At 36.8% G+C, this 72,089-nt stretch overlaps 1 pseudogene; it reads left to right on the top strand.

Annotated features, from left to right (window-relative positions):
• Nucleotides 1–6,787: 6,787 nt before the first annotated feature.
• LOC100616987 (heat shock cognate 71 kDa protein-like) lies at nucleotides 6,788–11,760 on the top strand (annotated as a pseudogene).
• The last annotated feature ends 60,329 nt before the right edge of the window (nucleotides 11,761–72,089 follow it).

Consider the following 72,089-nt stretch of genomic DNA (forward strand, 5'->3'; position numbering starts at 1 on the left):
GTAATTGCCAAATTCAAGAACTTCCAAGCTAAGGAGAAAATATAACAAGAAGCCAGCAAGAAACAACTCCGATATCAAGGAGCACTAATCAGGATTACACAGGATCTGGCAACCTTCATGCTAAAAGACCATAAGGCTTGGAATATCATATTCAGAAAGGCAAGAGAACTGGGTCTTCAACCAGAGATCACCTACACATCAAAATTGACTATATACTTCCAGGGGAAAGTATGGGCATTCAACAAAATAGAAGACTTCCAATTATTTGTAAAGAAAAGACCAGAACTAAATGGAAAATTTGACATTGAAATCCAAAAACCAAGAGAAACAGGAAAAGGTAAATGAGAAAGAGAAGGTTCTTATTTATTTATTTATTTATTTATTCATTTATTTATTTATTTGTTTATTTATTTATTTATTTGCTTGCTTGTTTGTTTGTTTATTTGTTTATTTGTTTGTTTGTTTATTTATTTATTCATTCATTCATTCATTCATTCATTTATTTATTCATTCATTCATTCATTTATTTATTTATTTATTCATTCATTCATTCATTCATTCATTCATTTATTTATTCATTCATTCATTTATTTGTTTGTTTGTTTGTTCATTTATTTGTTTATTTATTTATTTTGTTCTCTAAGGGCCTCAAATAAGGCCAAATTGTTTATATTCCTATATGGAAAAATCTTATTTGTAACTTAAGAAGATTGCAATTACTATTAGAGTAATTAGAAGACTTATCCATAGGTAGAGACTGGGGTACTAAGTGGTTTCAAATCATATGTAAAAAAAAAAGAAAAAAAGGGGGGATGGCATCAAGAGAAACTTGAAAGAATAAGAAAATTAGTATAAACTATACTAAACAGAAAGGGCACACATGAGAGGGAGGGGAAGAATACAGCTATAAGAAGGAGAGGAAGAGAGTGCTAAAAGATAATACTCAAATTATATTCTTAGTGGAATCAATTCCAAGATGAAAGAGCATCTAGACCCATTGGGGTATTGAACTCTACCTTACCCTATAGGGAAGTGGAGAGGGGAAAACTAAAGGGGGACTGGGGAGGGGAGTAAAAAAAGGGGGAAGGGCAAGAGGGGGAAGAGCATTTAATAGATTTAAAAAAAACAAAAGGGGAACAAAAAAGGAGGGGAAAGAAATGGAAGGTGGGGAGGGAAGTAACTCAAGGGGGGAGAATGTGGGGGGTAGCTTAAAAAGACCCCAAAAGAAAATTAAGAGCAGGAAAAAAAAGGAGGGGGCAAAAAGGAAAGTAAAATAAGGGTGGGGATCAGGGGGACTGATTAAAAACAGAATACTGCTATAGAAGGAAATAATGAGAGAGGATAGAGATGGACAAGGAGAGAAAATGAAAATGTTGGGAAATACACAAGTAGTAATTATAAGTTTGAATGTGAATGGGATCAACTTACCTGGAAAGTGGAAGCAAATAGCAGAGTGGATCAGAAACCAAAATCCTACCATATGTTTTCTACAAGAAAAACACATGAGGAAGGTAGGTATGCATAGGGTAAAAGTAAGAGGATGGAGCCAAATCTTATGGGAATCAACTGATAAAAAGAAGGCAGGAGTAGCAATCATATCTAACAAAGTCAAAGTAAAAATAGATCTAGTGTAAAGAGATAGGGAAGGTAATTACATCATGATAAAAGGCAGTATAGACAATGAGGAAATATCAGTACTCAACATGTATTCATCAAATGGCATAGCATCCAAATTTCTAAAGGAGAAACTAATGGATCTCAAGGATAAAATAGAAAAACTATACTAGTGGGAGACCCGAACCTTCCTCTATCAGAACTAGATACATCAAACCAAAAAATAAATGAGAAAGAAGTAAGAGAGGTGAATGAAATATTAAAAAATTAGAGTTAATAGATATGTGTAGAAAAATAAATAGGGACAAAAAGGAATATAACTTCTTTTCAGCAGCACATGGTACATTCACAAAGATTGATCATGTACTAGGGCATAAAAACATTGCAAACAAGTGCAAAAGAGCATAAATAATAAATGCAATCTTTTCAGATCACAATGCAAAAAAAATAATAATTAGTAAGGGTTTAGGGAGAGACAAATGAAAAATTAATTGGAAATTAAATATTATGATTCTCCAAAATCAGTTAGTTAAAGAACAAATCATAGAAACAATTAATAATTTCATTGAAGAAAATGAAAATGAAGAGATATCCTTTCAAAATTTATGGGATGCAGTTGTAGTCTGAAATTTATATCCTTGAGTTCATATATTAATAAATTAGAGAGGGCAGAGGTCAATGAATTGGGCATGCAAATTTAAAGATTAGAAAGTAAAAAAAAATTAAAAATCATCAGATTAAAACTAAATTAGAGATCCTAAAAATTAAAGAAGAAATTAATAAAATTGAAAGTAAAAGAACTATTGAATTAAGAAACAAGACTAGAAGCTGGTACTTTGAAAAAAAAAAAAACAAATAGACAAAGTAGTGTTCAGTCTAATAAAAAAAGGAAAGAAGAAAACCAAGTTGACAGTATCCAAAATCAAAAGGGACACCTCAACTCTAATGAAGAGGAAATTAAAGCAATCATTAAAAACTATTTTGCTCAATTGTATGGCAAAAAATATGGCAATCTAGGCAATATGGATGAATATTTACAAAAATATAAATTGCCTAGATTATCAGAAGAAGAAATAGAATACTTAAACAACCCCATATAAGAAAAAGAAATTAAACAAGCCATCAAAGAACTCCCTAAGAAAAAAATCCCCAGGGCCTGATGGATTCAAAAATGAATTCTATCAAATATTCAAAGAACAATTAATTCCAATACTATACAATCTATTTGACATAATAAGCAAAGAAGGAGTTCTGCCATATTCCTTTTATGACAGAAATATGGTACTGATTCTAAAGCCAGATAGATAAAAAACAGAGAAAGACCAATCTCCTTAATGAACATAGATGCAAAAATCTTAAATAGAATACTAGCCAAAAGAACTACAGCAAGTGATCACAAGGGTTATTTATTGAGATCAGTTAGAATTTATAGCAGGAATGCAAGGATGGTTCAATGTTAGGAAAACCATTCACATAATTGACCATATCAACAAGCAAACTGACAAAAATCACATGATTATCTCAATAGACGCAGAAAAAACCTTCGACAAAATACAACACCCATTCCTATTGAAAACTCTAGAAAGCATAGGAATAGATGGGCCTTTTCTAAAAATAATAAACAGTACATATTTAAAATCATCAGCAAACCTCATCTGCAATAGGGATAAATTAGAAGCCTTCCCAAAAAGATCAGGAGTGAAACAGGGATACCCATTATTACCTTTATTATTTAACATTGTACTAGAAACACTAGCAGTAACAATTAGAGAAGACAAAGAAATTGAAGGTATTAAAATAGGCAATGAGGAGACCAAGCTATCACTCTTTGCAGATGATATGATGGTCTACTAAAGGGATCCTAGAGAATCAACTAAAAAGCTAGTGGAAATGATCAACAACTTTAGCAAAGTTGCAGTATACAAAATAAACCTGCAGAAGTCATCATCATTTCTATATACTCCCAACTCATCCCAGCAACAAGAGGTAGAAAAAGAAATTCCTTTTAAAATCACCACAGACAGTATAAAATACTTAGGAATCTATCTGCCAAGATAAATGCAAGGACTATATGAACACAACTACGAAACACTCTCCACACAATTAAAACTAGATCTAAATAAATGGAAAAACACCAGTTGCTCATGGGTAGAACAAGCTAACATAATAAAAATGACAATCTTACCCAAACTAATTTACTCATTTGCAGTCAAACTCATCAAACTAACTAAAAACTTTTTATAGCATTAGAAAAAAACAATAACGTTTATCTGGAAGAATGAAATATCAAAAATATCAAGGGAAATAATGAAAAAAAAAAGAAAGGATGGTGGCCTAGCAGTACCAGATCTTAAACTATACTATAAAGCAGTGATCATCAAAACCATACAATACTGGCTAAGAGACAGAAGTGAGGATCAGTGGAATAGACTTGGGGTAAATTGACTTCAGTAAGACAGTCTATAATAAGCCCAAAGATTCCAGCTTTTGGGACAAAAGTCCACTATTCCATAAAAACTGCTGGGAAAATTGGAAAACAGTATGGGAGAGATTAGGTTTAGATCAATATCTCACACCCTACACCAAGATAAACTCAGAATGGGTGAATGACTTGAACATAAAGAAGGAAACTAAAAGTATACTTGTCAGATCTTTGGGAAAGGAAATATTTTAAGACCAAGCAAGAGTTAGAAAAGATTACAAAATGCAAAATAGCTAATTTTTATTACATTAAATTAAATAGGTTTTGTAGAAACAAAACCAATACAGTCAAAATTAGAAGGGAAGCAACAAATTGGGAAATAATCTTTATAACAAAAACCTCTGACAAATGTCTAATCACTCAAACTTATAAGGAACTAAATCAATTGTACAAAAAATCAAGCCATTCCCCAGTTGATAAATGGGCAAGTGACATGAATAGGCAATTTACAGATAAAGAAATTAAAACTATTAATAAGCATATGAAAAAATGTTCTAAATCTCTTATAATCTGAGAAAATGCAAATCAAAACAACTCAGAGGTATCACCTCAGACCTAGCAGATTGGCTACCATGACAGCCAAGGAAATGTTGGAGGGAATGTGGCAAAATTCGGTTATTAATGCATTGCTGGTGGAACTATGAACTGATACAACCTATCTGGAAGGCAATTTGGAACTATGCCTAAAGGGCACTAAAAGACTGTCTGCCCTTTGATACAGCCATAGAACTGCTGGGTTGGTACCCTAAAGAAATAATAAGGAAAAATACTTGTACAAGAATATTCATAGCTGCACTCTTTGTGGTGGCCAAAAATTGGAAAATGAGGTGATGCCCTCCAATTAGGAAATGGCTGAACAAATTGTGGTATCTGTTAGTGATTGAATACTCTTGTGTTCAAAGGAATAATAAACTGGAGGAATTCCATGTGAAATGGAATGATCTCCAGGAATTGATGCAGAGTGAGAGGAGCAGAACCAGAACATTGTACATAGAGACTGATATACTATGGTAAATTCAAATGTAATGGACTTCTCTACTAGTGGCAATGCAATGATCCAGAACTATTTTGAGGGACATATGAGAAAGATTGCTATCTATATCCAGAGGAAGAACTGTGGGAAAAGAAACACAGATGACAACCACTTGTCACATGGGTTGGTGGGGCTATGACTGAAAGTGGACTTTAAAAGATAACCCTAGTGCAAATACTAATAATAAGGAAATTGGTCTTAATCGATGTTACATATTAAACCGAGTGGATTATGTGTCATATATGGGAGGGGTGGGGGGAAGGAAGGGAAGGAACATGAGTCTTATAACCATGGAAAATTATTCTAAATCATCTAATTAAATAAAATTCAAAAGTCAAAAAAAAACCCTAAAAAATTAAAAAGCACAATGATCCTCTCAGCAGGTCAAGGGGTACTAACCTACAAATGGCTTTATTCACATGAATAATATCTATCACAGAGTTTTGTAGAAACCTATTAAATGATCACAGAATTCTTTGTTGTAGTATGTAAAAATGGACTGGAATCCAAGACTTCAATCCCCATAAGCCTTTGCTCCACTTCCCCAAAATGCCTTGTAATCTCACGCAATTCTGAGGTGGGCCGAGATGGAGGAAGGATTTAAGCTGATTGCAAAGGCTTTGTGGGCTCTTTTGGACTTCCGTTTTGGAGCAGACGTGGCTCTTTCCATAATGTAGTTGAGGTCTTGTCTAGGCCTCTCGCCTAGGCACGTGTTTTTTCTTACTTGTATATTCTTAAATTCTCAACCTTTAATAAACCTCATAAAATATAATACTCCTTGCAGAGAGAAACTAATTTCTACTTGCCTCAGTCTCTCCTAAATTTTCATCTTTACAAGTAACATCACAAGAGTGTTGTTTAGGTGATTTAATAATATCCAATCAAATTGTAGAATGTCACATACTTAGAGAATTGATTATGTGTGTGTACCAAAAACTTATATTATAAAGATACCATTATACCATGGCAGAACACTGTGTGTGATGCTTGTGTTCATGGGCTGAATGCATGGTGCATCTCATCTCATTTATCGGACTATGATGTCACACTTGGGAAGGAAACCCTGGTCCTCAGAGAGGCTGCTGGAAGGACCTCAAGTAGTGGGCTCCTGGGAAATGTAGTTCTTTTTTAGGGTAATAGATTTTCAATTATATACTTTTAAATGGGGCATTCAGCCCTCATTAATCTCACCCTGCATTACTCTACCTCTGAAAGTAAAGTCCCTGGATGCTTTCAGGTCCATACCCCTGGCCTCTCAGGGCTATTTCACTGAGTCTAAATACAGTGCTCAGAAAAACCTAGCTGTATCCCCAGGACACCATTGTGACTTTATGTGGGAGCCCTCTACTCTCCCTGCCTCCTGATACAAATCCCTCTTAGCCTTAATTGGTCTCAGGATCCCACCTTGCTTTCTTACAATGACACTGAATTTACTTGGAACATCTCTATTGCTAGTTTGAACTGCTTTTTATGCACTTCTAGGGTGGAAATCCAGATTTCTTCTTAATTATTATTACTCCATGTATAAATTGCAGGGTTTTGTTATAGAAGGTATGTAGAAGTTGATCAATTTGTCTCCGTTTAGGAACTTGATGGCAAATCTATGACATGTGTGTCAGCACTGACACAAGTAGTCATTTTCAATGACACAAGGCTGCATGCGGCCACATACAGAGAAGTATGGGCCCCATGCCAAGGACAGTTTTTTCTCTAAGTGACACACTACCCAAATTATGCTTGCTTTTTGGCAAGCTCAAAAGGTTGCCCATCACTGGTTTAGGATCACATTTTGTCTGGAAGTCAGTGCTGTTACTGAAAGGCAATATCAATTTTAGAAAGTTTCCTATTACTTCTTACTTGAATGTAGTTAAGTAGAACTTAGACCTTCCTCCTCAACTATGTGTTCTGTAATGATTAAAATAGTGGAAGACTTTAACTGTAGTAGATATGAGTGATTGTTAAAATTATGACTGCAGAAAATATGGTTTCAAGACAGTGTCTTGTTTTTAAATCAAATATAAGGTGGTCGCCAGGGAAAAATTCCCAATTATTAAAATATACCCAAGTCAGCTAGGTTTTATAGATATTTTAATTAATACAAATGAGGAATTAAAGAAAGAGAGAGAGAAAAAAGGAAATAATGAGAAAAGGATAGGCCGTCCCAGGCCAGCCCTTGCCAACCCAGGCCCAAGCCCTAAGAGAAAGATCAGTCAGTCCTTTATCCACTCACCACAAGATTTGTCCAAGCAAAGATTCTAATGTTCAGAGACACCAGGCCAGCTCCAACTCAGCTGACTCCACCAGCTCAATGAAATCCCTTCTTTCTCCTGAGGCCTCCTTTTAAAGGGAATTTTCTCCTATGTCACCTCCCCTAAGTTCTCACATCTACCAATCACAGTAGATGTTTTTCAAAGGAGAGACCGTTCTTAATTCACACCTAAAAAGGCTTAAATTTTTTATTAAGTTCACACCAGAAAACCTCTGAATAAGTTCTCACCTCTTTGCTCCTTGTAAATTCACAAGTTGTCTGACCTTTATAGGTACTTAGCACCCTTTTGTATTAGATCTAAAAATAGCCCAGCTTAAGAACTTTTGCCTTACTATAAGTATGGGTTTGAGTATTTTTCATTGTTCAGCAAGGAGTTTCTTCCCCTAAAGCAGGCTTAAGTAGGGGTGGAGTAGAGATCTCACATTCCTGATCTAAGTTCCTTCATTGTTTAAAGTGGGGAATGGTCTTAACCAAACCTTATGAAGTAGGGTCTGAGAATTTTTTAAGGTTCCCAGTTCCCAGAAAGCTCTCTCTGTTTCTAGGTTCTTTATGGATTAAAATTCCCTTTGAGATATATTTCATCAGCCCCAACTCATGTGTTTTTTTACTAGTTAAATCCAAAGCACATAGTTCAAAACAAAGCTATTTAATTAAAAAATAATAATAACATTACATAAATTAAATTAAATTAATTAAAAAATAAAATAATAAAAATCATAAAAGTCAAAATATAATAACACTATCCTAAAATTTTGTATATGTAGAATGGGAAGAGTGACCACAAGTAATATGAGATATGGGTGCACATATAAAAAGGCAACTTACTCCTCTGATACTACAGAGTTGCCTATAAATTCTGGTTATTTATTGTTTCTGTATTTTGTTGTACCGTATCCCTCTGTGCCTTATTTCTCTGCTGTACTTGGTCCTTAGCTATCCAGATATTTTTAGGGCCATCTAATACTTTCCCCCATCATACCCTGGGGATTCTGTGCTTAATAATATTGTCCTCAGCAGGGGAGGGATATAGCTATTCAAGCAGAGTTTCCAGGCCCCTTCTGAACAACCTCCCCTCAGCTCTACTCTACCAGGAGATAATGGACACCATGAATTTAGAACTAAATTCTCCTCTACTGTGTCCTCAAACTTGCTCAGTTCAGCTTTCCCTTGACTTGTGTTCAAAAACCCATTTTAGTTCTTAGCTTTTTTTTTCATACTCCCAAGCCTTTGAAAATTATTCCCAGAGATCTACTTTTTCAAAATGGAAAGGAAATGAGTAAAACTGTGTGCGTAAACTACATTTATTTTACTCTCATATTGCATTTCTGTTTTAAGAAAGTCATAAGGGCTTCAGTACTTATAAAAGCATGTATAGGTTATTGACCTTCACCTACCTATCCCCTACTCTCCTCTCCCAAATCCTGCAGTAAATCATAGTATCATAGTCTAGTCTCTTGATCTCTATCTGTATGTCTTTTCTCCTCTCTCTGTCTCTGTCTCTGTCTCTGTCTCTGTCTCTGTCTCTGTCTGTCTCTGTCTCTGTCTCTGTCTGTCTGTCTGTCTGTCTCTCTCTCTCTCCCCCCCTATATATAAGATAAAAATATAGGACATTTATATCATTCTTACCCATGTAAGCTGTGACAAATCTCTTAATTTCACTGGCCCATAGTTTCTATGTTTGCATAATTATAGGATTCTATTTAGTATCATATAATGTTTAAGTTCATTTCAAAATTTAAACCTATGTCCCTATGGTCTTAACAAGTATTTATTAAAAAAAAAAGGAAACTTTTCAGAAACGATGTAAAGAACTTTATCAACATTTTTCTTTTATATATTAGAATATTATATTCCCTCCTTCAATTCATCTTAATTCAATTTTGTGCCTATAATATATATGTAAAGCAAAATATTTATCTCAAGTTAGTAACTATAGGGTGTCTAAAAGACTTATGGGACATAGAAAAATATAAGCTATTTGTGTCAGTGTACTTTCTGACTGAATCACAGCATGTATAAATTAACTAATAATGAGACTAATAATGAGTAAAATGAGTAAATGTTTTTAGAGAATTTTGCACTACTCAGTTCAGCAGAAACACTTCTTACTCTACAGTGGTCAGCTACTACTTCCATTGCCCCACAGTTGGCAGTGATCTTGGCACCACTTACTCCTTTGTGGGGAATCTACCAACATGAGAAAGCAGAGATTATTGCTAATGCCTACAGAAACAAGACCACTGTGAGCTATGTTGCTTTCAATGACAGAGAATGTTTAACTGGTGATGCTTCAAAATATCAGATTGCAACGAAACCCATCAACTACACAGTCTTTGATGCCAAAAATCTGATTGATTGCAGATTTGTTGATGTAATTTTACAATCAGATCATGAAGCATTGACCTTTCATGGTGGTGAATTACAAAAGCAGGCCCAAGTTCCAAGTGGAATTCAAATAGGTGACCAAAATTTTCTATCCAGAAAAGGCACCTTCTCTGGTCTAGAAAAGATGAAACAAATTGCTTACACTTAACTTGGAAAGGATTTCTCAAATGCTGTCATCACCATAGCAGCTACCTCGAGGATTCCCAATTTTAAGTCATCAAAGAAGCTTGAACCATTGCTTGTCTCAAAGTACTCCAAATCATCAATGAGCCAACTACTGCTGCTATTGCTTATAAGAGAAATGTTTTAATATTTGACCATGGGGGTGGTAATTTCTATGTCTCCATTCTTAACATTGAGGGTATCATCTTTGAAGTCAAGTATAAAAACACTTTTGGATATTCTTAATTCCAAAAACCAGAGACTGAACTATCTTGAAAGCACTGGCATGAGAACACCTAAAACTTTAAGTCTTTATTGTATTGTTGTTACACAGGGCATCCTATGTGACCGTTTGTTGTGCTTATAAAACAATTAGCAAAACACAAGTTTCCTTGGTATTTATTTTCTATTCCATACTCCACTCTCTCCCCTGAGAGAAAAAAAAAAACCCAACTTAAAAAAATAAACCATTTGGAGGTGTGTGTGTGTGTGTGTGTGTGTGTGTGTGTGTGTGTGTTAACTTTAAGAATTCATTTAAGTAACTTTGAGCTAGGGCTTTTTTACGAAACAACTAATAACCAGAGTTTTTAGGACTGCTAAAAATGGCAATGTAACTTCAATCTGAGGATATTTGAGAGGGAAGTATGTGGACAGCCACATGATGAATTATTTCATTCCCTTCATTCTAATCATTTCATTCATTTTCCAAGTGAAAACAAAAGAAGGACATCAGCAAGAAGAGGTCCAGTCACTGTCTAAATACCTCTTGTGAATGTGCAAACATACCTTCCCTTCCAGTACCACAGACAGTATTGAGACTGACTCTATGAAGGTATTGACTTCAATACCTCTATCATCCTGTTCTATTTTGGAGAACTGAATGTTGACCTTTTCCTTGGCACACTTGACTCTGTGGAAAAGGCTCTGAGACACCAACCTAGATCAATCACAGGTTCATGACATCATCTTGTTGATGTTTCTGTATTTCCAAAATCCAGAAGCCTCTGCAGGATTTCTTCGAAGGTAAGGACCTCACCAAGAGTATCATTTCTGATGAGGCTTTTGCCTTTGGTGCAGTTGTCCAGGCTGCCAACTTATCCAGAGATAAATCTGAGAATGTACGGGCTTTGCTGCTGCTAGATGTCACTCCTCTTTCCTTTGGAACTGAAACTAGTGGTGGAGTTATGACAGTTCTGATCAAATTCAATAACATAACCCCCATCAAACAAACTCAGACCTTTAATGCCTACACTGACAACTATCCTGGTGTGTGTATTCAGATTTATGAAGGCAAAGACAAAGGATAACAACCTGTTTGGCAAGTTTGAGCTCATAGGAATCCTATATAGGGAATATTCCTTAGATTGAAGTTACATTTGTCATTGATGCAAATGAAATCCCAGTGTTTCTACTATGGATAAAAATGCAGGCAAGGAGAATTACATAACCATCACCAAAGACAAAGGTCATCTGAGCAAAGAAGACATTAAGGGCATGGTCCAGTAGGCTGAGAATACAAGACTGAAAATAAGAAGCAGAGAGACAAGGTGTATTTCAAGAATTCTCTTAAATCTTATACTTTCAGTATGGAGGTGACTCTAAAGGATAAGAAACTGCCAGGAAAATTTGGTGATGAAGACAAACAGAAGATCCTTGGCAAATGTAATGAAAAAATCAACTGACTGAATAAGAACTGCCAAGAAGGAAGAATTTGAGCATCAGCAGAAAGAGCTCAAGAAGGTCTGTAACTCCATCATCACTAACTTTTACCAGAGTAAAAGGGGAATGCCAGAAAGCATGGCTGGTGAGTTCTGAGGGGGTGGAGTAACTGCTTCTGAAAGTATTTATTCTGCACCCATCATCAAAGAGAATGATCAAATAAATCAGAGGAAATATTTCACCCAGCTTTCCAAAAATTGAAGGAGTCAAATTTATATCCAAGCAATAGCAGTTTAAAGTAACAGTTAAGCAACTGGGGAAATCTGAGCATTCAGAATACTTGATTGTGTGCAGAGGGAGAATTGAATAACATTGCATTTTATCAATACTGTAAAAAGTGGAAATAGAATTATTGTCCTGGAGAATACATTCTATATAAAATTGGCACCATAAAAAATAACTTTGCACATATCATCATATTTGATCTACATGGAGATGACAAAATACTTATTATTGTTATTATCCTTCAAATTTTAGGAATGGTTTTCTTTTCATTCATGCCAGTGTATTCGAGGGATTGTTTATTTGCATTCGAGGGGCAGTCTTTCAGTATAGAGAGAGAGAAAGAGAGGAGACCTCTGTTCTCAAGCAGGGTTCAGGGGAGACAGATGATATTTAGGGTTGGCTCAGAGAGAAAAGAGGGAGTTTGAAGATTTTCCCCCTTCTGCCTCCTCTCCTTAGTTAAGGCTGCTCTCCCAGATTCGCTCTTGTCCCTCTTGTCCCCCCTCCACTACTCGAGACCAAAGGGTCTCCCCTTGATCTGTTCACTCACACTTGTTCACTGCTTGGGGAACAGATAACTTTTATTGTCAATTCCATCAAGGTAATACAAGGAATAACTAGCAGGGAAAGAATGGGAGAGGAAAGTGAGGAAAAAAGGGTCCCTGTCTGTATCTAAAACCCTTTTCCCTCCCTCCTCGAGTTTAGGGGAAACTCAGGCCTTGGCAACCTGAGTCCCCTGAGAGAAAGTCAGGTTGACTCACCCTGGGTTTGGCCCCTTGGCCACAGTTCAGACTCAGGGCAACAGGAACTGAAGTCAAGTTAGACAGAGATTTAAAATGACTTTCTCAGGTTTCCTCTTCAATAGTCTTTTCAATTGGGAAATGTTGGGGGGAAAGATTTCCAGTCACAGACAGGAAAAAATGAGTAATCCTCAGGAGAAAGTCTTTTTCAACCTTCTCTCTTCGACTTCTCCCAACTGAGGGACCAACTCCTCTCCCAGCCAGAATCTTCTCCTCCTCAATATTTCAAAACCTTGGGGCCCCTCCCCCACCAAGGTCATCTTTTTCACACATTCTTCACACTTTTTCTTTAGTTCCAGCCTCTGTCACACCAGTCAACATTTTATGGAATAAGAAACATTCCAAAATCACCCAAACTTATCTCCAAACAAGTGCAAAAACAGCCCCCAAACAAATTTTGGACTAGCAGAACCAACAAAAGACAGAGTGAAGCACCTAGCTATCAGCCAAATAACATATGGAAGAAGTAGGAAGAAATCATCTCACTGGGGAAAAGGGATTAACAGTAGAACTAGCAATGTAATGAGTAGCCCAGTGCAAGCATACACAAGGGAATCCTCAGTGGAAAGAGCTTCCCAGTACTTGCAACACCAGGAGGAGCTGGTATCTAAGAAGAGAAAAATACCTCAATCCAGTGTGTAATTATCCTAAAATCCAAAGTTTAAGATCCTTTAAGGTAATTTTAGGAAAAGAAAATCACCAATACCCTGGAGCAGGAAAGTAGATCTTCTGGAAAAGATGTTACAAGGATTCTTGCAGAAATCACACACTATATCAAGAGATCCATAGTGACATTTTGGATATAATGAACTGAATTGAAGGGGGATGAACCTACCTTTAATTTTTATTGTAAACTCTTATGCCAATGGGGAAGCCCCCTGGTCGACTTTTTGTCAGTGTGCCTATCAATAATTTTTTCTCATTTCCTTTTATTCTCAAAATTGTTGTAATTACCTCTATGTAAAGTATATTTTATGTCCCCTAGTGAGGGAAGTATATAGACTCTATATATGGAATGATTCATTGGGGAGACCTGATATGCTAATCTTCTGGCAAACCAAATGAAAAGATTTAACATGCTGGTCTCCCAAAGAATCAGAGAGGGGATTGTATGAGGGAAATGACTGAGAGTATTTGGGTTTCAAAGACAGAATGGCAGTTTTGGTGTCCCCTCAGTAAGTCAGAAAAAAGGCAGTAATAGAGAAAGGAGATAAGAGATCACAAGAAAGTGGGGAAGCCAGATGTCCCCTGCACAGTGTGAAGATGGAATTTAGCTATCTCCTGATTGTAACAATGAAGATACTTAGTCTGACAAAATCAGGAATGTCTATACCCATACTTAAGGATTAAGTATTGAGGAGGATGGCCTTTAACAGACATATGCAGAAACAGCTGACATACCCTTGGGCTGTCCTAAGTCAAGCTAAGCTACCATTGGTACAGATGAGAAGCAGGAAAGTGTTGTAAAACCATCCATATATTTCACATCACATCCTCTCTTTGGGCTCTTTCCCCAGAGAGGTGTCTCTGGCTGATAACTTCCTGAGAGCAGGCCTGGGCACCAGTTCAATCCTGCAACTGGAGCCTAGAGGAGTTCCCTCAGACAGTTTCCTTGAGACAGTTACATGGTGAGTGAAAATACTGACTCCCTTTTCCCATGGCTCTCAGGGGAGGCCCTCTTGACCAAGACCTTGAACTCTTGCCTGGTTCAGCCTGAGCTGGAGCAGTTTAAATTAATTCTTTCCTTCTGTCTCCCTCTTTCTTAAATTTTTTTCCTCTCTATTAATTAAAATCACCATAAACTTCCAGCTGACTTGGGTATTTTATTATGGGATTTCCTTGGCGACCAAATTAATTTAGATTTTAAGTCACAACCCTAAAATATCTTTAACAACAGTCACCCAGCTCACTTTTGTCACCTAGGGGATATTTTCCAGGATATATTTCCCAATAGAAGCAGTGTCTTAAATATTAAGGGTATTGTAATATATAATATTTGTAAAGTACATGAAATTATGAAAAATGAAACTAACAGAACCAAGAGAACATTATATATACAGTAAAAGAAATATTGTTTGAAGAATAGAGAAAGAACTGATAATAAGAAATAAGTAAGATCTAATTTATATATGCATATCTTTTTTGTTAAGTTATGCCTTCTCTAATGGTGGGAGGGAAGGCAAAGAGGCAGTTAATTGGTTATTTAAATGTATCAAACAAACAAATCATTGAAAAAATTAAATGCATATATTGAGCCCTTGCAGTGTTCCTTCAGAAAAAATGAATAAGCGATACAATTGAAATATTCAGATCTTCATTTGCCTGTACACTCTTACTTTCAGAATGAAGAATAATCCACATTACAATATCTTCATGTAATAGCCCAATGTGGGAGCTGCATCAGTACTACTATTGGCCTTAGACATGTTTTTGGCAAGAAACTCAGGTAAGGTAGTAAATGCCTCTAGCTACAATAGTATTACAATGAAAAACAAATTTAAAAATCCACCCCAAACCTTGATCTTCATACATCAAACAAGTGACACAGGATAATGCTGAGTTCCCAAGTATAAAGTACAGAGAAATGAAATATCTGGCTTTGGCAGATGATATTGAACGGTAGAATTGGTGCTATAGAAGCACTGTTACCCAAAGGAACTAAATGTCCTCTGTTCATTGAAAGGCAAAGAAGATGCAACCTGTAATGTAAGAAGTCCAATCTGGAGATTCATTGTTATTCATTTCAGGTTTGATTTCCTAGTTAGGTATGACTGCTATTTAATTAGATGAAAGAAAACCAAAGAAGAGGCTTGAATTTTCCTATAAGAGACAGCCAAATTTGAAAATCTGACCTTACCAGGACGACAAAAGTTGATATTTGTATAGGTGAGCTTTTGAAGATGGCATGCCTACTAATCCAGGACATAATTCAGCTGGCCCCTGGCAGAACCAAACTTGATTTGGTTGCTGGACAAGGAAAGTGATAGTTGCCTTTATGGAAGTATTTACAAGGTTCAGAACACAACACATGTGGTAATTAGGAGAAAACTGGAGGAAGAAGGCAGAGGCAGATCACAGATTGCAAAGTGACAATGACAATTCGAGTGGAACAAACAGTAATCTCTGAGGTGTTTCAGTTCCTGCCAGTCTGTCTAGATGAGGCCCTTGACTCAAAGAAGAAGGAAATGTAGTTTAATCCCCTGAGGACTGACACCTTGAATTCCCTCTGCTTTTGAAATGTATTAGGTCACTTTTTTATGGATGGGGTGTGTGTGTGTGTGTGTGTGTGTGCTATATGACTACAGTATCTAGACTGAATCTAGTATCTGAATGACAGACATTTATTTGGAATATTTTTGTTTTGATTTTTCTGAAGATTTTCTGATAGTATTTTTTATACTTCTCCAGGAGTTCCCCCCTCCCCAGGCTTTCACTGCTTTTGCATAGTTCTTTTCCTTGAGGAAAAAAAATCCTAATGAGAATAATCTTCAATGTATGAATCTGCTCTTTGGTCCAGTCTGCAGCTATTCACATTCAGTTCTACACACTCTGCCCCAGAGGCAATGGATTCATAGGAGTTGATATGGGACACCACAGCCCAACAACACTTTCATCTCTCAAGGTTTTTGTTGTACTGACATTTGTTTTTAACCTTTCCATTTCTTCCCACCATTGTTAATGTTAATAAAAAAATAACTTAGAAAATGAGGGGGGAAGGACTGCTACTAATGGTGTATTTCTCCCCTTTCCCCATTATCAATATTTCCATATTGAAAAAAACTTGATAAAGTTAATAAGGAAAAAGCTCAATAGTATTTGATAACTATAAACAATTATTTTAAATGGCAACTTCAGTGGCTGAAATTTTTTCATGTATTTTGGTCTGTAATGATACTGTAGTAGGAAATCCCTGAGGAGGGTATTCCCTCTATTAATGAAGACTGACATCTGCCAGATTTGAACCCAGATGTTTCTGATTCAAAAATTTCCTCTCTATACACTACCACAGTGTAGTGTCAAACTCAAATAGAAACTCAGGTCATTAATTGTGTCCACAAGAATCCCCAGTCTGCATATTGATTTGATTTTAAAATGGAATGTTATCTATGTTTTATTGTATTGTTATTTATTTTGTTAAATATTTTACATTTGCATTTTAATCTGATTACACCCACACTCAGGAGTCTTGACCTTATTGGCCTAAAGGGAATATGTTTGATACTTCTATACTATAATGGCTTGCTTTTCATGCTTTCAAATACCTACACTTTGAAAAAAAATTTCTTTTGCAAATATTTGTAAATGTCTATTAAATCTATTTAGGGTGATTTTCTGATCATTATGACCATTAATTGCTATACTTTTCTATAACCCACTGATGATTTAGGGCAATTGCCATGAAAAGGGCTAGTCTACTTAGTACACAACTTTGCATATGTTAGGCCTTTCAGAAACAATTGTTGAATGAAATAGTATGGAATTCCTTTAGAGTTGGTGATCCTTCCTAGGAGCTTCCCTTCCTCTTCTCTTTTATTAATATTTAACAATCAACTCAATGTACATTACACATTTTAAAATTTCATCTGCATTGTTAATGTTTTCTCTCATTTTCTTAAATCAAGACAATTAACAAAACGTTAAATCATGTCTGATTTGTAGCCTGACTTATTTCTGAGGTGGGAATGTTTACATTAAGAATTTAATAGGTCTCAGAAATCAGCAATGAATTGCCTCCAGTATAGCCCCGGCTGTATTCTTTAAGGAATCATTACTATGCTGTCTAGCAATACAAATAGCTCCTTAGCACCTTCTGGGCTAGAATCCAATGCTTTGCAAACTCTTTGAGAGCAAGAACCATTTCTTTGCCCCTCCTGTTAGAACCTGCCCAGGACACTAAGAGGCTATTTTCTCAGGGTCATACAACCATTAAATATTAGAGATGGAATTTGTGCCTCTTCCAGGTTCATTGTCTCTCTATTAGATATATGAGAAGGAAGAAATAATCTACATAAAGGTGTTTTTTAATCTACATAAAGGTGTTTTTTGGCAACCGTGAAATTTTGAGATAAGGAAAACTAGGCTGATGGGAATTTGGAACATAATGCCATTAGGACCTCACTAAGGCCCCTAGTAAAACCTGTATATTCTTCATGACTTTATTGCTATTCTTTCTATAAAATCTATGGCACTTAACTGGACAAACTGAATGTCTGCTGATTTATTGGTTCTCATCAAAATATGTCTGATAATCTTGATAGAGACTTTAATAATGTACTTTGATGGACCAAGGAGAGTTAATTAGTTCAATATTATTAAGCTAGAAGGTGAAAGCAGTACTTTTTATTGAAATTTTTATAGTCATTTTCAGAGGTGAATAATAGTTACTATGTCAGATTTCCTTATGAAAGTGATCTAATTAAACTTTATGTAAGTTAAAACATTTTGGACTTCTTGTTCTAGTCATTAAATGCCTATTTAGAGGTGTAAGAGACCTTCAAGTTCATCAAGTCAAAATCCCTCATTTAATCAATCATTGAACAAACATTTAATAAAAACCTATTATATGACAGGCACAGTGCTATATAGGCATTATGGAAACAAAGACAAACTTGAACATTTTTTGTCCTTAAGGATCTTAAGTATAATCAAATGTGAGTATAGATTATGAGGGGCTTTTCAAAGATGAAGAGTTTATAGTTTATCTTAAGAAAATAAGGAACTATTTTAACTTTCTGAGCAGGGGAGTGAGAAAGTTAGACTTGTACTTTAGGAATTTTACTTTCAATTTCATCAGTAGTAGATCTCAAACACTTGGGAAACTATAGATTCATTTTAATGTTTAATGTAGTTAAGGTAACTATATAATAGGACCTCATGGATGGCTCTGACAGATAGAAGTCACATGTATACTTGGCACACAGTTTCATTTTCAACTGTGAATTTTAGATTTACTCCACTCTGCTTAGTCTTTAGAATTTTAGCAAACAGGAATGCATACACCCCCACTTAAGGATTAACTGTGGGGGAGGAAGGTCTATTACCCACATGTGCTAGCAAGTTTAAACCACCTTTGGTACATGTAAGACACAGGAAGTAATGCAAGAACTACCTTTATATTTCTCGTCACTTCTTGTGAGAGGGACTTTGGCAATGGAACTTGGCTTGGAAGGCTGGTGTGTAGGACCTCAGACTGCTTCTCTGAGATGACAATGTGATGAGTGATAAGGTTGACTCCCCTTTTCCTTGGCTCTTTCTGGAGGCACTAGCTTCCAAGGAGGTTCTTCATCTTGGAGGAGACCTCATGGCTAGAAGCCAAGCTAGATTTAATTCTCTGGGAAGGCCCCTTGGCTGAGGCCTTGGAACTTCCCCTGGCTCAGACAAGGCCAGAGCAGATCTTCCCTCTCTCTCTCTCTCTCTCTCTCTCTCTCTCTCTCTCTCTCTCTCTCTCTCTCTCTCTCTCTCTCTCTCTCTCTCTCTCTCTCTCTCTCTCTCTCTCTCTCTCTCTCTCTCTCTCTCTCTCTCTCTCTCTCTCTCTCTCTCTCTCTCTCTCTCTCTCTCTCTCTCTCTCTCTCTCTCTCTCTCTCTCTCTCTCTCTCTCTCTCTCTCTCTCTCTCCTTCCTAGTTTCTTCCTTCTATTGTAAATAAACCACCATAAAATTCCATCCTGACTTGAGTATTTCATTGGGATTTAGAATTTAAATCCCTGGTGACCACTAAAAATATATACTCAGTCTCAACCCTAAAATTTACCCTTAACACAACATACATGCTTTCATAGTTACTAACAACAGAAGTGAAGTCTAATGAGATAGTCAACAAAAACATTGTTGCTAAGTGTATTAACCCTGAAAGCATGTTGCTCTCATCTATTTTTCCTGGGGCTAAGTAAGAATAATAACCATAGCAATTCCTATAATAAGGGGATGTTAATAAGGAAAGTCACTCAGGGGGTTTGAATGTGTGTCTCATCTTTCCTGGGGGCTGCTTTGCAGTCCCTGGCTTCCATGTGTGACTGTGTCAAACAGCGTGGGCTTTGTTGGCTCTTGGCAGAAGTGAACACATGCTGATGCTCAAAATAATGGTCTGGCTCTTGGTTCCTGGGGGATACTCCCATGTTCCCACTCCTCACCCCACTCTTAAAAAAATTTTCTTAAGAAAAAAAAACCTGAAAGCAGAAGAGATCTCAGTTTGGACAGATCATTGCCATAGAAGACTATTGCATATAGATTCCCATCACTTCACAGGTTGACAACAATTATTTTATAGTGGTAGTCTCTCGGTGATCGAGAATGACTATTGTCTTTGTGCAGTTTCATCTACGGTATACCCTCATGTGGCTTTGGAGTCCAAAGGCTAAGTCGCAAATTTTGTGGCACATGGGGCATGGGACTCCAGTTGTTACGGGAGGTGCGGTTGTGGCCTGGTGTCGGCGTTCACGCGCAGCGGCAAGACATCGACGTCGCTCATCTTCAAAGGTGGTGGCAGTATGGTGAATGTGGGTTCGCCAGCTGCTTCTGTCAGAGGCAGTGAGTTCTAGTTGCTTTGGTGTAATGCCAGCCCACTTCAAGTTGGACTTTAGCTGATCCTTGAATCTTTTCTTTGGTCCGCCTTGTTTCCTGAGTCCAACTGACAGTTCACCATAGAATACCTGTCTTGGTATTCGCTGTGGGTCCATGCGGATGACGTGTGCAGACCATCGTAGCTGGGTTTTGAGGACCATTATTTTGATGATAGTGGAGTTGGCTCTGTCGAGGACTTCCTGGTTGGTGATTCGGTCCTACCATCGGATCCTCATCATTAACTGGAGGGAGAGTTGGTGGAATTGCTCCAGCTGTTTCATGTGCTTCCGGTACAGTGTCCATGTCTCGCAACTGTACAGAAGCGAGCTGAGGACCACTGTGTTATACACTTTGAGCTTTGTCGCAGTGCTTACACGTCTGTGTTGGAGGACTTTGGAACACAGCCTCCCAGGTGCCTGGCTGGCCTTTTGGAACCTGGTATTAATCTCGTGGTCTAGGGACCCATTGTTGGTGATGGTGCTGCCCAAGTACTTGAAAGTGTTGACGTTAGAAAGCTGCGTGTTGTTGATTGTAATGCACGGCTGGTTCGTTGGCCTCCCTGGTGCAGGTTGGAACAGCACCTCTGTTTTGCTGAGGCTGATAGGCCAAACAGTTTTGTTGTGGTGGAGAACCTGTCCAGAATGGTTTGGAGATGATTTTCTTGGTGGGCCATGAGAGCACAGTCATCTGCAAAGAGAGCTTCCAGGATGAGTCTCTCTGTTGTCTTTGTTTTTACAGTCAGGCGGTGAAGGTTGAATAGTGAGCCATCCAGTTGGTATATAATGTAGACACCCAGGTCTAGATCCATCACAGCATGTCATAATACTTGGGTGAAAAATAGGTTGAATAGTACCTGAGCGTGGACACAGCCTTGTTTCACATCATTGGAGACGTTGAAGCGATTGGAAATCTCTCCACCAGATAGGACTTCCCCTGTCATGTCGACATGAAAGAGCTGGATAAGTTTGACGAATTTTGCAGGGCAACCGAGCTTGCTGACGATCACCCACAATACATCCCTGTTCACTGTGTCGAACGCCTTTGTCAGGTCTATGAAGACAATGTAGAGACTCAGGTTCTGCTCAAGGCATTTTTCCTGCATTTGCCTCACTGTGAAGACCACCTTGGTTGGGATCCCGTCTTTACCGGGTGCCTTGCCTGCCCTCATTTGTTTAATGGCTTTTTGGACTTCCTCTATTGAAGGAGGGATATCAAGTTGTTCAATGGAGCGGTTTTGGGGGGGCTCTTTGGTCGACTGAAGAGGGTCGGTTGAGAAGCTGACTGAAGTGTTCTTTCCACCTGTTGCTGATGCCTTTTTTATCTTTTATGAGAGTGTCACCATCAGAGGATAGCAAGGGAATGGTGGTGGGTTTTAATGGCCCATAGACAGTCTTGAGGGCACTGAAAAATTGTTTGTAGTTTTTTATATCAGCAAAGCACTGGATTTCTTCTGCCTTTTTTTCCCCACCATCGGTCTTGCATCTTCCTGATCTCACGCTGAGCCCTGGCTTGGAGAGATTTGAATCTGTCGTTTTTAGGAGCAGAGTTTGGGTTATTTTGCCACTCCATAAAGGCTTTGTTTTTCTTGCTCAATAGGTCTTCAATAGCAGTGTTGTTCTCCTCAAACTAGTCCTGGTGGTTGCGTTGTTTTGGGCCTAGGACTGCCTTTGATGTTTCCTTCATGGCGTCTCTGAACTGGTTCCATTTCTCAGTTGAGCTTCCAGTGAGTGGTCCCTTGGCAGACAGCTTGTTGTCCAGGCAGGACTGGAATGTTTGCAAATCAGATGGATCTCTAAGACGACTCACATTGTAAAATGCGGGAACTGTCTGGGCGTGTTTTGGATGGCAAGGCGCAATGCGCATTTGAAGAGTCGCTCTAACCAATCTGTGGTCTGTCCAGCATTCAGCTCCTCTCATGGCTCTGGTGATCTTTACATCCTGGATGTCTCGCCGGCATACAATGATGAGTCAATGAGATTCCACTGTTTTGATCGTGGGTGCATCCACGTTGTTTTATATTTGTTCTCCATTCTGAACACAGTGTTCGTGATGGTGAGTTCGAACTCTGAGCATTTGCTATGTAGCAGTAGGCCGTTGTTGTTCATTTTGCCCATGCCGTGTTTGCCGAGCACTCCTTTCCATCTTTCATGGTCCTGGCCAACACGGGCGTTGAAGTTTCCCAGTAGTATCAGCTTGTCATTGGTGGGCACTGAGTGCAGGACAGCACTCAGGTCATAGTAGAAATGCTCGATGGTCTCCTCTGTGCTGGTCAGTGTTGGAGCATATGCGCTGATGATTGTGGCATACTGGTCTTTGCTGAGAGGCAAAAGGATCTTCATGAGCCTCCTGCTGATGCCCACAGGCAAGTCTGGCAGCTGTTTGAGCAAACTGGTCTTGATAGCCAGGCCAACACCGTGGATTCTTTCTTCATTTATGGCTCTACCTTTCCAGAAGAAGTTGTATCCAGTGGTGGGTTTGCTGAGTAATCCCTCTTCTGGTAAGCGTGTTTCACTTAAGGCTGCATTGTCGATGTTATATCGCGCCAGTTCTTTACCGATTAGAGCTGTTCTTCTCTCAGGTCTTGGGGTATTCTCTCTATCAAGTAATGTCCTGATGTTCCATGCTCCTAGTAGGAGTTTCTTTGTATTTTTTCTTTGATTTCGACCGCTTAAAGGGGATGACCCGCCAGCCGCGGAGTGCTGACCGGGTGTTTGTAGGGCAGGCAATGTTTGGGACACCTTTTCTAGTCCCCTCCCTTGATTAGGGTGAGCAGTGTTGTCCTAGAGAGGGCTGCTCAGTCACCCAGGATGCTGCCGAACGTCCCTGCTGCCCACAGGGCCGAATGACCACTGGTCTGTGGGCTGCCTCCATAAAAGATCATGACTACAACTGCCAGTGGTCACCTCCACCTGTTGCATCATCACTCCCCCATTGCCACAGGTCTTGAAGAGGGTGGAAGGGGTTAGGATAGATGAGTGTCCACAAAGATACTTGTGCGTGAAGGAGATTTAAGTGGAAAAGCCGATGCACAGTGACAGTCCCACTCTCTCGGCGTTGGAAGCCTGGGTCCAGTGGTACGAAAAGTTGTTACACCTGGAGACTTCCTCAGCTGCATTGGATGGCCGTGTTGTCCTTTGTGCTCCAACACGCCCTAAGTACTCCACAGTGCTTTGCTGCGTCGCCCTCTCAGCCGTTGAACCTTCTTATTGGTTTCTTCTTCCTGTTCAGCCAAAGCAGTCTTCACATGCTGGGTGAGCAAAGCCCTGGTTCACCAGGGGTTGACAACCCGATGGCTACCCTCACAAGGTTTGGCCGGCCTGTCGAAGCCCTTGTCCGTGGTTTGGCCGCTGCCGCATGCTAGCAGCTACTGGGAGTCACAAGTGAGAGCTGGGTGTCAGGTGGGGGTCAGAGGCTGGAGAGCTGCCCTAGGAGGGCATGACAAGCTCTCCATACCAGAGATACTACCCCTCCCTGAGCACCCCATACACCCCTGACAACAAGTAACAATGGAAAATTAAACCACATCAAGTGGCTCAATTAAATGTGCATGAGAAGAGTTCTTTTTAGAGACACAATGATATTTTGCCTGTTTGGGGTCTTGCCCTGATTAATGATATATGATTTGTTTTGGTTTGCATTTCTTTAATCACTATATTTTGCTCATATGAAGTTAAAGGGAGTCTTTCCTTTATCAAATTTTTTTCAGCCATAAGAAGTAGGTTTGAGAGTATATACTATAAGTCATGAATGCACTTGCTTTACCACAAAAAATAGCCAAACTAGAGCACCTATGGCCTGATGAACAAATGCCAATATGAGAATGGGGATCTTTTAGACCTCTCCACTTCTGTCCTCTGACATTTTCCCTCCATCCAGCTTGGAGAGATAAGTATTCCATTGTCTCCTAAGTCAGTGATGGGTGTATACCTTATAAATCCTGATATCTTGCCCCACTTGTGACCAATGACCGAAAGTCCCCAACGTATTTTAGAAATAGTTCCTGCCCTGTAGGTGCTTATGTTATAATAGAGGGAGGACTGGTATAACTTGTCCACAAATATCAGTTATATAAATACAAAATATATGACAATAAGAAAAGAAGTTATTTCCTTCTAGAGGGAATCTTTATAATCTGGAGATTATGAATGGACTTCTATAGGTACTGGCTATGCTTTGAAGGAATCTTGAGATATCTAAAGATATAATTCATGAATATTTCTTATAAAATTTTTTTGAATTAGAAATGTATTTCTTTTTTAATTGTATCTCATTTTATTTTATTTTATTAAGTTTTAATTTTAATTTTTAAATATTCAACCATGTTTACATGATTCATTTTCTTTTCCTCCTGTCTTTTCTCTCCCCTCCCTGAGCCAATAAGCAATTACACTGGGTTGTACAAATTTTATCACATGATACCTATTTCCATATTATTTAGTTTTGCTGTAGTGTGATTTTTTTAAAGCCTAAACCCCAAATCACATACCCATATATATATATATATATATATATATATATATATATATATATATATATATATATATATATATATACATATATATATGTATATATATATGTGATAAGTGATATCATATGTTTTGCTTTTCTATTCCCATAGGTCTTTCTCTCAATACCATTAGCATTCTTTCCCATAAGTCCTTCAGGATTGTCCTGGCTTGTTGCATTGTTACTATTAGCAAAGTCCATTACATTAGATTGTTCCACAATGTTTTACTTTCTGTGTACAATGTTCTCCTTGTTCTGCTCATTTCACTCTGCATCAGTAAAATGAGGTTCTCCCAGTTCAAATAGAAATCTTCCAGATCATCATTCCTTACAGCACAATAGTATTCCATCACCATAATATACCAAAATTGTTCAGCCATTCCCCTACCAAGGGACAACCCTTTGTTTTCTAATTCTTTGCTGTAACAAAGAGTAAGGATATGAATATTTTTGTACAAGTCTTTTTCCTTATTATCTCTTTGAGGTACAAACCTAGTAGTGGTATTGCCGAATCAAAGGGTATGCATTCTTTTAAAGTCCTTTGGGCATAATTATATATTGTCTTCCAGAATGGCTGAATTAATTCACAACTCTACCAGCAATACATTAGTATCCTGAGTTTGCCACAAACGCTCCAACATTTATTATTTTCATTTACTGTCATATTGTGTAATCTGCAAGATGTGAGTTGGTATCTCAGCATTGTTTTGGTTTATATTTCTATAATTATGAGAGATTTAGAACACTTTTTCATGTACTTATTGAATTTTTGATTTCTTTATCTGAAAACTGCCCATTCATGTCTCTTGACCATTGTCAACTGGGGAATGGCTTGATTTTTTTTTTTTGTAAAACTTACTTAGCTCCTTTGAGACCTCAGTCAGAGGTTTTTGTTATAAAAGTTTGCCCCCCCCCCAACTTGTTGCTTCCTGTCTAATTTTGGTTGCATTGGGAGGGAGGTGGTAAAGAGGTGTGGAAGGAAGGATAGCTTAGTCACAGACACTACTCTTTATCTTGGGCCTCCTCTTCTCAAGGTTTTGGTCTCAGGGCACATCCACTTCCCCAGATAAGCTCCACCATGGCTTAATCTAGTCTATCAACAGTGCAGATCATAAGCCTTCTGAAGGCAGGGAAATTCAATCTCCAACCCCTTTTGCCAATCAACTTAAGAATCCTGCTGATTCAGATCCCAGGGAAAAGGCTGAAACCAGGACAGAATACCTTGATAACAGGGCAGGAAGCCTAGCTCCCTTTATTCTACATACCTTCACCTTAACCTTTGCCTTCAGCTTCTGCTGCCCACTGGGGCAGATCTAAACTGAGGGCTCATTAATGCTCCATCAGTCTAACCTAGTCAATCATCAGAGCAGAGAAGAAACTCCTTTAGGAAAGAATAGCTCAAATCCACAGATCCAACAAATAATCAAAGGAGCAAGATTATAGCCAATGACGGGGTTTGGGGGGTAGAAGAAAAAAAATATGAGTAATCAACAGAAAAAGAAAAAGGACATTATAATTGACAGATTCCATCCAGGTAATGAACAAAGAGTGAATGGAACAGAGAAGGACCAAGGAACACCAAGCAAAAATGCAGAAACTCCAGCAAATTGGACTCAGGCTTTGGAAGAACTCAAAACATAATTAAAAAAAAAAAACAAATAAGAAAGACTGAATACAATTGGGAAAAGAACTTAAAAAGCAAAATCAGTCATCTGGAAACAGAGGCACATGAACTAAAACAAGAAAATAGTATCTTGAAATCCAGAATTGACCAGGTTGAAAATGCAGCAAAGAAAATAAAAGAAGACCTACAAAGAAAAACAGAGTAGAAGAAGGATGACCAAAATGTCAGTATGAAATTCAGTCTTTAAAAATTAGAATCCAACAAGTAGAAGCAAATGACTTCACAATGCAGCAAGAATCTATAAAACAAAATCAAAAGAATGAAAAGATTGAGGAAAATATGAAACTTCATTTATATAATTACAGACCTAGAAACAAGATCCAGAAGGCACAATTTAAGAATTATTGGACTATTGCAAAATCATGACAAAAGAAAAAGCCTGGACATCATTCTACAGAAAATTATCCAAGAAAATTGTCCTGACATTCTTGAACAAGAAGGAAAAGTAGAGATTGAAAGAATTGACAGATCACCTCTTGCATTCAATTACCAATTGACAATGACCAGGAATGTTATAGCCAAGTTCAAGAACTGCCAGACCAAGGAAAAGATACTATAATCTGCTAAGAAGAAGTCATTCAGATATCATGAAACCACAGTTAGGATAACACAGGACCTAGTTGCATCCACACTAAAGGACCATAAGGTACTTTATATGATATTATATGATATTCTGGAAAGCAAGTGAACTGGATTTACAACCAGGAATCAACAACCCAGCAAAGTTGACTATATTCTTACAGGTCATTTAACAAAATAGAAGACTTCCAAGCATTACTAAAGAAAAGACCTGACTTAAACAGAAAATATAATGCCCAAACACAGATTCAAGAGAATCACCAAAAGATAATTAAAAAAGGGAAAAAAACAAACAAACAAATAAAAAACTTTTTAAGGGACTCAGTAAGTTCAAATGATTTGTATTCATTTAACAAAATATGATATTGGTAACTTTTTAAAATTGTTATTATCATCAGGGTAGCTAGAAGAAGTATACTTGGAACAGTGACAAACTCTATAGGATGAAATGTCTCTCTCTATATATACATATGCACATATATATATATATATATATATATATATATATATATATATATAAACACTAGGGGTAAAAAGAGAGGATAATACTAAGAAAAATGGGAAAAGAAATGAAATGGGGTAATTTTATCTTTCATAAATAAGTGAATGGGGGGAAGTGGGAAAAGACCAATAAATTGAAAGTTTGAAAGAAGTTGTAGACAGTCTCCAAGAAAATTTTAATCATTACAGTGGGAAAGGTCAGTAAGGTTCAAATGAAAGGAAAACCTCCAACTCCAAATTCAGCCAAAATCATCATCATCATCATCAACAACATCATCAACATCATCAGTATCATCAACAACATCATGATCTTAAAGAAAATCATAAACGTCATCATAAACAACATCATCAGCAGCAACAACATTATCATCATCAACAACATCATCAACATAAACAACAACAGTGTTAACATCAATGCCATCAATATATCCTCAATATCAATATCTGGCCCAGGAAAGATTTTTGCTAGGTGGCCTAACCTAATAGCATACTAGTCAGAGTAGTGAATGAGAACCAAAAGACCTAAACTCTACGCTTGAGCGTCTCTATGTGTATTTTGGGGGTAAAAATAAAGCCTTCTTTTTCCTTGACTTTGCTTCCTCATTTATGTATGAATGAAGATTAACTGGATTTTACATTAAGTTGATTGATTAAATCAAAGAATAAACCAGATATAAACAAGAAAAAGAAAAAGAAAAAAAATCAAAGTTTCTCCTGGAGGAAATTGGGTAGAGGAGACTTGAGATAGATACAACATATCCTATAGAGGCACATAGAAATAATGCTTACAATAGTGGTGAATTAATAAATCATTTGTTTTTAATTATGTGTTCAAATAAATGTATATAGTTCTCTTAATATATTAATGATGATTCAGTATATAGAGATACAATTTTGTCAAGCACAGTTTTCTGACCTTAATCTGCTTATTAATCAATGAAGAGAAGAGTTTTGAATGCTTCCTGGAAGGGGTCAGGAATTTCTTTCTCTTTATCTTTCTTTATCATTTATAATTTAAAAGGATAGATTGTTTCTGAAAGAGATAAGAAAATTAGGATAAGTATGAAAAATGCACTCAATTGTGAAATTTAATGCAACATATAAATTTTGAGATGCTTCAATATTTGAATAAATTTTATGATTTTTATTTTTTATAAAAGTATTTTGGTAGTTTGATAGGTATAGTACTGAAGAAGTAAATTAATTTAAGAAGGATTGTGATTTTTATTTTAAGTCATCTTACCCATGAGCAATTGATGTTTTTCTAATTGTTTAGATCTACTTTTATTTGAGTGAAGTGTTTTGAAGTTATGTTCACATAATCCTGAATTTGTCTTAGCAAGTAAATTTTCAGATATTTTATCTTATCTAATGTGTTCATAAGGGAGTTTCTCTTTCAAATTCTTGCTGCTGGGTTTTGCTGGAAACATATAGGAATGCTGATTTATTTGGGTTTACTTTGGACCCTGAAACTTTACTAAAGTTGTTTATCATTTCTGCTAGCTTTTTAGTGGATTTTCTTGGATTCTCTAGATATATCATCATGTCATCTGCAGAGTGATAGTTTAGTTTCCTCATTATCTACTTTTATCCTTTCAATTTCTTTTTCTTCATTAATTGCTCTTATTAACATATGTATTACAATATGAAAAAGTAGTTGTGATAATGGACATCTCTGCTTCAATCCTGATCTTATAGGGAAGGCATCTAACTTATCCCTATAGAAGATGCTAATTATTTCTGATTTTAAATGAAAACTGTTTATTTTTTTTATTATATTTTATTTGATCATTTCCAAGCATTATTCATTAAAGATATAGATCATTTTCTTTTCCTCCCCCCCACCCCCCATAGCCGACGCGTAAATCCACTGGGCATTACATGTTTTCTTGATTTGAACCCATTGCTATGTTGATAATATTTGCATTAGAGTGTTCATTTAGAGTCTCTCCTCTGTCATGTCCCCTCAACCTCTGTATTCAGGCAGTTGCTTTTCCTCGGTGTTACCACTCCCATAGTTTATCCTTTGCTTATGAATAGTGTTTTTTTCTCCTAGATCCCTGCAAATTGTTTAGGGACATTACACCGCCACTAATGGAGAAGTCCATTACGTTCGATTATACCACAGTGTATTAGTCTCTGTGTACAATGTTCTCCTGGTTCTGCTCCTCTCGCTCTGCATCACTTCTTGGAGGTTGTTCCAGTCTCCATGGAACTCCTCCACTTTATTATTCCTTTTAGCACAATAGTATTCCATCACCAACATATACCACAATTTGCTCAGCCATTCCCCAGTTGATGGGCATCCCCTTGTTTTCCAGTTTTTGGCCACCACAAAGAGCGCAGCTATGAATATTTTTGTACAAGTCTTTTTGGCCATTATCTCTTTGGGGTACAGACCCAGCAGTGCTATGGCTGGATCAAAGGGTAGATATTCTTTTGTCGCCCTTTGGGCATAGTTCCAAATTGCCCTCCAGAATGGTTGGATCAGTTCACAACTCCACCAGCAATGAATTAATGTCCCTACTTTGCCACATCCCCTCCAGCATTCATTACTTACCTTTGCTATTATGTTAGCCAATCTGCTAGGTGTAAGGTGATACCTCAGAGTTGTTTTTATTTGCATCTCTCTGATTATAAGAGATTTACAACACTTCTTCATGTGCTTATTAATAGTTTTGATTTCTTTATCTGAGAACTGCCTATCCATGTCCCTTGCCCATTTATCAATTGGAGAATGGCTTGATTTTTTGTACAATTGATTTAGCTCTTTATAAATATGAGTAATTAAACCTTTGTCAGAGGTTTCTATGAAGATTTTTTCCCAATTTGTTGTTTCCCTTCTGATTTTAGTTACATTGGTTTTGTTTGTACAAAAGCTTTTTAGTTTGATATAGTCAAAATTATTTATTTTACATTTTGTGATTCTTTCTATGTTTTGCTTGGTTTTAAAGCCTTTCCCCTCCCAAAGGTCTGACATGTATACTATTCTGTGTTTACCCAATTTACTTATGGTTTCCTTCTTTATGTTTAAGTCATTCACCCATTTTGAATTTATCTTGGTGTAGGGTGTGAGGTGTTGATCTATTCCTAGTCTCTCCCACACTGTCTTCTAATTTTCCCAGCAGTTTTTATCGAATAGTGGATTTTTGTCCCAAAAGCTGGGATCTTTGGGTTTATCGTATACTGTCTTGCTGAGGTCGCTTTCCCCCAGTCTATTCCACTGATCCTCCTTTCTGTCTCTTAGCCAGTACCAAATTGTTTTGATGACTGCTGCTTTGTAATATAGTTTAAGGTCAGGGACTGCAAGGCCCCCATCATATGTGGTTTTTTTTCATTATTTCCCTGGGAAAACTGTTTATTATTTTGAGGAAAGGCCCTTTTATTTCTATATTTTCTAGTGTTTTCAATAGGAATGGGTGTTGTATTTTGTCAAAGGCTCCTGCATCTATTGACATAATCATGTGATTTCTATTAGTTTGCTTGTTGATACAGTTATTTACATGAATGATTTTCCTAATATTTAACCATCCTTTCATTCCCAGTAAAAATCTCACCTGGTCATTGTATATAATCCTTTTGATAACTTGCTGTAGTCTTTTAGCTAGCATTTTATTTAATATTTTTTCATCTATGTTCATTTATGATATTGTACTATACTTTTCCTTCTCTGTTTTTTGTCTTTCTAACTTCAGAATCAATACCATATTTATATCATAAAAAGAATTTGGTAAAACTCCTTCTTTGTCTATTTTGTTAAATAGTTTGAAGTTGTTTGTATTTAAAGTAGGGGATGATTTATGTATTCTTTTATTGTACATCTTACCTTCTTATTCAAGACTATCAGGGAAGTTTGCTTGGATAATTTCTTGTAATATAACATTTAGGCTTTTTTATTTGTTCCAGGCTTCCAGGTAGAACAATAATTCTCATATTGTCTCTCCTGGATCTGTTTTCCAGAAAAATTGTATTTTCAATGACATATTTCATCTTTCCTTTAATTTTTTTTTCCTTCTTTTGATTTTGCTTTATTCATTCTTGCTATCTTGGGAGATCATTAGGTTTTATTTACTTGCCCTGTTCTAGTTTATAAAGAATGATTTTCAGCCATGATCCTTTGATTTTCCTTTTTGGTTTGGTTTATCTTGTTTTCATGGCTTGCCAGAGATCAATTTTAGTCTTCAATTTGCTCATTATTTCATTTGATTTCTATGCCTCTTTTCCCATATGGGCAAGTCTGCCTCTTAAGCTGTTATTTTCTTTTTGCATTGCTTTCATTTCTTTTCTCCACTTTTCTTTCCATTTTTCTTATATCTTTCTTTCTCAGTTCTTGAACTCTTTTTTGAGTTCCTTCAGAGCATGTGATCAATTTCCTTTTTTATTTTGAAAGTTTGGATGTGTTTGCTTGTTTTTCACTCTTTGCTATTGCTTCTGTATTTTGCTCTTTTTCTCCACAGAAATTATCCATGATCAAGAGCTTCTTTTGCTATTACATTATCCTTTTGCCTCTTGTGGATTGGGGTTCTTGCATGTTGATGGTGTTAGATTTAAAATAGTTTTGAGTGTTAAATAGTTGTAGATAAGACAATGGGAGCCATAAACTGTGATAATTAAAATATTTGGGGTCAAGGGAAATATATATATATATATATATATATATATATATCTCAATTATGACCGCTGAAATATGTTTTCTCTGTGTCTTGGTTTTATATAAATATAAGATGGTCGCCAGGGAATATATTCCCAATTTATGAATATGCCCAAGCCAACTAGGTTTTATAGAGAAATTTAATTTATAATACACTGATTAATCAATAGAAAAAGAGAGAAAGGAAGAAAGGAATAAGAATGAATAAATCAGTCAGTTGGTTTTATCACTCACCCTAGATCTCTCTAGCTAAGGCTTCTCATGCCAACCTCAGGCTCCACCTTCAAGAGAGCCTCCTTTCAAGAAATGTTTCCAGAGAATTCTCCTCCTTCAGAGCCAGCCTTCTCTCCTGGTCCTCCAACAGAGCAACCTCCTCAGTCCTCCTTCAGGGCCACCTTGCTCAGAGCAAAAACCTCCTTCAGAGCAAAACCTCCTCCGAGCAAAAAACTCTCCTCCTCTGTCCTCAGACCCCGCTATCTTTAAGGAAACCATCTAAGTTCCCTCCCCTCAGTTCTCACATCTACCAATCACTGTCGATGTCCCCCCTGTGCCAATGGTGGCTCTAGTTTAACCCAGGACTGCCCAGAGGTCTGTGGCTTTGCACATGTCTGTTGAAGGTCATATTCTCAAATAATTAAATCTTGATCTTTGCTGCAGCCCTTCCTAAATCCTGTTACTCTAAGTAGGGTGGAGATTGTATTTTCCAAGACCTGGTTCTGTCATTCCAAGTATCTCTATTGTATCAATTCTAAAATCAATCATGACTCAAAGAACTTCCTGTTCTATGCTTAAGCATAGGTCAAAGCCCTTTCCATTGTTTAGCAAAAGGTTTCTGTCCTAAAGTAGTCTTAAGTAGGGAGGAGAAGGATCCTCCCATGCCAAGGGGTTTCACATTCCAATAGAGTTCTTACTATCAGTAGGAAATTTTTTCCAGTTTGAAATTTCCCAATGGGGAAATTTCCAACATTCATAAGTCTAAGAAATTTTAAGTTTTACAATGGTCATTGCTTTCTTAGATTCTGTCTTGCAGGGCTTTGCGTTGGTAGTAGCTACCCTAAACTGTCAGAAATCTAAATGTGGGCAGGTAGATCTGTGATGTTCATTGTGTAGCATGGACTTTAAAGCATTTTACCCTGTGGCTATCTTCCCAGCTCCTGCTGCCTCCACTGTGGCAAGAAATATTTTTGCCCAATTTCCATGCTCTTCAGCCTTGAGTCTTGCTTCCAAGGTCTGGCACTGCCCTCAGGGGTATGTGGTGCTTTCAGCTGGCCCCTGAGAAGTTAGAGATTGCCTTGGCTCTTTCTCTAACTCTAACATGGTAAGTGGTGTGGGGGAGGGGTGATCAGCTTGTACTATTATTAGTGTAGATTCATCCCTTTATAGTGTGGGACTCATTGCATACCTTTAATGTAGTATCCATTGTAGAACCCCTTTACTTGTCCAGTTTTGATTTCTGTCCTTTTCAGATGCTTGGTAATGATCAGTTGGAAGGAGATTCAGACAGCTTCTGATACTACACTGCCATCTTCTAAAAATATATTTCGACCTTGTTGTACCTATCAAGTATCTCTCCATGGTGTTTTGAAGAATATAGTTGATTCAATAGAAATTTGAATGTATTAAGAATTGAAACTATGGCACCACCAGGCCTACTCTTGTGTTAAAGTGTTAGATTATTACCCTGAAGATTCTTTGAGGTGGGTGAGAAAAGTGTGCATTTTAAGAGGAATCTGGAGGCAGCACATAGAAGTGGCAAGTGACTGTTTGACTTTTGATCTTCTGGCCATCCATAATTTGCATGGCTTATAGCCATATCCAATGAATACCAATATCTTGTCCCTTTACAATTTCCCCAAAGAGCTCATACATTGAATTTATTATTTTTGATGACATTAGAAATTAAAGTAAATATAATAGGCAACCCAAAATTTAATAATTCTATTTGTGAAAAAAATTGAATTTTCAGTTATTCCTGTCTTCCCTGTCCTTATCTGTATGATATGTCCTTACTTTTATAGGAACAATGAGAGATGTATCAAAAGATCTTTGTAAAAAAATACTATCAGTCATACTTGATTTGAAAGTCCTGATGGGATGGTGAAATAATCTCATCTCAAATCATTTTCCTATATCCTATTTGTTGATTGTATTGTACTAAGAGAAATTCATCTAAGTCACCTCTAAAGTATGATTTCTTCTTGGCATCTCGCATGAAAAAAACACAGACATGGCCAGAAGATCTAAGGGATACAGGACTCCAAATCTGTATCCTGGCCATTCCTCAAGGATATAGATTTGGAGTTCTGTATCCCTTAGAAGGAAATGTTAAGAACACTCTAACATGTTAGACATTCTTTATAAATGAACATTGGCAGTAAGCTAACATAGCAAGCTTAAGTAACCAACTAGTGGCTTGAACAAATAGAGGAGTCAGAAGTTACTCCAAGCTATATAATGGAAGTGTTAGGTAAATGAAATGGTGATTTGTGTGCAATCCAAATTACAGTTACATGGAAGACAAGTATTTTATTTAGTCTGACCTCAGTTCAGACTTTAGCCAATAATCAACCAGTGCTTGAATCCACGCTGTCTTAAGCCAAGTGAAAAGAAAAATAGGTTTAATTTAGGTCAAGAGGAAGCTGATAACCATTACCCTAATTAGAGTGGTGTAACTATGGCACTTCAGAAAAGTATCAGTATCTAAAACGTGACATCTGCCTCCTTATGTAGCCTCAGTTGAGTATCTCTGTGATTCCATCACTGGTTCCCTTCCCCCAGAGGCCCAGTTTCCTTACCTCTGACTTTTCTGAGGGTATAGAGTTAGTTTTCAAGCCATATTGGGCATGATACAAGACAAAGCTTAATTATCTGAGGAATGTGTCATTCTCTTTTCAGATGTGACTGCACCAGATGAGTAGATGAGGAGAAAGTAATGTTTTTGTTTCTCTACCAGGTCCACAAGTTCTTAAAAGTCAGATAATTGAGACCCATGGCCATGCTACCAGGGTACATTATAGACTCTATCATGACAAAAATTCTGGACAATCCATAATAAAACGATTCAGGCAGAACTCTGAAACAATGACCATTTATTAAAGAGACCTAGCCTACGTTAATAAGTGGGACCTCAAATCTTCCTTTCAATCTGATATGCCCCCTTGTGATTTTATACCCCTCAGCTCCCAGAAAGTCCAGATGAGGAACCTTAGAAATTAAAAATAGAACTAAAGAAGCATGAGAGCTAAGCACTCCGCAGCACCTGCTCCTACGACTTTCATGGCCATTCGACCAATTTATTTTCATACACTCTTTCAGTTGCAATAAGTCTTCATATGCCTGGGGTAGACAGCCTCCTAATTCACTGACAGGTTTGAAACATGGCCACAGTCCTTAACCAGGTTAAGCTTACTTGCTAAGAAAGTTTAATGGGTCATGGCCACTGTACGTAGTGTAGCTTCTATACGTGGAGCCACGGATAAGAGCTGAGAGGCATCCAAAGGAGTATGAACAATGGTGAAAAGGCTTGGCAAACCTTCATACCAAAGGTATTAATTTTCCCTGAACACCCCTTATAATGAAAGGGACATTTGAATGTCCTTTTGACATTTTTAATGTCTCAATAAACAAATTGCAATAATAGGCATAAAAGAATCCCATCTTGTATCTGTGTTTTTCAGATAACAAATTATAATTAAAAACATGGGTACATTCCTCGTGACCAAAAGAATACCCAAGACATTTTTATTTTTGCATAATCAATTTACAAAAAGATACTTACATATCTTATAAAAAGCTTTTATTCAAGTATGTATTTGTCTCAGCTTCATCTTAAATCTTTGTCATTAATTTGTGAATCTGACTTTTAATCCTTTCAAATTTTGATTAGTTCTCCATAACTTGTAAAATAGTCATCATGCTTTTGTACTATTTCAGCAATCAATACAACTGATTCTGCCTTTCATATTCAAGCAATTTCATTAAAATATTCAGTGATAAAACTTTGAAGATATATATGCATGTATATACACATATGTGTAGATGTCCACATAAATATTTATATTTATATGTCTTTATAAAAAGAATACTGAATTGAGAATAAGGAGACTTTGATTCTAGAACTAAATATACAGGGTGTGCTTTAATAACTCGGAAAATTCCTTGACAGATATAACTACACAGATAGCAATTTAAAATATTCTGATTATTACTGTCAAATGCAGCAAAACATATATTCCAATGCTTTCACAATTCTTATGAAGAATCTCCAATGGAAAAAAAAAACAATATTCCATCTAAATGGTAAGGCTTTCCAGGTAGTGCTTTTTATAGATGAAATGATACTGCCTACATAAATTCCCCAAATACCTCAGTCTCCTAAATAAGATGTATAGCTCTTCAACAATTGGATGAAAATGATGATTTTTCAGTCCATGATATGCTATTGAATGGGAAGCCCCATTGATTTAGGAAATCAGTACATATATCTAGGAGAGAAATAGCTGATGAACTATAAAATGGGTCTAGAATTGTAAAGGAGAAGAATGTGTACTAGACTACATTTCAAAAATAACACACTTTTCTGATCCACCTCAAATTATTTTCATTGTAAAACCCCAACTTTTCTGTCACATGGCTTGGCCTGGAGGTGCTGTATTGTTTCAACTCTTAGAATATTACAATTTCTAATGAGTCAAATGTGCTTTTTCAAAACACAGTGGAAAAAAGCTTGATGGATATAATAAGGTTGAAATATATTTCTAACACAAAATTTTTATGACATGTCATTCAGGAATGATATCCATAGGTAATTAAGATAGCCTGACAATCTCAATATTTCTTCAACATGTACCAGTTCCTGTCAGAGCCTATTCCTTATCCCCAGATAAAAGTATTGTCTCTGGAAGAAAATAATTCTTTTTCTCATTTCCATTTTTATGTATCTACAAAATTGGTATCTGTGGACAAGATGTACAACTCCTCCCCCTAGTATAATGTAAGCACCTATATGAGAAGGATCCATTTCAATGTTTTTTTAATTTTATTTTTTTCACCACTGGCTAGCATAATTAATTGAATTTTATAAGTATTTGGTATGTTAAATCTAATTAAGATAAATTTAAATGTTGGAACAGTGATAAAGAAATAATAAATCCAAAATATATGGAGATATCACTGGAATTCAAAAGACCTCAAGGAAGTTTTCCATCATTTTGGAGAGATTCTCTGTTGAAAACCTGTAAGCAAAAACAATAATCAGAAAGAATTAAGACATTTAAATATGTTGAAATCTATTGCAATGGAGTGGATGCTCACATGACTGAAATCTTAGATTCCTATTTTAATGTATGAAAACAATATATTATTGTGAAATAGAAACCCTCAGGCTGCATATAGACAATTTATGTAAATAAAGTCAAAAAGTCAAATTTCTCCAGGTCAAGATAGAAAGTTAGATTTTATTGGAAGAGGGCCAATTCCTCCAATAAAAGCATTCTCTTGCATGTATTACATTGTTGGATCCCAGCAAGAGACAATGCCCAGAGGCTGAGATCTGGTTTTTATAACAAAATGAATACTTCCATACAAGATCACAAGATATAACACCATGTAGACCTTATTTTTATAAAGTTACCCAATTACAAAGCTGATTGGTTAGTTCACTTCAGAAAGTCCTTATTGGTCTTTAGACTAATGACTTAGTCAAGTCAAATGACCATTACCTCTCTCTCATCTAATCTGGGGAAGAGATAATTTCCAAACAGGAAAGGGTGTATGATGTTTGTGCCATATTGGGATATGAGATTTGGATAGTCATCATCTTACGATAAGGGGAAGTACAAACTTAGGGAGGGGTTAGATATCCCATTAGAAGCAGTTTTTATGCTTTAGTTAGAAATCCTTGTAAAAATTATGAATTTTACTGATTGTATTAAGATAATAATGGAATTTATACTAATCACTTTAGAATCACAGTACTGATTATCTTAAACCTGTCACTATCACTAAAATCCAATCAAATATAAGGGAGTAGGGGTCTTTTTCCCCCACAATATAAAAAGCTGTTTTCCTCTCTATTCAGGGTTCAGACTTAGGCTGAGGAAGGGGTCTGGTTTTGATTTGTTAGGCAATTGGTATGCCTAGCTTAATAAATCAGTTCACATCAAAAGATCAAACCATTATTTGCTCAACCATTTCACCTCTTGCTCATTATGATGATCTTATAATTTGATTAGATAAGATTTTTTTTCTCTATCCATAGATTCAAAAGGTAATTTCTCCTTCATGTATATATATGACCAATTGATTAATCTTATCTGGCTCAGAAATTACAAATCCCTGGAAGACCAGATCTTGATATTTTTTCTAGTATAACATCCCTGTGAAACTCTTTTTGAGAAATATCCAAGTGGCTTCATACCTATTAGATGAAATCTAAAATGATAAATTTCATGTATTTCTAGAAGTGCTGACAGTTAGGCCATGGAGGTATTCCCTCTTCTTCTAGGTTCTCTCCTTTTCAGGAAAGTCAGAGTCTTCAGGAGGAAGAGCCAGGCCCAGTATACAGGGCAAAGCCAGAACAAAGTTAAGTATACAGTTGGGCTGGGGTGTCTGGGATTATACCCTGGGGGGAGAGGAAGGTAATTTTAAGTATTATCATTGGTTCAGTGTGACCTTTAGTTTTAAGCTTGAAGTCTTAAGTGCATTTTTCCCCTCAACCACATTAAGAATTTAATAGTTATTGGGCACTTCTACTATTAATAATAGAATAATGAGCTGACTTGAGTATAAGTCAATATCTTAATACTTTTATCCAACTTCCAAAGATAATTATATTATCTACGGGGTACTAATCATTAGGACCAAATATTAAAGAGAAGGGAAGAGCAAAAGAATGCACATTTATATAGTATCCACTATATGCCTGGCAGGGTGTATGGGGTGCTCAGGGAGGAGTAATATCTTTGGTATGGAGGGCTTGTCCTGCCCTCTTAGGGCAGCTCTCCAGCTTCTGACCCCCACCTGACACCCAGCTCTCACTTGTGGCTCTTAGTAGCTGCTAGCATGCGGCAGAGGCCACACCCCAGGCAACGGCTTTGACAGGCCGGCTAAACCTTGTGAGGGTAGCCATCGGGTCGTCTTCGACCCCTGGTGAACCAGGGCTTTGCTCACCCAGCATATGAAGACTGCTTCGGCTGAACAGATGGAAGAAACCAATAAGAAGTTTCAATGGCTGAGAGGGCGACGCAGCAAGGCACTGTGGAGTGCTCAGGGTGTGTTGGAGCACAAAAGACAACACGGCCATCCAATGCAGCTGAGGAAGTCTTCAGATGTAACGACTTTTCGTGCCAATGGACCCAGGCTTCCAATGACGAGAGAGTGGGACTGTCTTTGTGCATTGACTTTTCCACTTAAATCTTCATGCACAAGTGTCTTTGTGCACAAAAACACACAAAGACAATAGTCATCCTCGGTTACCGAGAGACTACTACTACTACTACTACTATATGCCTGGCACTATGTTAAGTGTTTTACAAATATTATCACATTTTATTCTCACAAAACCCCTTAAAGGTGGATGCCTTTAATGTTCCTCTTTCACATTTGAGGAAACTAAGGCAAATAGAGGTTGAAACAGACTCAGGATCACACAGACAATATCAGAGGCTTAATTTGAACATAGTTCTTCCTAATTCCAGACCCAATATGCTGTAGCCTTTATTCCAGTATCTCCAGAAATATATTAAACTTAAGGATATAGTTTTGGTATTTACCTTGGAAAAGTAGGGAAAAAATTAGATCTTTCTCAAAAAAAAGTTGTACAAGAATGTAATGCTTGACATAGAGATCTGGTCTGACAGGGATTGATTTCCAAAATGATAATGAGAATGAAAGACAGTATGGTATAGTGGATAGAAAACTGTCCTTGGAGCCAACACCACATGTATTTGAAACTTGTCTCTAACATATATTGGTTTGTGTTACTGGTCAAATAGTTTAACTTCTTAATAACTTTGGGAAATACTAGCACTCTAAGTTGCACTGGAGATGTGCATTAATGAAAGAAGTTTCATCAGCAAGGAGTTTCCTATTTCAATGAAATAATACATATAATTTGTCTCTCTATCTCTCTGTCTCTCTCCCTATGTATAAAATACAGGACATTTGCATTAATCTTACTTCCTTACATCTTGGATAGATAGATTATCCTTTTATTTTATGTTTATTGCTTTGTAGACTATTGTACAGGTAGAGAAAAGTATTTCTTTTGGTAACTGAATAAGACTATTGTCATGGAAACGAATCAAAAACTTATTGAAAAGGTACTTGACTGTGTTCCTACTTGGTTTCAACTTATGCTAGGTCTCTACCTTTTGAAAGCATTCCATTCCATGTAGTTTGGGAATTATAGGTATTAGTTATAGCAACATCCATTCAAAACCATTGTTCTTAAATTTGTGTTAAACACTCTTACTTTTACTTGAAAGATTTAGAGCAGATGCTCTATCTAAAATAATTCCCTGAAATTGAATCAACTTCTTTAATTCTTAAAGATATTTTTGGATTTATATACTAGGATTAATCATATGTTAGTTTAGATAAGATAGCCAGTTTCTGGGATACATTTCTAGCTACCTTATCATATCTTTCCGGATAAGTGATGATTGTAATTATTTTTACAACCTGCAGTGATATGCTATATAGTTTCCACTAATTCACTGCATAATCTAACATTCATTATGTGCAGGCTCCTTAATTTTATTTCGATCATTTATAGTGGCAAAAGCCTAATCCTAAACCAGCAATATAAATTCCTCTATCTCTATAAAAACATATGCATGACATAATCCTTTGTTCAATGCTGCTGTGTCAATGATGACATTTCTCCAGTTCTTTCCAGAGATTAGCCAGTTTAATGTATTCGGTAGTGTATACTTCTGTCTGCCTTTATTATTCCTTGTGAAATTAGGTTCCTTTGTTCCAAAACTAGTACTTTAAATTTTTATCCATTTTGTTGTTTTCTGAGAACATTGCTTTCCATCTTCCTATTTGATACATTAATATTAACATTTTGATATCTGTTTTGATATGATGAGCCCCATGTTTTGTAAATATTGTGTGAATTTTCATCCAGAAACCTTCTAGTTCCATTTATTTCCATTTTACTGTGGCAGAAAGTGTATTTGGTTTCACTTAAATGTTAAATTCTCTAAATATTTTCTTCCTGTTAAGTCTTGATTTCAGAATAATACTCATTTAATTTTCATGCACAACCTCAGTTTACTCCTTGATAACATTATAATTGATATCTTGCCTGGAAAAGAACATTGTACATGAATTGTACTACCTTCAGCCACCATTTTATTTTGATCTTTGGATTCAAACTCAAAGCTACTAGACTTTTTCCTTCCATGATATACATTAATAATGTTACATTTACTGAGTCCAGATGACATTTCTACATAAGAGAAATTGCCCATGAGATATCATAGCTGATTAATATGCTTTTTCACTTCCCAGGATTGTCATAAGGCTAAAATGAGATAATATTTGTAAAGTGTTTTGCAAGCTTTCAAGTATTTATATGAAAGCTAGCTACTGCTACAATTAATAATAACATATTTTATGCCTTATGAAATAATGAGCTGCTGAATTTTTCGAGTTGAGGAGTGGCAAGGTCAGACATGAATCAGAGGATTATTATTTTGGCAGTTTTGTGATAATTTGTAAGGCTACTTTAAGCAAGACTATAACCAATACAGTTTTCCAAATGAGAGATGATGAGGGCCTTAACCAAGATGATCAGTAGGAGTATAGGAAAAAGTGATTAATATGATAAATAAGAAACAGAAGGGGGAAAATTAAGATAATAAGAAATTATGAAGCTGGTAACTAGAAGTATGGTGTTACCCTTAATAGAAATCTGGAGGAGTTGCAGATTTAGCAAGGCAGATAAATTCTCTTTGGGGCCCCAAATTGTGGATGTAACAATTTGTAGAAAATTTCCAATGGAAATTTTGTTTGTTTTGTAAAGTTTTGTAATTATAACTAATGATTTTAAAACCTACTACAGCTCTTCATTTGGAAGGTTTTTTTTAAAGTTTAGAATCTTTTTTTTCAGTATTTTTAAAGTTCATTTTTAATATGTCTTGCTAATTATATTCACTTCATACTATCAGAGTTTGTTTTTAAAGTCATCTTAAATTTGGGATAAGATTCATTATTAATAACAAATGATATAAACCAACATTTTAAATGGATTTTGTTGACTAATCTTGTCATATCTGATTAATTTATTTTTTAAGAATCTTATAATATGCTCAATGAAGAACTCATAGTTGGTGTGGGGACTATGTCAGCTCTGTCATTTCTTAGTGTTAATATTTGCATTGTTAGTTTTCTCTTTAATTCTTAATTTCATAGCAGGAATCTTATTTTAAAGACACCCATTCATTTTATATGGGTTAATTTTATTAAAATTTTATTAAATCTATAAACCACTGAACTAGGCATATATAAACTCCCTTGTAGCTCAATTCACTGAAAGTAAACAAAGCAAACCAAATTGAGGGTGTTACTATCACATCTTTGGAAGTATGAGATTCCCACTCTTCCTCAGGAAATTTACAAATTGTACATGACTTCTTATCATCTCATAAGAACAAAGTGAAGGCAGCTGTGACAGTTTGTATATGAAATGTTCTTGTGGTTACTGAGTCTTTTGAATCACATCTGACTCTTCATAATCTCATTTAGGTTGGCAACCTCATATGATTGGCAAAGATATTGGAATGGTTTGCTATTCCCTTCTCCAGTTTATTTTACAGATGAGGAAACTGAAACAGACAGGGTAAAATTACTTCTTCAAGGTCACATACCTAGTAAGTGTCTGAGACCAGATTTGAACACAGGAAGATGGGTCTTCTTGACTTCAGGACTGGAATTCTATCTACTGTGTCACCTACTTATAGCAAAGTTTGATTATTAAGGGGAAAAAAACCATCAACTAGCAATAGAAAATAAAATAACACAGTAAAATAACAGAAGAAAACAAAAGAAAATTTAGAAATGGACACAAATAGGACAATTTTGTTGCTACTATGCTATATTTGATTCAAAACTATATGACTAAAGATCAGTGTCATTAAAAAAAAGTATTTTGTTCTCTTTTATTGAAAAGTTAGTTGATACATTCATAATAAAAATAAAAATAACATGGAAGTTTTAATATCTTCTTTGTCCCAATGGGTGCACCTGGCCTTTTGTCTCCTTCACATTGCCACCCCTTGCTCCTGCCCCCTGTCCCCCAAATCCTTTCTTGATGTACAACACAGGGCATTCTGAAAATTACATCACTAAAGGATAATACATTTATATAAGCACAACTGGCTCCTACACCTGGAAAGTGTAATAGATACTATTTGAGGGTGTATATTTGATTGATACTAGATGACTAATGGATCAAGTTTTTGCCTACCCTCCTCCGTATTCCTCCCTTTTCATAAGCCTTTCAACTTCCCTTCCCCCTTTTCTTCAGTCTCCCTCAAATTACTCTTTTCTCTTTAATTCAAGTAAGGGTTTATTTGGGGAAGACAGGACAAGGGTACAAGCTGGATTTCCCTGTTATCTACAAGGAGTGTTGGTTTGAAGGATATCCAGGGAAATGGCAATGTCACATTTGTGAAACAGAGTCAGTCATAGAGATATGAGGACAACTATCTTTCTTCTTCTTCTTTCACCTCAGCCAGCCAGCAAAAGCCTCAGCTTCAGTCACCACCATAAGCCAAAAGCCAAAAGCCTCTTTGCCCAGTCCAGCCATTTGGTTGGCTCTAACTGCTTTACCTGGTAACATTCCAAAATGGAATCTTCATTTGACTGACAGATGATCCATCCTCAGTTTTCTGTCTTGCATGCATTCCTCCTCCACCATATACCTCCTTTTTTTGTCTTTAAAAAAATTTGAACCCAGTAAATTTTAATGATACTCACATTTTAGATAATTCTACCTATCTAATTCTTAACCTTGTACTATCTTAAATATTCCTTTACCCTACCAAAATAACAAATCCTAAACTTATCTTAGCTATTCTGTTTATCTAGTTCTATGCTAAGTTTGGGTATAGGAAAATGGTTTAGGTAATAGGGACTCTACATGAACATGGTTTTGACACAATAACAGATCATGTAACAATTTCAAACAATTCCAACAATCTCAACAGTATTTTAAATAAGTCAATCTTATCTCCTAATCTCTGTAAATTCAAATAAAATTTTCTATCACTAACAATCATCATTAACCTAAAATTATAATGTAATCTATAGTTAAGTAGTTCTATGTCTGTCTCTACTTCCCTAAGAGTTTGAACAAATTCTCTAAGTTGTCCTTATAGTCATTAGAACAAGAATAAATTATTCAAATATAGTTAGTTTGTTAACACATTAGTATCTACATGTGTACATAAGTTGTACTTACACATATATACATATTTACATCCATATACATTTTTCTAGATTTCTGTGCAAACTCAAAGAATATCTTTGCTTAAATTTTCCACAGAAATTTATATCAGTGTGATTTTTGTTTTGCAGCTATGCTGTACATTGTATACTTACCCATTCCATGAGGTATCTTCCCTTTATATTTCTATTTAGGATGTGTATGCACATATGTGATATTAACATGTATGACACATTCTTACATATCCTCATGATCACAAGTCCAAACTTTCAAAGTCCTTCCATGACCTTTTATGTTGATTGTATAAACTCTGTGTTTTCATCATTTGGTCCATATTCTAATCTTGTCTTTTGCCACTCTTGATTGTAGTCCCATGTTCTTCAATTCAGAAACAACTGGAACAATCAGGAACATGCATGTGTGTAAGGTTTTTACATGTGCATGTATGTAAGATTGAAATTCTCATGTGCATGGAAGTAAGCTGTGAGGTTTTCATGAATGCTTGTCAGAATTCATCTGTAATTTTTTATGTGTGGAAGTAAGCATTACATTTATTTATCTTCATGAGTGGAAGTGCTACATGTGTTTATCTTCATGCATGGAAGTAAGCTTTGTATGTGTTCATCTTCATGCATGGAAGTAAGCTTTACTTATGCATATCTTCATGGGTGGATGTAAGCAGTATAGCATCATGCATAAGTTCTTAGAATTTTGTTAAGAATATTGATTTGAAGTTTTCTAATCTTTTTGATGTTTGACTTCTTGCTTTGTTCAACATAAGTAAAACTTACTTGAATGCATATTTTCTTTTACTCTGTTTTACTGGTTTTTGCAGTACTTTCCTGTTATCCTTTGTCTATAATGTCTGTTGATATGTACTCTCATGTGCTTTCCTTTGTTTTCCATAGGGATAGTTATATATTGTTGATTATTTTCTAGGGTTACTCAACATTATGGGTGTGATGCAATTTTACATGTGAAGCATGGAACCAAGGATCTCTTTGATCAACCTTTATAGCTGTTGGGGTTGTCATTATGACTGATGTTGGTCCAATCCATCTTGGTTCTATAGAAGATTCTCTATTAAAGTTCTTGGCACATCTCCTGGTTTTATCTTATGCAATGAAAAATCTAGTGGTATTCTTTGCACAAGCAAAACCAATTTCCTTAGGTCTTCTATTCTACCTTATATCTGTTTTAAATATTCATGAAGAACACATTCTCTTTTCAACATGGACAAGTATGGTGGCTTCACTGTGCTACCATGCCAAAGTGGCTGACCATATAGCATTTCAAATGGTGATATATGCAAGTCAGTCCTAGGCCTAGTTCTTATGTGAACAAAGCAAGAAGCATAACATCTGTCCATTTCAAATGTGTTTCTGAACAGAATTTACCTATCTGTGTCTTCAATTCTTTGTTGATACGCTTGACCTGACTGGAACTTTGGGGCTGATAAACTGAATGGTAGTTGCATTTAATCCCCAAATTCTTGTAGATTTTTGATACCTCACAAGAAACAACAATGTGATCATGTGATACATACAAATAACATCTGATGGAAAAAAAAAGAAGCCCTTGTTATATTTATTGGGAAAGGATGGGGAGGATTGAAAAAAACGGGAATAACGGGAGTTTTATATGGGGGTATTGAGGATTTTAGGGGGAGAGAGGGAATATTGCTCAGTGAAGTAAAGGAGAGAGATGCCCCCTGCTGAGAGGAAGCAGCAGGGGTCCGATAAGGTCTGTTTGTCCTGGAATGACTGAACTGAAGTTCAGCTCCCTCTATGATCAGATAAGATAGTCTACTTATCTGACTGCAAATTCAAATAATATAAAAATAAAATATAAATAAAATAATAAAAATAAATAAATAAATAATAAATAAATAATAAATAAATAATATAAAAAATATAAAAAAATTCAAAAAATATTAAAATAAAATAAAATAACCAGGTGGGATTGGAGTTTTTTTCCTCAGTTTCAGAGTTGAGGCCAGACCCCAAGGCTGGCAGAGGGTTCTCCCACTCCCTTCTACTCTATATCAGTCCTGATTTGTCTAATTCAGAATCTTAACAGTAGACAGAAAGCAAACAAGAACTATTCAGACCTTCAGAAGAGATTGGGCCTGAATCTTCGGGCTGAACCAAGAAGAGGCACACCACACCAGATTGGGCTGAACAAGCTCCTCTCTCCTCCAATACCAGGAAGCATGTTCCGCCCGATAGGAAGGAAGTGCTAGTCAAAAGACCCAACTGCTACTCCCAGTCGGAATGAAGTGCTAGTCACAGACCCAACTGCCACTCCCAGTTGCCCCTTTCCCCACAAACTGTCAGTCTTGTTTCCTTTCCACACCCTAGTTATAAGAAGCAACACAAATAGCCCTAGAACAAATAAATAACAGTCCCATCTGGGGCACCAATCTGTAATAGATATAATTTGAGGATGTATATTTGATAGATACTAGATGACAAATGGATCAAGGTTTGCCTACCTTCCTCCCTATTCCTCCCACTTCAGAAACCTTTCAGTTTCCCCTCCCCTTTTTCTTCAGTCTCCCTCAAATCATTCTTCTCTCTTATTTAACTCAAGTAAGGGGAAGACAAGATAATGGTAGAGGATAAGGAAAGAAGAGTAGGATTTCCCTATTATCTACAAGGATTGTTGGTTTGGAAGATATTGAGGGAAATGGCAATTCTGTCACAATTGTGAAAGAGTCAGTCAGATAGATATGAGGACAACTTGTCTTTCTTCTTCTTCTTCTTTTTCTTCTTCTTTTTCTTCTTCTTCTTCTTCCTCTTCCTCTTCCTCTTCCTCTTCTTTCTCCTTCTCCTCCTCCTCCTCCTCCTCCTTCTCCTTCTCCTTCTCCTTCTCCTTCTCCTTCTCCTTCTCCTTCTCCTTCTCCTTCTCCTTCTCCTTCTCCTTCTCCTTCTCCTTCTCCTTCTCCTTCTCCTTCTCCTTCTTCTCCTTCTTCCACCTCAGCCAGCCAAAAAAAGCCTTCAGCCTCAGTCATCATCATCAGCCAGGAGCCAAAAACCCAAAAGCCTAGTCCAGCTGTAGGCTCCAAACTGTTTTTCCCACTCACATTCCAAATGGAATCTTCATTTGACTGACAGATGTTCCATCCTCAGCTTTCTGTCCATTGCATGCATTTTCTTATAATTTCTCTCTTCCACAGAAGGAGGCAAGGGACAGGGAGATACTTTCCATAGAAACAACTGTAACATTAATGCAGAGCTGATTTTAAGATAGTGAATTCCAAAGTATTTAACTAAGAGTATCTCTTTTGATTCACCTTGTGAATCCAGCATTTTATAGATAGATGAGAAACTGATGCATAAAGTACTGATTAATCTGCTTATGACAATAGCCCTAGTAAGCAGAAGAACCATAAAATGAATCAAAATTTCCTGACACCAAATCTGAGATAGTTTCTATTATTTCCCAGCTCCTCATAGCCAAAAATTAGGGGTCAAATGGACTTGGCCCCTTTTCTTGCAAATAAAAATTTCTTACAAATTATGAGATAACAAACCATTGAGATTAAAATAAGAGAGTTCAAGTCAAACATATTAGAGTACATTATCAGGAGGACAATCATTAATATTCTCCATTCACACATTATTCTCAGCTAGGTGATACAGTGAGTAGAAAACTAGGTCTAGAGTCAGAAAAACTGAGTTCAAATCAGACCTATAATAATATCTGGAAGAATCTTGGCAAATCACAAAACCTCTATCTGTCTCAGGTTCCCCAACTATAAAATGGGAATAATACTAGCCCCTACACTGAAGGGTTGTTTTAAGGATCTAGTGAGAGCATATCTATAAAATGATTAGCATAGTGCATGGCATATAAAGATACTTAAGGCATTTTTACTCCTTTTTGAACTTTTTACTAATGCTTTTCTATTTTTTCTTAGATTAGAAGGGTGTATTATTGCAAATAAAAATTCATAGGAAAAGCAATCTGAGCTATATGACAAGTAGAACATCCAGCATTTCTCCTCTTTCTAATAGGGGTAATTAAAAAATATATATTATATTATCCAAATATGTGTTTCCAGGGTCTAGATAAATTGAATTTATCTTAAAGAATTTCAAGCAGCCAGCCTCACAGAAATGCAAAATAATAAGCTCCTGATCATGGAGTAACTTTCCTAGAAAAATGCATCTAAGAGACAAATTGCAATTTTTTAAGCTTTTAGGTTCATATTTCCATGACTCAGTGTAAGGAGACTAGGACAGAGTAGGTGTAGCTATAATGAGGAGATTCTGGAACTTGTATATAAACAGGTTTTCAGTCTACCTACTTGAGTAGTGCATGTTATCTTATTGTGTCTGATCATTATTTTGTCAATTATGTATTTAATTAGGGATCAAGTGAACATCATGTCATCCCTAGATTAAAATATTTATCCTATCTGTATCTTGGTAGTTTTCATATATCTATCCTATTCCATTGTGAGTTGCCAGAGAGTAGGGAATATGGACTTTTATTGTATCCTCAGAATTTGGTAGAGTCCCTGAGATATAGAAGACAATAAATGCTAATTCTCATCTTGACTAGCTTTCAAGATGATCATTGAGAACTAAATTAGGGTTTTGCATTCACAACTCAAGTGGAAAAAAAAATTCATAATTTGTTTCAATTATCATTTGAAATGCATAGCTTGGGCTTCCAGGGGTGGGTCCAAAAAGGCAAAGTAGAGAAACATTCCCTTCCAAACTAAATAAGTGGACTTTTTTATGGACCTCTATGTAAAGTGACTTTTATTTAATTTAAATTTGTTGGTGGATGTGGGGTAGGGAGTGGGGTGAGAAAGAGGCAGGAATAGGCTGCCCTTTTGGAGGGAAGGGGCTAGCACATGATTTAAGGACAAGTGGGGGGCAGAGACAGAGAAGGTAGAACAGGAGAAGGAACATGTGGGGCCCAGGTCAGCCATATGTGGATCTGGTCAGAACTCAGAGAACATCTGGGCAGGTAGACAGAGTGAGGCAAAGGCCATTTCCTTTTGCCTTAGAGATCTCAAACCAATCTCCCAATCCTGTGGAGATGGTTGTGGTAGCAGTTTTTCCCTATATCCATTATTCTGTTTTTACTTAGGAGGTATAAAATGAGAGGTGTGGGAGGCTGTGGAGCACCACCAAGGGGCAGAAATAGAAAGAGAGAGCACAGTACTGTACAGTAAAACTACATGTGTCTTTGGGGAACACCTCAAATTGAAATCTGGAGTGATAGAACCAACAAAAAGCAAGTACGAGACATTTTTTTCCCCATTCCAATACACCTTAAGATATGGCAGGAGAGATGTGTGACACAGGTGTGGAGGCAGGCCTTGGGCCTTTACAGATGTAACCACAGAGGTGGAACTTGGTGGTGCTAACAGGAGCAGCAGCATCTTCAGCAGCTTTCAAGGTAGGAATAGTAAGGGCATTTGGCAACTTGTCAGAAAGAGATTAGAGAAGGCTCCTAGGCTAGCAAGGGACATAAGACTAAGGTTATTTGTCTATTTCATTGTTTATACTGACTTCTGAGTCATAATTTAAGGCTGGAAAGAACAGGGGTTCTTCCTTGGTAGACACAAACTCAGAACAATGAAGTCAAAGCAACTAAAAGCAATTCCTCAAAGGAAAAAAAAAACAATGTGATCTGACAGAAACCCAACAAAAATTCCTAGAAGAAATAAAAATGGATTTTCAAAATCAAGTAAAAGTGGCAAAGGAAAAAGTATGCAGAGAAATGAAAACAAAGGAATAAAATTATGAAAAAGACACAATTAACAGAATCAGAATGACTGATGACAGATCTGTTCAGGAGTCATCCGTCTATCCTGCAGGCTCCATCTGTGAGTCCATACTCTTTGCCTCTCTCATTTAGGTATTCCCAGAGTCCAAATGGTCATGGTGAATTTGACCCTCAACCTACCCTGTCTCTATTCATATCCAAGGTAATGTTTCTATCCTTGGAAAAGCCCCCCCCCCCCATCCCCACAACCAGCTGTACCTATTCCAAAGTCCAGAAGTGACAAGTTGGGCTCTTGGGCTAGCCAAAGCCCAGCCCATAAGTAGCAGTGCTTCAGACACCTGAGCAGGGGCTTATAGGTCAAAAAGAAAATACTTCAAGAACCCAGAAATAAATTATTCCAGTATCATGGAGACCAAGTCAAGATCACACAAGATTTATCAGTTTTCACTTTAATGGACTTGGAAGCTTGAAATATGATATCCCAGAAGGCAAAAGACCTAGGATTACAACTAAGAATAATCTGTTATGCAAAACTCAGTATATTATGCTATAAAGAAAACAACAGATTTTTCAAAGAAAAGACTTCAAGTAATCTGAATAGAATTTGATTTTCAAATATGACTCAAGAAAAACATAAAAAGATAAATATAAAAGGAGAAATCCTAAGGTAATCAATACGATTAAACTGTTTACCTTTCTATAGGGGAAGATGATATATTTTACAAACTTTATCATTATTAGGGCAGTTTAAAATATTTGACATAGGCAGAGGGCATGGGAGTAAATCAATTATATTGGGATAGCACAAAATAAATGAATGGCAAGAAGGAAGGATGCCTTGTGAGAAACAAATAGAGAAAAGAAGAATGAAGAAAATTATTTCTCATAAAAAAGAGTGCATAAGGAAGAGCCTCAGTGGAGGGGGAAACTCTTGAACTTCACTCTCATGTAAATTGACTCAAAGAGGGAGAAATAAATATACATACTCAAAGAGGTATAGAATTCTATCTTACCAAAAATAAGTGGAAAAAGAAGGTATTAACAGAAAAAGAGAGTAGTTAAAGGGAGGGATAAAGGAAGACAATCATTAGAAGGAATGAATAGTTTGGGTTGATGCTTGAGACCCTCCAAAACATGGCTTCCATCAAGATTGTATATAAGGAAACAATATTAATAGATAAATCAAATACAACACAATCCCATGAATGTTGTTGCCAGTATCTTACTATATTCTCCTACTTATTTATTCCAAGAGTATTTATATTCAAATCTGCAATGTCAAAATGAAAAATAAAATGTAAAATGTACAATGATCAACCATACATTTCCTTAGGTGACAACTAATTTGTGGCCTATAAAACCAATACAGATACTTTTCCTGTCATTGACATTTTTACTAGGCTCAAAAAATATCGTCTTTTGATGACTTGCATACTTGCATTTGCATTCTGCATTTTGGCATTTTATTTCCCTTAAAAGTTATATGGGAAGCCACACTTAATGCTAAACCTCCAATTATAAGGCATAATCACATTGCCTTGTGATTTTTAGTCTGGTGTACATATGCAGTTTAAATTTACTCATGCACAAACATCATTTAAATATTTCTCCTTTTTTGAGGGGAGATTCATGTTCAAATACTTCAAGGAATAAATATGTATGTGTTCTTACACATTCCCCTCTTGAAAAATATCAAACCATGAGAGAATTAGAAGTAAATTTCTTATTAGTAGGTGGATGTGGCATTTTAGAAAAGCCAAATTCAACTTGCAAATTGGAGCCCAGCTGCTGGTTTAAATCAGTCAAAAAATGAAATCTTTTTCGAATATTTCAAATATTCATTTAATTTGGGAGGAGAATGCCTTTTCTTTTCTTTTCTTTTCTTTTCCTTTTTTTTAACTCTTTCCATCTGTCTTGGAATCAATACCATGTATGGCTTCTAAGGAAGAAGAGCAATAAGGGTAAGTGACTTGCCCAGGGTCACACAGCAAGGAAGTGTCTGAGGCCAGATTTGAATCTCCCATCTCTAGGCTTGGCTCTCAATTCACTGAGCTACCCAGCTGTCCCCAAAGCAAATGTGGAAGAGAATGCCTTTTCAATAGATGTAAATAACAAGAACTTGATTTAAAGGAGTTTAGATGGTCAAAAATAATACATGAGAACTGAAGAATATGGGTTATATATTTTTAAATAGTAAGTAGAGCAAAGAGATATTACTTGTCAGATAGCAATTTAAAAGGTATTTGCTTATTGTATTCTCTTTTCCTGATGAGAGATAAGTGAAGAAGATCCCTGTATTAATCTATTAGAAAGGAAACCTGACTACAGCCACACATTTCTCTTAAGTTACACTTTGAAGCCTCAAGTCATTTCTGATGGCAACATAATGACATTTATTTCTTTGCTTTCTTTTACTTATTTCAATGCTTTCCTCTTTACAAAATTATCAGGTTGTTTGCCTTCCAAGGAGTTTTAGGAAACAAACAATGACCTCAGGCCTACACTAGGTCGATGTTACAATAATAGTGATTTCTACCAAATCAATACTTCCTCTGACTTGTGAATGGAAGTTCCTTTTATGAAACTCTATTTCTAATAGTAGAGAAGGAGACCTTAGATTTAAGAAGGAAGGAGCACTGAAGGCTGTCTTGTTCATCATCATCCTCCTTATAAACATTAGCTTTGAAAGTCTCCAAAGCACTTTACAAATATTATTTCATTTTATCCTTGTAATAACTCTTAGATAGATTTTATTATCCCGATTTAACAGGTGATAAAACTGAGAGCATCAGTTAAGTGACTTGCTTAAGTAACACAGATAGTGTGTAAGACTAGATTTGAAATCAGATCTTTTTTGCCTCCAGGTCTAGACTTTATCTAATAATCTACCTAAGAAGCTAAAGTTCATGGAGGGAAAGTGACATTTCCAGTCAAGTGACACTCACAAAGTAATCGAAAGAGATAAATTTGAATTTGGGTCCTCTGATGCTGGTCTGGAATATTTCTACTAAACATTATATACATATACTGATTCACTTATTCATTTACTCATACATTGTTTTCCTAGTGTTTAATAAACATTTTGATGAATTGAATTGATTGAATTACACTCTTGAATGGCAGACAACTACAGATGTGTGATTGTATTTGAGAGAGGAGGGAATAAAGCTCTATCATACCACTGCCATACAAGAGTATTGCCTGAGGTAGACCTTGATCTCCCACAGTACTTTGCCTTTGCTCACAGTAGGGGCTCAACAAATATTTCTTTTATCCCTTTCATTAGACAAACTGTCAGTCACTTTTTTTTCCTTTTCCTTTTTGTGTTCTCTCTCTCTCTCTCTCTCTCTCTCTCTGTCTCTCTCTCTGTCTCTCTCTCTCTCTCTCTCTCTCTCTCTGTCTCTCTCTGTCTCTCTCTCTCTCTCTGTCTCTTTCTGTGTGTGTGTGAGTGTGTGTGTGTGTGTGTGTGTGTGTGTGTGTGATATTTCTTCCTTATTACCATTATCTAGACTTTTTATTCTTGGACTCAGTCCCTGATTTCCTGTCAAGCTTTTTGAAAAAATAATTCATTCATTCATTCATTCATTTTAAAATTATTAGTTTTTCCCTCAGCATGGATTTCTCTGTATCTTCTTAATGTTGGTTTTAGGAATGTCTTGCTCAATTTCAAGTGTTCACCTCCTCCTCTACAACCATCTGTAGACTGCAACTAATCCTTTGAATGTATCAATTTATCAAATAACAATAATTTTTGAAGCACTTATGATGTGCTAGGAAATATAGGTACAAATATATATGAGGCTTCTTCCTCAATTCTTTCCTGCAGTAAATAGGAATCTGACAATCTCCAAACTAATTTTACATGCTGGAAAGTTGTGAAGATTGCCAAAAGTCATTTATTCCTCTTATATGTCTCATCAGAGCTTCTCTGTACTTTAGGTACTCTTTGAAAGAATTAGTTAAACCTACTTTGCTTTGAAATTCAAATGTATAGCAATAATATTAAACAAAACACATTAAAATGATGTTAATCTATATAAATATTTAAGATGTATAAAATATTTTACAAAAATATCTTGGCTTTATTTATATGTGTGAGTAAATTGACTTTTTTTCTAAAACAGGTCATTTAATTTCATTATTGTAGGGAATATATTCTCTGCAACTTTAAATCATCAATATTTTCCTGGAGCAATGAGAGGATAATTGATTTATCAAGGTCATATGGTCAGTATGTGTCAGAAGCAAGATTTTAAACCAGGTCTTCTAGATCCCAACTATATATACACACATGTATGTATGTGTTACATGTTTACAAATTTCATATATATGTAATACATATAATGTTTAAAATGGTATCTCTCATATATACTACTGTCCTTTCCTGTAATACAGTTATTGTAGTATATTTGGAAATGGAAGGAATTGGGGTAGTCCCCAATAGATTCCATATTAGTTGGTTAGAAAAAGTACATGTTTAATCATTAAAGCTTCATACCTTTGGAATAATAAAGGGGGGAAGGTGGACTAGAAGCATTTACTATGTCCTGGATACTCTGCTAAGCTCTTATCTCATTGGATCCTCATAATAACCTTCTGTAATGATTTGAAATCTCAAGAGAGACCAGAATATGATAGAGATGAAATACAACTAAAGGGTGGAGAGAGAGGATAGATAGTTTCTCCCCTCTCCTTCCTCAATAAACCCACACTAGCTGTCTTCAGGGCTATTGACTACTTTTCTTCAGAGGCAGGGCTGAAGTAGACCAGGGAATAAACAGTTTATTCTTCCTTGGGGAGGAAATATAATTTGAGATATTGGACACATCCTTTTAAAAATTGCCTCTTAACATGGGAGATGGCTTTCTGGCTATCCTGAGTGTCTCCCAATATAGCCTCAGTGTTCTCCATTAATTTGTTGATATAGACAGAAGGATTCTCTGTTCACTCCTGCCTCAGTCCATCGGTTTTTTCCCAAGCATTTGATCTACTGCAAAAAGTTTTGATTCCTTCTAATAAGTCTTCCCGTGCCTTTCTTGGATATGTCAAGTTTGAAGAGTGGAAAAATCCAGATCTTCATAATATTCTGGCCAGCTCATCAGATAATTGTCCTCCTTCGTCCTCTCAATGAACTGTGCATGCTCCTGGGGGCTAATTAGTTCTGAAAGTAGGATTTCTACATCTTGGAAAGTGGAGTCATATAATTTAAATGCTCTTTCAACTCTTAAACATTTAAATGGCTCTGAACAAAATTTTGGCAATTTCCATTTCAGGGAATCCAAGTCTTGTATGCTGAAAGATTTATGTACCTTCACTTGGAGAATGCCAGAGTCTGGGGTGACTTTGGCATAATCCTTGAAAGGCAAGATCTTTTATGCCTCTGGGACTTCCTCATGTTCAGTGTTTGTCTCTTTGTCCACCATTATTTTTTCAGTGCACACCTCTACTGTTAGAGCTGCTATAATAGGTGTCTCAGTGTCCTTGCATTTGTCTTTGTCATTATCAGTATCTTTAGTATCCTCCCCTGTAACTAGCTCCTTTCCCTTCCCAAGTTTCTCATTCTTTCTCATTGTGAATTCCTGATACATCTCAGTAATTGTTGCCATCTGAGAGAACAATAGATCTAGTCTGTTATCTATGTTGTTGTTATTATATTTTTGCCCATAATTATCTTCATTCCCTTTTTGATGGTGCTATGTAATTGCCAGAGAACCACTGTGGTACCATAGCCCCCTGGGAAGGTTAGCGATTTTGTAGATACTTCCAGTGATATTTGGTCCTAATATTTTGTAATGCTGACTGCTGCCCCTATCATATTATTGATTATGTTAGTGATGGTGCCAAATATAGAATAGTACCACCAGTGTGCCAAAATGGCTACTACCAGTAAAGTCCACAAAACTTTCTGGAGTATTTTGTAATTTTCTTTCCTGTATTTCCCCTCACGCAGTTATTTGTTAGTCTTTCTTCTTTATAGGGACCAAGGTGCTACTTATTTCTCTGTATGTGGTTGTTTTGAATTTTTTTTGATATGATGAAAAGAGCGGCAGTATTTCCATGTTTTCTTAAAAATCTATAATCATTAAAATAACTGCTCTCTAAAGGTAACATCTTGTCCCTGACTAAACATTTTACAGACTAGTAGTGGTAGTCTCTCAGTGACCGAGAATGACAATTGTCTTTGTGCAGTTTCATCTATGGTGTACCCTCATGTGGCTTTGGAGTCCAAAGACTGAGGTGCACAGTTTGTGGCACATGGGGCATGGGACGCCAGTTGTTACGGGAGGTGTAGTTGTGGCCTGGTGTTGGCGTTCACGCACAGCGGCAAGACGTCGACGTCGCTCATCTTCAAAGGTGATGGCGGCATGGTGAATGTGGGTTCGCCAACTGCTTCTGTCAGTGGCAGCGAGTTCTAGTTGCTTTGGTGTAATGCCAGCCCACCTCAAGTTTGACTTTAGCTGATCCTTGAATCTTTTCTTTGGTCGGTCTTGTTTCCTGAGTCCAGCTGACAGTTCACCGTAGAATACCTGTCTTGGTATTCGCTGTGGGTCCATGCGGATGACGTGTCCAGACCATCGTAGCTGGGTTTGGAGGACCAGGACTTCGATGCTGCTGGAGTTGGCTCTGTCGAGGACTTCCTGATTGGTGATTCCATCCTACCATCGGGTCCTCATGATTGACCGGAGGGAGCATTGGTGGAATTGCTCCAGCTGTTTCATGTGCTTCCGGTACAGTGTCCATGTCTCACAACCGTACAGGAGCGAGCTGAGGACCACTGAGTTATACACTTTGAGCTTCGTCGCAGTGCTTACACTGCTGTGCTGGAGGACTTTGGAGCTCAACCGCCCAAGTGCCTGGCTGGCCTTTTGGATCCTGGCATTAATTTCGTGGTCTAGGGACCTGTCATTGGCGATGGTGCTGCCCAGGTACTTGAAAGTGTTGATGTTAGAAAGCTGTGTGCCGTTGATTGTAATGCATGGTTGGTTAGTTGGCCTCCCTGGTGCAGGTTGGAACAGCACCTCTGTTTTCCTGAGGCTGATAGTTAGGCCAAACAGTTTTGTTGCGGTGGAGAACCTGTCCACAATGGTTTGAAGATGATTTTCTTTGTGGGCCATGAGAGCACAGTCATCTGCAAAGAGAGCTTCCAGGCTGAGTCTCTCTGTTGTCTTTGTTTTCACAGTCAGACGGCGAAGGTCGAATAGTGAGCCATCCAATCTGTATTTGATGTTGACACCCAGGTCTAGATGCATCACAGCATGTCGTAATACTTGGGTGAAAAATAGATTGGATAGTACCAGAACGAGGACACAGCCTTGTTTCATGCCATTGGAGACGTTGAAGTGATCGGAAGTCTCTCCACCAGATAGGACTTTCCCTGTCATGTCGACATGAAAGAGCTGTATCAGTTTGACGAATTTTGCTGGGCAACCAAGCTTGCTAAGGATCACCCACAATGCATCCCTGTTCACTGTGTCGAACGCCTTTGTCAGGTCTATGAAGACAATGTAGAGACTCAGGTTCTGCTCAAGGCATTTTTCCTGCATTTGCCTCACCGTGAAGACCATGTCGATGGTGCTGCGATCTGGTGGGAAGCCACATTGTGATTCAGGCAGGTTCTACTCTGAAACAAATGACAGGAGTCTTTTGAGTATAACACGGGCAAGGATCTTTCTGGCTGTGGAGAGTAGTGAGATGCCTCTGTAGTTGTCACAGGCTGCTCGTGCGAATTTGTTCCTGTATAGGGCTACAATGGAGGCATCTCTGAGTTCTGGGGCCATGTCTTCCTCTTCCCATATGCTGGTCAGCACTATGTGGAATGCCTGGAGAGCCTTTCCATTTAATGCCTTGTACACCTTGGTTGGGATCCTGTCTTTACCGGGTGCCTTGCCTGAACTCATTTGTTTAATGGCTTTTTGGACTTCCTCTATTGAAGGAGAGACGTCAAGTTGTTCAATGGAGTGTTTTTGGGGGATCTGGTCAAGGGCACTTTGGTCAACTGAAGAGGGTTGGTTGAGAAGCTGACTGAAGTGTTCTTTCCACCTGTTGCTGATGCCTTTTTTATCTTTTATGAGATTGTCACCATCAGAGGATAGCAAGGGAGTGGTGGTGGGTTTTGATGGCCCATAGACAGTCTTGAGGGCACTGAAAAATTGTTTGTAGTTTTTTGTATCAGGAAAATGCTGGATTTCTTTTGCCTTTTTTTCCCACCATCGGTCTTGCATCTTCCTGATCTCACGCTGCCCCGTGGCTTGGAGAGACTTAAATCGGTTCTTTTTAGGAGCAAAGTTTGGGTTATTTTGCCACTCCATAAAGGCTTTGTTCTTCTTGCTCAATAGTTCTTCAATAGCAGTGTTATTCTCGTCAAACCAGTCCTGGTGGTTGCGTTGTTTTGGGCCTAGGACTGCCTTTGATGTTTCCTTCATGGCGTCTCTGAACTAGTTCCATTTCTCAGTTGAGCTTTGAGTGAGTGGTCCCTTGGCAGACAGCTTGTTGTCCAGGCAGGACTGGAATGTTTGCAAATGAGGTGGATCTCTAAGATGACTCACATTGTAAAATGCGGGAACTGTCTGGGTGCTTTTTGGATGGCAAGGCGCAATGCGCATTTGAAGAGTCGCTCTAACCAATCTGTGGTCTGTCCAGCATTCAGCTCATCTCATGGCTCTGGTGATCTTTACATCCTGGATGTCTCGCTGGCATACAATGATGTAGTCAATGAGATGCCACTCTTTTGATCGTGGGTGCATCCATGTTGTTTTATATTTGTTCGCCATTCTGAACACAGTGTTCGTGATGGTGAGTTCGAAATCTGAGCATTTGCTGAGTAGCAGTAGGCTGTTGTTGTTCATTTTGCCCACGCTGTGTTTGCCGATCACTCCTTTCCATCTTTCATGGTCCTCGCCAACGTGGGCATTGAAGTCTCCCAGTAGTATCAGCTTGTCATTTGTGGGCACTGAGTGTAGGATGGCACTCAAGTCATAGTAGAACTGCTCAATGGTCTCCTCTGTGCTGGTCAGTGTTTGGGCATATGTGCTGATGATTGTGGCATACCCGTCTTTGCTGAGAGGCAAAAGGATCTTCATGAGCCTCTTGCTGATGCCCACAGGCAAGTCTGGCAGCTGTTTGAGCAAACTGGTCTTGATAGCCAGGCCAACACCATGGATTCTGTCTTCCTTTGAGGCTCTACCTTTCCAGAAGAAGTTGTATCCAGTGGTGGGTTCGCTGAGTGATCCCTCTTCTGGTAAACGTGTTTCACTTAAGGCTGCGATGTCGATGTTATATCGCGCCAGTTCTTTACCGATTAGAGCTGTTCTTCTCTCGGGTCTTGGGGTATTCTCTCTATCAAGTAATGTTCTGATGTTACATGCTCCTAGTAGGAGTTTCTTTGTATTTTTTCTTTGATTTCGACAGCTTAAAGAGGATGACCCGCCAGCTGTGGTGTGCTGACCGGGTGTTTGTAGGGCAGGCAATGTTTGGGACACCTTTTCTAGTCCCCTCCCTTGATTAGGGTGAGCAGTGCTGTCTTAGAGAGGGCTGCTCAGTCACCCAGGATGCTGTCGAACGTCCCTGCTGCCCACAGGGCCGAGTGACCACTGGTCCGTGGGCCACCTACCTGCAGGATCGTGACTATGACTGCCAGTGGTCACCTCCACCTGTTGCACTGCCACCAGTCTTGAAGAGGGTGGAAGGGGTTAGGATAGATGAGTGTGCACAAAGATACTTGTGCGTGAAAGAGATTTAAGTGGAAAAGTCAATGCACAAAGACAGTCCCACTCTCTTGGCGTTGGAAGCCTGGGTCCAGTGGCATGAAAAGTCGTTACACCTGGAGACTTCCTCAGCTGCATTGGATGGCCGTGTTGTCTTTTATGCTCCAACACGTCCTAAGCACTCCACAGTGCTTTGCTGTGTCGCCCTCTCAGCTGTTGAACCCTCTTATTGGTTTCTTCCGTCTGTTCAGCCGAAGCAGTCTTCACATGCTGGGTGAGCAAAGCCCTGGTTCAGCAGGGGTCTACGACGACCCGATGGCTACCCTTACAAGGTTTAGCTGGCCTGTCGAAGCTGTTGCCCGGGGTGTGGCTGCTGCCGCATGCTAGCAGCTACTGGGAGCCACAAGTGAGAGCTGGTGGTCAGGTGGGGGTCAGAGGCTGGAGAGCTGCCCTAGGAGGGCACGACAAGCCCTCCATACCAGAGATACTACCCCTCCCTGAGCACCCCATACACCCCCAAAAATAATATACTTCCTTTAAGTTACTCCCCCAAGCCTTTACAATTTAAAACAAATAGTAAAACATACAGGTCATGGAACACAAACTCACACATCTCTTTGTAATTTGTACATATATAGACTTTCATCCAGTGTTTAAGTAGCCTAATTAAAAAAATTTTGTCAGAGTATTCCATATAGCTGAAGTGGTGATATTAGTGGCATTATTTGCATGCTCATAAAATAATGTCAGGTATCTAGTAGTAAGGGAAAGCTGATGTAATAAATACTCAAGGAAAGCTCAAAAGCAATTTAAGGGACAGAGAGAACAATGTCCTTGTTTCAGAGAAAGGATAAAAGAATTCTTGCTTAAGACTGTCAGCCAGTGGAGAATAGTATCACAAAAGAGAGGGAAAAGGAGGAGAAAGTAATGACTGAGTGTTCTAATTATCAAAGCACCTCAGGAAATTTTGTCAAGACATGAAAGGCTTAAGTTCAGTCTTTAGATGTTCAGCCAGTAAGAAGTCAGTAGAGCTTCTTATAGAGAACTGAAAGGTTGAAAAGAGAACCTGGCTGAAAAATATAGAATAGGATTTACCTGAAGGTTAGCTGTCTCCCAGAGCTAAATGACTATATGGTTCCTTGGGCTTTTAGATGTTACTTTATAGCTTAAGAGGGATGATAAACTAAATAATTCTTATTTGTCCTATTGGTAACCTATTGACCATTCAAGCTCCTTTATACAAATTTGCCAGTGATTCTTATACCTAATTTGCAAGCCAGACTGTAAAACTCCAAGAAATGAGTACTGTTTAGAGACAATTATTTGGGGTTAACAAAAGGGAAATGGAGTACTTTGGGTAGACCATCATTGATTATTAGTTAATTAGTATCATGTAAATATGTTTAATATTATTCTACAAATGCTTTGATTTGATTTGGAATGAACAATTTGGACTCTGAGTCAACATTTTCTGTTCTACAAACTAGTCCCCATTCTGTGGGTAGTTGGGATTCCCACCAGCAACTATGGTTTTTAAAATCTCTGTAAGAGCATAATGTCTCTGCAAGATTTCCTTCAGTTCTGCTTGCTCTGCCTACCCAATCTTCAATAATTTGCCACCTACTTCTGATTTAGGACCGTTCTTAAAATGGAAAGGGAAAAACTGGAGGAGATAGATGGCAACCCTTCACAAGCCCCCAACTCTTTGCCTTCAAACGCTTGTGATCTACCATTCTGGAAAAAAAAATAGTTTAGTTATTCTGTGCAAAGAAATAAGAATTTATTTTCATATTAGATGAAAGCAAAAATTGTCATCTTCCCCCAAGTTCCCCGTGTTCTCCTCATATCCAGAAAAATGCTGATTCTGAATCCTTCTTAAGGGTGGTTTAGAAAAAAAATGGAAGAACAGAGCAGGTCTTAAGTAAAATGGTTGCTGCTAAAGTGTATCTGACTCTTTTTGCCATTACTGAAAAAATGTCCATGGGGTCAGCAAAGATATTGCATAGTATGAAATAAGTACTCAATGAAAATGTAAAAACAATTTAAGGGAAAGAGAGAAACATGTCTTCAGAGTGGCTTACCATTTCCTTGTCATTTTTGGCAAAGATACTGAAGAGGTTTGCCATTTCCTTCTCCAATTTTAGGCAAGGGGTAAATGACTTGTCCAGGATCATACAGTTAGTAAGTGTCTGAGGTCAAATTTAAATTCTAATCTCTGGGGTCTTTCTGACTCTAACTAGGCCCAGTGCTCCATCCACTGTACGGAAGTTAATTTTCTTTAGTACTTTTAGTTTACCCTGTCCTCCAGATCCATATAACTTCTCTGTTTACCTTTACCTCAAAGTAGGAATAGCCTGGAGGTATTGGGAGTGGTTGATGAAAGCTAATTGTTAAATTCTCAGTATGGAGAATTACACTTTCAGAAATCAACAAAGAGGGGCATATCTGGGCTTGATTTAGTTTTCCAGATTGTCCAGATTTAAAGTCACAGAAAAAAAAAAAAGTCAATAATGCAGAAGTACAGTATGCATTTTTTTTTTCAGTCATTGTTAAACATCTGCCAGCACACTGTTGTTCCAAAGGATTTGGTATCAGTCATCTTTACTTCAATGCAGATATTAGTAGATTGCCTTTAATAGGGTTGTAGTTATTTTAAATACTCTTCACAATTTCTAATTGCTTTGATAACAGGTTCTATTTAAGAAATTTTAGTTGGCAGAGATACCTAGAGGTATATAAAAGGGAAGAAAGCATTTTGTCTCACCTGACAATTAGCTTTTCTGCTTCTATATGAGGGGTCTTTCCTGAATCCCCCTTGAAAGGTGCTAAAAGGGAATACACCTCAACCTTCCAAATATACATGCTAGAACTTACCTGAAATTTTAGACTACATTTTATTATGGATCCTACTCAGCATAAAAATACTGTATTTTGAATTAATTATTACCTTCTTTAAACAGATGATTGCATCATGTGTGGCAGTTTGTAAGACAACTGATTGCATGTGTATTAAGCAATACATAATGTAGGTTCAAAATTAATTAATCCCATAGGAATAAAATTGTGCTCGGGAAAATTCGACTTATTCAACATGTGTTCATCTAATTGAATGATTTCATTGTAGTAGAAATGATTTTCCTTCAGTTACAGAATGAAAACACATTTCCAAAATCCATAGACCTCCAGCAACAAAGATAGATAATGTTACAAAGACACAGGTATCTTTAAGGAACAATGAATAAAATGAAAAACATAGACATGAGCATAGTGTAATGAGAAAGTCTTATAATTCAAAGTCAAATGTGATGAGTTTAAAAATTTTTGAACTCTTTTCAGTTAAGTTCCATGTTTATCAGTATATAGGTTGACATATTGTGAACTTTTACCAGAATATAAACTCCTCAGAGGCAATGGCTGTTGTGTTTTTGGTTTCAGGAATTTTTTTTACCCCAAGATAAGTGATTTTTTTTTCCATAGACCTCTTTGGAAGCCTGGTGAAACATATGGAAACCTCTAAATAATTAAAAAAAAATTAACCCTTATCTTCTCTTTTGGAATCAATACTGTGTTCCAAGGTAGAAGAATGGTAAGGGCTAGGCAATTGAGGTTTAGTGCTTGCCCAGGGTCACACATCTAGGAAGTGTCTGAGACAAGATTTGAATCCAGGACTTCCTATCTTTGGGCACTAAGCTACCCAAGATGCCCTTAAATTTTTTAAAATAAAAAATTGCAATATATAGAAAACCAATTATAAACAAAAAGGGATCATATTAAAAGAAATTATTTCCCCTATATTCATGAATCCACTAAAATCTACAAGGAGCCCCCCAAAATGAGCTTTGCCCTTAAATTCTTTAATTGATAGAGGTAGTATGTTGAGGGGAATTGAAACTGTAATTTCTTTGTTGGGTATTTACAGTGTGAATATTCCCCTACTTATGCCAAAGAGGAACTAATTTCTAACATAATAAACCAATTTGACTAGAGTAGAGTTAGTAAAGGAAAGAAATTAACTCAAAAGAAGCCTGGAAACTGAATATAAAGAATATTATAACTTAATTGTGGCATTTATATTTTTATCCTAACAGTAAATAAAGAGCCTCTGGAGTATCTTGAGAAGGTGAATTGGCATGGTTAAACTTGTGCTTTAGAGATTTTTGGCAGCTCTAAGAGGATGGATTGGGGATGAGTGAGAATGGCGATTAAGAGATAAATTAGGAAAGGAATAAAGGCCTCTTCTAGAATGATGGGTAAACAAATGGAAAGAAGAAGATGCTTATGAAATATTGTGGAGAAAGAACTGGTAAGACCTTAGTAGTAGCTGATTGGATATTAGGGGTAAAGGAGAGGAAAGTGTTAAGGATTTTACAAAATTTTTAACCTGGAATTTAAAGGATAGTGGTAGGGATTAAGGGAAAAGGTATCAAAGTATTCTCCCTTTGACTTATCAGGTATGGATCTCTTTGGGACATTCAATTTGAAATGCTGATTAAGCAGATGGTAATATGGGACAATGGGACCAGATATACAAATCTTTGACTCGTATGCATAGAAATAATAGTTGAAACTAGAGATCCCAATGAGATCACAGTGTGAAGGGAACTCTCCCTCCCCCAGGACCACATACTGTGGTCCTACCTGTGTTCTGGTAGTTTTACTTCACATGGCTAACTGGACATCACATGATGACACTCCAAAAATAGGTCACTGGGGACAGCAACATAGGGACATGCCCAGGAATTAAAGGTTTTGGCTGGGGAGAGGGGGGTAAAGTAAAGAAGATAAAAGAGGGGGTTCCAGGAATAACACCTTTTCAATATTCCCTTGGATGGCGATGTTGCAGGACGCTGGCTGAGAGCCATGAGATGGAGTGCCAGGTGGCTAGATTAGAATGAGATTAGTAATGACTTAAATGTCCCTCTATCCCTATGCTCTCTGTTTCAAGTAAATATTAATAAACTCTGGAAATGATGGACCACGGAATGTTAATTTAATTTAGTTTTTACATCACCAAGAAAGTGAAGAGAAAAGAAGAGAGCTCTGGGGTACAATACAACATAAATAGCACTTGATGAAAGATGCTTCTGCTGCAAAGGATGCTGAAAAGGAGCAGTGACACAGGTGAAAAAGGAGCAAGAATGACCAGTTTCATGAAAACTCGGGAAGGAGAGGGTGTCTAGGAGAAAGAGACAACAGATAGTGTCAAATTGTGCAGAAATATCAGTATATATATATATCTATATATGTGGAAGGCAAATCAGATTTGGCCAATGAGTAATCTCTGGTAGTCTTTAAGAAAAGTTTCATTTTAGTAGTGAGATCAGAAGATAAATTTCAAAGGTTTGAAAAGTCATTATCTGGTTAAAAATGGAAAATGACATTGAGATGATTTTGAGTTTAGAGGTGGGGAGAAGAAGAAGATCATGACAGTTTCAATTTTACATGAAATATTTGGTGAGGTCATGTGTGTGCTGAGCAGAAAACAGACTGGTATAATTGGCTTAAGGAAGAAAGAGAAAAAAAAAGAAGGTTTGGACCAGATGGAAAGCCTGTAGGGTGTGATGGGGGCATTACTCATAGAGTGACTGACTGAAACATCTACACTATTAAAATCCAGGTCTCTCTGTAGTCTAGGGTTCCCTGGCCCTTATTTAGAGATGAGTATTTTGTGTCTTTTCTCCACTATAACAATAATGATATCCAGAAGCTATTCGAACTTACCCAATATCCTTAAGGTGGTGGCTTTTAAAAAGAAATACTTTTGGTATGAAAACAAAGGTAAAAGCAAACAAAACATAAACAAACTCCTTGCCTTCCTTTTGGAGTACCGAATAATTTTCTTCTGTCTCCTTTGTAAATATCATATAAACTTATGTTGATGATTCTCTTTCTGTATTTGTTAAAATCTTAATAAAAATGTAAATGAAAACACAATATTTGGGCATCAAATTCTTTCCCTGTTTGACTCATCTCCAGACAATAGATGCCAATTAACCTGCAGTAACCCATGGCAATTGGCTGCTTTTGCTGTTTTGCATTTCCAGCTTTCCCTTTCCTTTGTAAGCATCCAAATCTGGTTCTCATTAACCAACATGAAGTGTGAAAACCATGCTTTATTCAAATTCACCCAAAGAATTTTTTTTTCTTTAAACACACATTAGAAAACAGAACATCTATGCCAAATAGAATATTCCCATTAATGGAAAAAGATGAATCTAGAACAAATTGGCATAATTTCTAAATGAATACTCAACCTGGTGAGCAAAATAGCACGAGTTTAAAACCCTCAATTCTACCCATTTTCTTCTTGCTTGCATTTTTGTCTTAGCATGTTATATATTGATCCTATCTTCATTAGACTTATTTAGGTTGTTGTTTTGTACTCTTTAGGTAATCAAAAAATATCATTCTTGATTTTTAAATTACTCTGTTATAAGTGACTCAAAGAGGAGGTGTTTTTCTCCTTCTGTAAGAGAAAAGTAAAGAGGTCAGGTAGAATTATTCCCTGTAACTACAGTAAGTAACTACTTCAATTATTTGCTTTCTTGGAATAAAGTATGCTGAAACAACTTGTGACTAAAGACTTTTTCTTTATTCTACCAAAACTCACAAAAATTATAAAATTAAACACAATTCATATTCATTTCTACAGCAGCTGTGGGGAGGGAAAGATGATGCCCAAACCTGGGATTTCATTGGTGTATGGAACTCCCAGTGATTAAAGTCCATCTATCAATGCAAATCAATCAACAACTTCTACTCAATTTATTATCAAAATTCTTTGGAGACACTGAAAAGATAAATGATAAAGTCAAGATACAAGATAGAACTTGTATGTATAAGGTAGAACTCATACTGAGATCTTCTTGCCCATGATGTCAGCACTTTATTCTTATCTACTATGTTGCTTCTTTTGGTACTATTAAAAAACAAACAAAAAACTTATTTTCAATTCTTTACATTACTAAAATTGACATAGCAATTTTCTTTTGCACTTCCTTAATTATTGCAGCAGATTATAACACATTTTTATTTCTCTCCTGTCCTGTCTTCTCTCCTTGTTTTTCTTCTCCTTTTCTCTCTTCTCTCCTCTCTTCTTTGCTTTCCCCACAGAATAGCTATGTCAGCTTCACTATCTCCCTACAGCACCTGGTACAGTACTTTGTTCACAGCAGGAACTTACTAAATGTTGGTTGCTTAGAATTATTAATTAATATGGACAATAAAGGTTTCTTTTGTACTTATTGCAGATTTGTTTACATGTTGGAAATAGTGGTCATTTACAACTATTTGCAATTGACAACTAATTATTTAAATAGTTGTGGAGGACTTGGTTTTTCTTCCTTAACATTTAACAGTGAAAATATATCAGAAAAAATTATTCTCAACATGAGTACCTTCCTTGAATATTTAGTTAATTTATGTCTGATTTCATTTAAAAATAATCAGTTTATATAGCACACCTTTTGTCAGAAATAGCTGTTTATAAATGTTTTTCAAGCATAAAATTATATAACATATAACCAAAATGTCCAAATCAGTTGTTATTTAAGGATCAGCCAGAAGAATAAAGAGAAGACCTTATGTTGGCAGAATTTTTTCACAAGGAAATTGTGCAGTTCCTGGAAATGGATACATATGACTTATGAATCCATTGGTGGCAAAATGCCATCATCCTCAGATAAATAGTTTGTGACATAAGTGCATCCCACAATAATCATACAACTTTTATGTTCTCAAAAAGACTTTCTCTTCCCCTCTGTGTGGCTGAAGTCACTAAGAGCAACAATGACAGCTCATGTAAGCTAAAGACATTTGTTTAGGAAATAAAAAGAGAAGGAAAAAGGTAGAGATTTTTTGGAGAGGCATTTGAGTCAAAAGACATTTTATTGGTATTATTTATATCTATCACCCATTTCATTTATATTTCTTTAGGAAGAACTGGTTTATTCTTAGTCATGTACAAAACTCGTTTGCTTTTTGTATTGATATACTAAAACTTGACCAAGTTAATGAACTCAGTTAAATAATATTAATTGCTTTTCTGTGTTAGACACTGTATTAAGAACTGGGGTATGAATAAGAAAAAGAAACACAATTCCCATCCTCAAGGAGCTTACCAACTAATAAGGGAAGACAATATTAAAACAATATTACAACTATGAGGCCCTGCCTGGTTCCAACCAGGTCATAGGAATTATCTATGCTCTCTCTCTTTTCCGTACTTTCACTCTTCCTCCTTTTGTCATAAGTCATCCTGACTTTAGTAATCTTTTCTGGAAATGAATGGGGAGACTAGAGAGTGGCCATAACAGGGCATCTTCTTCCATGGAGTTGAAATCAGGTAAAGCAGCAGATGCAAAGTGAAGTGAACTGAAGGTCAAGTTTTTGTCATCTCTAAAAGAAGGCTTTGGAAGAATTTGATACTCCACCCTCTAGCCTTCCAAAGATAGGGAAGAGAAGGTTGAGGATGGCAGTGTCCACCCTTGAGTAAGGAGATGGTGTTGACATTAGAACTGATGAGCTTCTCCTGAGGTGGGGAGGGGTCTGTTCTGTAGAGTTGATATCATGTTGAAAAGCAGAGACAAAGTGGAATGAATGGAGAAGGTTTGAAAGTCAATCTAGGTTTGAAAGAATTCCAAGTAATTTACAAATAAAAAACTCTAAAAACTAACTTGTCAGAGAAGTTCTTTTCTGATTTTGAATCTTTTGTTCTTATACTGCTTGGAATATCCCTTTTTCTATACCCCCCCCAAGTCCCCACCCCACAACAAATAAAACCGTGTGTATACAGGCATCCTGAACTCTTAGATAAAATAATATAGGATGAATTATAAACCATGTAGATGATCATCCTGTAATAAATGAAAAGTAAAATTATTATATGTAATATTAAAATATTGTGATCATCATTGTAAATTTTAATCTCAAATCAGGAGTCTGTTAGTAGCTCTTAACAATGTAATTTAATAAAAATGGAGATATATGAAAAAGGGAAATGAAGGAAGGGGACAGAAAAATCTCACCTATCCTAGGACAAACTTAGGGAGTGGTTTCTATCATCACAATCCTAAATATGTTGTATAGAAATTCATTGATTTATTTATTGGAAACAAGTAGTTGGCATAAAAGCATTGCTGTGTTTCAGTAAAGTCTTTGTGAAGAGTTAGGAAAACAATTACTGAATTGGGTAGGAAGTCTGACATTAGCAAGGTTTTCCTATTAAAAACCCCCACTCCACATGAATTGAAAGATAATCTTTTCGTTGTCAAAAAATTTGCAATGATATTTCTCTAAATCTCAATCATAGAATGAACTTTTTTGGTAAAAGGCAATTTGACTAAGAAACTAGAAGAAAAGCATCAATTATGACTTTTAACATTCATACTGTACTCTATTTCTTACAAACTTATTTCCAATCAATCAGATCCTTTAATCAAAGTATTTTCAAAACATTCCTAAACTGAATACAAATTCTTCCTTCTTACAGGTCTTGGTTCCATATCCCTTGCTTCCATCTACCAATTAATTATTTAAGGGCCAGGTGCTGAAGGGCTTGAGGAAAGAAATGAGGCATTACTATTCCTATCTTCTAAAGGTACTCATTAAATCAGTGTTAGGAGGTGGTTAAAATCCTCCATAAATAATGTTGGAAGGCCTGGAATTTTGCACCCATATTTCATAGTTGCCAAAAACTATTGTCATGAGCTAAAAATCACAATGACCCTCAAAGTTCACAGAAGTCCAAAACAGTTACAAAACACATTATACTTTTCACCAAAGGTGAACATTTATCATGGGTTACATGTGCCCTTGCCGTGTCTTTATTAATGCCATTTTTTTTAAAGAAAGTCTTTGTGGATTAGAGCTTTCTCCAGTGGCATTAACCAGAAGAATGGACATTTCAGAATTGAAACTGAACAATGACCAGGTCTATGCCCTTGCCCCAGTTTAATGTAATACCACTCTATGCCATTGACAATAACTGGATAAATTTCTCTGCAGATTTTCCAATAAAAATTATGCCATCACAAGAGAGACACAATATGCCAGGTAACAGATACCACTGAACATTTTGTAGAATACAAAATAGTATCACATATCTTCAGTAAAATAATTTTTCCTTTTTTTCTTAATTGCAACCCTCTATAAAATCTCAACTGATAGATTTCATCATCTTCTATGCTACAAAGGAAAGACATTGCAATTAGAAAATTCCCTGCTAGTCTTCTCAAATTCAAACAGAGTTAGTTTAATTTTGATTGTCTTCCAGATGAAACAATTTTGTAATATCTGCAACCCTGTTCTGTTAATGATGGTAAATTTTCACTCTATTGTAATATTGTCTCTCTGTTTAGAATAACAAACTTACTTGCAAACCACATATTTCTTTACTTGTATATACTCATACATATTTTATATTCGTTCATATAACATTCTGTTTTCCTCTTAAAGTCTAAACTATAATGCATCAATGTTCTAAGTATTATAATCCTGGAAGGCTATGTTTATATGTGGGAGTGTGTGTGTGTGTATGTTTGTATGTATGGAGTGAGAAAGAGACAGAAAAAAAGTCAAAGTAAAAGAGACAGAGAAAGAAGCAGAGACAGACAAAAAAAAATGAATGCAAAAGTGATGGAGACAGAGAGACAGAATCTCTGCACAGCAGCAGAATAGTAGCAGACACACATCTTTATTATAGCAAGTTCCTGGCACGACATTTGTTAAGAAACTCATTTTGATTCATGTTATAAAAATGCACATGATTTCTCTCTGTGATTAATACTGCATGTTCAATTCCAGATGGAATAATGATTGATGTTCAGTGTCAGCCATGGTTGGGCACAGACCTTTCTACATGTCACTGGCTGTGACTATGTTGTGAATTTTTAATGCCATAACAGGGAAGGAAATCAGTTTCCTTTAGTGAAATCTCCATTCTACAAATGTAGTGCATCCTCAACCCAGAATGATGAGCTGCAATGCAACAAGTAGGAGACTCTCCTGCTTTTCGAGAAGAATGGAAGTGCTATGTTACTAAATACAGGTCATTGTTGTACCAGATTGCTGTCAACACCTTCAATGGGAAATAACTAGAAGTGTGAATACTATGCAAATGACATGAGTTTAAAAAAAAGAACTGCTTGAGGTGCAGGCCATGTTGACAGTACGGAAATGACATTTTTAAGAAGGTGCCGCACCTGGGATCAGGAACTGAACCAAATGACCTTCCCAGGTGTTTGAATTCCAGATTTGCCTTTTGCAATTATATGTAGTATGTAAACACATATTCAACTCCCAAAGAAGGGATAAAGAATTAAGTCATTGAATCAGTTTTGGACCAGTGTAAACCAATTTCAACTTTATTTTCTAAAACTTTCATAACAAAGACTTCTTTTTTAGATGTTGCCTTAGCAGTTCAATTTTCTGTATAACACAACAAGAGATGCATTAAATGAGTAGATGATCAAGAACAAGAAAAGCCTCTGTCACTGCCTTTATTTAAAAGTTCACAGTATTTCTTTATTAGGACATAAAATCGTAGAATGATGTCATATGTAAACCCTTGTTTTTCTTTGCAGAAAGATGTTGAGTTCAATGAACATAAAGCAAATTTATAGCAGATTGAAACTGTATAGTGGAAATTCTTTGAAGGCTAAATTTACATGAGCCTAAAGGCAAAGTTACAGGAAGGAACAATGGTAATGTTGCTTTAAAATTCATTAAATTCAAAAGGAAACAACATTTGAATTCACATAAGTTAAAATTTTAGGTATTTACATTCCAGTTTTGTAAGTGCTAATAGATTTGTAGTTGCAATGTTTTTGTTTTTATGATGTACCTTTTGATATAATTTATTAAGGGGTTTAGTCTAGGGATCATTACTACCAAAGGACAGAAAGAATGGACTGACTTTTATAAACTTTATGAGAAAACTTAAAATTTTCATTTAATTTTTTTTTCAGTTTAACCGCACTTTTAAATCCTAATTGGACAACATTTTATGGTTCAAT

This window comes from Monodelphis domestica, chromosome 3, assembly GCF_027887165.1.
Source record: "Monodelphis domestica isolate mMonDom1 chromosome 3, mMonDom1.pri, whole genome shotgun sequence".
Classification (NCBI taxonomy): Eukaryota; Metazoa; Chordata; class Mammalia; order Didelphimorphia; family Didelphidae; genus Monodelphis; species Monodelphis domestica.